The sequence below is a fragment of the Eptesicus fuscus genome, chromosome 13, assembly GCF_027574615.1.
Source record: "Eptesicus fuscus isolate TK198812 chromosome 13, DD_ASM_mEF_20220401, whole genome shotgun sequence".
Taxonomy (NCBI): domain Eukaryota; kingdom Metazoa; phylum Chordata; class Mammalia; order Chiroptera; family Vespertilionidae; genus Eptesicus; species Eptesicus fuscus.
In genome coordinates this window covers 84475918-84544426 of record NC_072485.1, presented here as the reverse complement: position 1 = coordinate 84544426, position 68509 = coordinate 84475918, and the positions used below count along the sequence as shown (strand labels likewise).

Sequence of the window (68509 nt, the reverse complement as noted above, 5' to 3'; positions counted from 1 at the left end):
CCCCCCGGGCCCGGGCCCTCTCCCCCCTCCACACGCCCAGGACAGCACATGGGACGTCCCGTCTCACTCAGACACGGACACACTGCGGTGTGTGTGCCTGCGCACGCGGCCCTGTCATTAGGGAAACGGGGGCAGGAACCTCCAAACCACCCAGAGTCACTGAACAGTCAGGCGCCCGGCGTGTGGGAAGACACCTGAGACACACGGCAGCGCTGGTCCCCTCGTTTCCAGGGGCCGGCACGATTCACCAGCCGCCCGCCCAGAGGAAAAGGGGCCGAAGGAGGGGGCACCGTGTCTGAAATGGGGAACCACATCGGGAAAAAGCAAGAAGAGAAACGCAGGGGAGACGTGACGGGGCCGTGGGCCCGGGGCAGGCGTGGGGCCGGGGTCGCAGGCACGGGGGACTTTCTGGGCACGGCCCGCAGGGCCCCGCCCGAGCTGCCCCGAGCCCACAGGCCGCCTCCTGCTGCCGTTGATCTGCAGAAGCACCCGCAGGCCTTGCAGGAGGAATGCTGGCTAAAGGTCCCGCCGTGATCACGGGAAGGCACAGCCGCCTGGAATGACGCGAGCCAGCAACCCGTGTCAGGACCAGGAATGTCGTGGGAAACGCACCACGTCCTGCGCAGCTGGCATCGCCGCGGCTTTGCACGGAGACGTCAGGGCCCGGAGCCGACGCTGGAGGCCCAGGGAGGAGGAGGAGGGAGGAGGGAGGCGGGGGACCCGGCGCTGGGACAGGGTCCGCTTCAGTCCATGGCATGTTTTACAACAAAGTGTCCCAACTTCTCAAAACCCACGAGTTGTTTCTGAAAAGCGAGTGTATCACAGACCACCCACCCACGGGCTCACACGCGGCAGCGCCATCCTCACACACGTGTGCGAGGTGAGCTGTCGGGCCGTGGAGGCTGGTGGAGGAGCCCGGCACACAGCAGGCGCCCCAGTCCCTGGGTCTCTGCTCCCTGATCCCGGGGGAGGGAGGCGCCTGCCCTGTCCTCACGCCCCGGGAAGCAGCGAGGAGCACGGGCTGGGCTGGGGTGGGGGGTGAGGACAAGGAGGCTCCAGCCAGCTGTGTGTTTCTGTTAAGACACAGTTACACGGCGTTCCCATGTGACCCCGCACCCCACGCCTACGAATGTCCCCCCACAACTGAGAGCAGAGGCTCCAATGGGTCGCGCTCACCAGGCGCACAGCAGCCCAAGGCGGGGAGCAGCCCGCGTGTCCACAGGCAAACGGAAACACACACGTGGCCCCTGCACACGGAGCCCCCTGGGCACCGAAAGGAAGGACATTCTGACACCTGTGCCCGGGAGGCCCGAGGACACGCAGGCCCGGGGGACAGGAGGGAGGACGGGAGCCTGCCTGGGGGTCAGACACCTGAGCGGCCCTTTCTCCGTGGCCGGGGGCAGGGATGCGGCCGGGCTGTGTGGGCCAGGCAGGGCCAGGGTGGCCTGGAGGAAGGGCACGGGACAGTGGCAGCCCAGCCACCGGGCCCTGGGGTGACGGCTCACAGCAGCGAGCGAAGGGGGTGCGAGGGGGCGGGGGGACAGGGCTGGGGCTTTGGGGTCGGCATCCCCCATGGGTGCAGGGGCTGCCTTTGTCCTGGAGGCTTTGGGGAGCAGGTGGGGACTCCCGGGGCCAGAGGATGGACCTGCAGACCTCACCCCCTGGGAAGGAGCTGCTGGCCCAGCCAAGGCCAGGGGGCCAGGTGCTGAGCTGCTGCTCAGAGGGGCCTGGGAGCCTCTGCCCGGACGCTCCCGTGGGTGCTGAGCCCCTTCACCAAAGCCGTCACACGGGGTCAGGTGGGCTGAGGGTCGGACAAGCCGTGGGGCGTGTGGTGATGTGGCTCCAACAGCGTGTGGGGGCCATGGCCACAGAGTCAGAGGACAAGGGGCCCCAGGATCATGCTTGTCCACGTGGCTCTGGGGGCTGAGAGGACGAGGAGGGACCCGGGCAAGTGGGGGAGAGCGGGGTCACAGCCCCCCAAAACAGCCCCCAGTCCCCACAGCTGGAGCCACAGCCCCACAGCTCCTCCAGGGCCATCACTGACCCCCATCAGCTCCTGCCCACCCGGTCCCTGTCCAGCGGGGGCCCTCAGTGTGCATGGACGGTCCTAGATCCTGGGGCCCCCTCTCTGCCTCAGCTCCCAGAACACTCCAGAGGTTCCGCCGTCCCGTCCAACAGGCCTGTTTGGGGCAGAGACGGGCCCTGCTATAGCTGAGGTGCTGTCTCGGGCTGAAAGCACCTCTGACCCTCTCCCAGGGCCCCACACCCCCAGGCATTGCCCACCCAGCTCGGGCTGACCCTGGGGGCCAGGCCCGGGGCCGAGGGGTCCCAGATGGGGTTGTGGGGAGATGGAGTGACTGGTGGGGAGCCCCCATAGTCCCGAGGGACCCTGGCGAGCCCTGCACAGCATTACTGCCACATGAAAGGAAAGGGCGGTGGGGGGTGGCCTTGGTGTCCTGTAAACACGCTGATTTCTCAACGTAAACCAGATTCCAGCTCAGGACACAGATAAACATCTGCGTCAGCGCCCCCACCCCGGGGCCCGGGCCTGGTATCGCCGCCTCTGGGGCCTGTCAGAGTGACCGCTGACACGTTTCACAATCAGGCAGGACTGGTCTCGCATTCCTTCCCCAAATCCCCCTGATCTCTGCAATGTCAGGTCTTCTCAAAAACACAAATATTTGGTAACTAAACGACCAAGTGGAAAATGCATAGAATGTTTTCTCAACTGGAAAATGCCAACTAAGGAAGGGAATTCTGCGTTTCGCCCACCTTGGGCTGAGCTGGGAGCTTATCTCTCTGGGAAGAATCTGCTGAGGCCAGGACCTGGGGCGGGGCGGCCTGAGCCGCCTCTGGGAGCTTGGCCTGGGAGGAGGGGGAGCTGAGCGACCCCGACTCTGGGACCCCGGTTTTGGGGACGGAGGCCCCGACGTTGTGAGCAGCTGTGTGGCAGCACCAAGGACAGGGGCCGTGGCTGCAGTGTGGGTGATGAGCTGAGCCTGCTGCCAGCTGGCTGTCTCACCCTGTCCCTCTCCTGCCGGGAGCGCGGCCGCGTGGAGTGCTGCTTGTCCTGACTTTTGTTCATAGAAAATGTGGTGTATTTCTGGGTTCCATGTTAATTGCTCCCTTCTCAGTTTTTTCTTCTTCTTTATGTCTGTGACCAGATGGAGCACAGAGGGGCCCTGGCTCTTGTAACATCCCCATCCCTGTCCCCGTCCCCGTTCCTGGTGTCTCGCCACTGGGGCACATTTCCGGGGCTTTGTCTGCAAGAAGGACACGCACGTTGATTTCTTCTTCTTCCTCACACAAGATAGCTTTGTGTAAAGCTCGTAATGCCTCTTTGAAAATAAGCGTTTTATGTGACATGGTTGCAGAGTCCCAGGAAGCTGTAACGTAATTCAGGGGTTCCCACAAGCTTTCCAGCAGCCAGCGGGGGGGTCGCAGCCTGGCCCGGCTTTGCTACAATGTGTCTCCCTCTGAGCCAGCCCCCTGGACCCTCTGTCCCCTCACTCTGGCCTCCAGCTACGCTGTCTCTGTGGCTGCTGTCCTGTCCTTTGAAAACAGTGAATAAATGCAATCACACCGCCTGCGACCTTTGACACGGCGTGTGTCAGCGCAGGGCCCGGGCCCGCGTCTCGCCTCTCCGTGCGTGTTTCTTTCTGGGGACGGAGCACCCCGCGTGCCTGCAGACCAGCACTGGCCGCGCTCACCTGGGGAAGACTTTGGCGCTGTTTTGTGTTTCTCTGTTGCAAATAGAGCCGCAGGGAACCCGTGTCCATTTTCCCGTGTGAACATAAGTTTTCCCTTGGGAGGGTCAGCCCGGTGCCCCGCGGGGCCATCTGGGAAGTGCGTGGGAGGTTTTAGAGAAACTGTCAAACTGCTCTCCAGGTTGGACGGACGTTTTCCATGCCGGCAGCTGCGCCGTGACCCCTCCCGTTCCCGCGGGGCCAGCCTGGGGCTCGGCCGTCGGTTTTACTGAGCGGCTCCCACGGGAGCCGGGTGTCTCCCTGTGGCCCCTCGTGTCTGAGGCCCGTGTCGTTGGTCTCGTTGCTGCTGAGCTTTGACCGTCTGCGAATTGCCTACGAGCGAGTCCTCTGACACGTGGCGAGTTGCCTCCCCACCTCTTCCCAGCGGCCTCTCAGGGCCAAAGGGCGTCATCGGATGAAAGCTTAGTTATTCATCTTTAAAACTGTGAGGATCATGGTTTTCATGTTACATTTAAGACGCCCTGAAGATTTTGTCCTGTGTGTCCTTCTGAAAGTTTTCTATCTTGTTGAAATCTGAGGATCCGGTTTGAGTTGATTTTTGCATAAAGTGGTGTGGGGTTCGGTCCAGGGGGCCCCCAGAACGTGTACCCGCTGCAGCCCCGTTTGTTGAAGGGACCACACTCCCTCTAGCGATTCTGCTGTAAGGAGCCTCCCGTGGGGTCCCCTGTGGGTCCCCTCCGCCCCTCCCCAGGGCCCCCACCCCCGGCCACAGAGCTTCACAGGAAGTCTGAGCACTGGAGGGTCTGATTCCTCCCACGTGAGGGTTGCTCTTTGTGTTTCTAAATGGACGACATTAGCCCTTTTGCCTCCGATCACTTAGTCAGGGCCTGGTGCACTGGTGGGACTGTTTAAGCCACGTAATCAGGTTAGGGACGGTTACGTGCAAACGGGAAGCAACCAGCATAAGCAACTACATTAATGGAGTCAGACCTGGGGGGGGGGGGGCAAGCTGTTTCCTAGCCCCGAGCCCCTCTGAGTGCCCCTCCCCTGCGGCCGGCGTTCGGCTGGGCGGGCCTTCTGCTTATGGGTTGTGCAGCGGCTTGAACATGGCTCTTTTCCGAGCCGTATTCGCCAGAAACGTTTTCTCTCAAGCTGCCTTCCTCGTTTCCTCGTGACTTTCCCTGGGGGGGTGTCACCGGAAAGCGACTCGGAGACATTGGGTCCCAGGATGTCAGTTCTGAGGTGCGGGCGGGGTCCGCGCACCCTACCCCCCGGGAGCACCCACGGCCCCTGCGTGTCCCCTCAGACACACGACACTTTTATTTTCCTGTTTGGCTTTCGATCGCTCTTCACTTTCCCGGCCTAGTTAGGCGGGGGGGCAGTGTCGTCTCCCCTTTTCCTGTTGACTGCAGCCTGTCCGTCTTCCCGGGGCCTGAGGGCGCCGGTGGTGGACGTGCCGGGGCCCTCATTGTCCCGGCTCTAATCTGCAGTCCTGCCCGCAGGCTGAGTCACTGCCCTGCTATCTTGCTGGGAAATCTGGGCCTCTGCCTTCATATTTTTCTTTAAAAAATTTTAATAGCTGCTCTGCCCACATGGCCTTTGATGAGACTCTCAGAGAACGCCGGAGGGTGAAAATAGCCCCTATTGTAACTGGGGTGGATGACGTGGGCAGGCTCGCTAGGGGAAACCCGCGTCTTCCCACCGGGGCCCGGCGTTTTTCTCCGGTTGGTAAATCTTGTCTTGGGGGGAGTAGGATATTAAGGCCTTTTTCTTTTGACTAAACTTTCTTCCATTGATTTTCATTTTCTCCACGGAGCTTGCTGCAGGGGTCGGATATCAGCACTCTGCGTGGGAAGTGTCCCGGCCCTGGGCCGTGGGCGCTGTCTGCACAGAGCTGGACAGCTCTGGTGGGCTTACACCTTCCTCCTCAATATTTCCCTTACACCCGGCCAGCGTGGCTCAGGGGTTGAGCACCGACCTATGAACCAGGAGGTCAGGGTTCGATTCCCGGCCAGGGCACATGCCCGGGTTGCAGACTCGATCCCCAGTGTGGGGTGTGCAGGAGGCAGCCGGTCCATGATTCTCTCTCATGTTTCTATCTCTCTCTCTCTCTCCCTTCCTCTCTTAACCAATAAAAATATATTTAAAAAAACATTTCCCATCGCACTTTTTATTCGTCCCCCACCCTCACCCATGGCCGTGTTAGCTCGCACCGGCCCGGCGCCCTGGCCCCCCACAAGATGGTTCAGTCCCACTCCCCAGGCCTGCCTGGCAGGGGGACAGGCACTGCTAGCTTTCCAAGTTCCCCTCTTCTCTCAGCAGCCCTGGGCTTTGACCTTCAGGGCTTTGACCTTCAGGACCGAGATGCATGCGAGCCTCTGCAGCTCCTGCTGACGTGCCAGGATCACCTGAGCCCGCGTGGCCCTCGGCTTCCCGGAACCCCTCAGCCCTGTCGGTGCCTGGCACATAGCAGACGCTCCACAGATGCCGGCCGTGTAGCTGAGCGCCCGGCGGGGGGGCCAGGGAGAGCCCCGGTGTGGGGCCTGCAAGCTGGGGGGACGTGAGCCGAGGGCCCCCGTGGCCCACACGCTCCCTTAGTGGGTCCCTCTCAGTGGCAGAGGAGGGGGCCATGGGTGCAGCGAGGACACGGGTGTCCCCAAACCCTCGTGCTGAGGGACAAGGCCAGGCCCTGAGGCACCTGTGTCATGGTTCTCTCTCTGAAGAGCCGTGACTGAGAGCGGCCGTGTGGGCACTCGGAGGGCAGCACGCAGGGCGGAGCCAGGAGGGAGGCCCACGGGGCGAGGGGTGCTCCCTCAGGGGTGACGGTGTCGGGGTGAGTCCTGATCAAAGTGGGTGGATCGATGCCCCTCACACGTGTGCAGGTAACTGTACCCACGGGACCTCAGGAAGCTGACGACACAGATGCACGCTTTGTGGTGGGGAGACCACCGCGCAGGGCGTCCCAGCTCACCCCCCCTCCCCCAGTCACTTCCTGTCTGGTGCACGTCAGTCATCACACAGGACCGGCCGGCCCCACGCTCTCCAGGCCTCCAACTGATTAGATGAGGCCCCCTCGCCTCACAGAGGACTCTCTGCTTCCCTCAGAGTCCAGAAAAGCAAATGTTAGACTCGGCCCAACCCCTCTGAGCTCTCTATCCCCCGGGCTGTGTGTGCCGGGCTGTGTGTGCCGGGCTGTGTGTCCCGGGCTGTGTGTCCCGGGCTGTGTGTCCCGGGCTGTGTGTGCCGGGCTGTGTGTCCCGGGCTGTGTGTGCCGGGCTGTGTGTCCCGGGCTGTGTGTCCCGGGCTGTGTGTCCCGGGCTGTGTGTGCCGGGCTGTGTGTCCTGGGCTGTGTGTCCTGGGCTGTGTGTGCCGGGCTGTATGTCCTGGGCTGTGTGTGCCGGGCTGTGTGTCCTGGGCTGTGTGTGCCGGGCTGTGTGTGCCGGGCTGTATGTCCTGGGCTGTGTGTCCCGGGCTGTGTGTCCCGGGCTGTGTGTCCCGGGCTGTGTGTGCCGGGCTGTATGTCCTGGGCTGTGTGTGCCGGGCTGTGTGTGCCGGGCTGTGTGTGCCGGGCTGTGTGTGCCGGGCTGTGTGTCCTGGGCTGTGTGTCCCGGGCTGTGTGTCCCGGGCTGTGTGTCCTGGGCTGTGTGTGCCGGGCTGTGTGTCCCGGGCTGTGTGTCCCGGGCTGTGTGTCCCGGGCTGTGTGTCCCGGGCTGTGTGTGCCGGGCTGTGTGTCCCGGGCTGTGTGTGCCGGGCTGTGTGTCCCGGGCTGTGTGTGCCGGGCTGTGTGTGCCGGGCTGTGTGTGCCGGGCTGTGTGTGCCGGGCTGTGTGTCCCGGGCTGTGTGTCCTGGGCTGTGTGTGCCGGGCTGTGTGTCCTGGGCTGTGTGTCCCGGGCTGTGTGTCCCGGGCTGTGTGTCCTGGGCTGTGTGTCCTGGGCTGTGTGTCCCGGGCTGTGTGTCCTGGGCTGTGTGTCCCGGGCTGTGTGTCCTGGGCTGTGTGTGCCGGGCTGTGTGTCCTGGGCTGTGTGTCCCGGGCTGTGTGTGCCGGGCTGTATGTCCTGGGCTGTGTGTCCCGGGCTGTGTGTCCCGGGCTGTATGTCCTGGGCTGTGTGTCCTGGGCTGTGTGTCCTGGGCTGTGTGTCCTGGGCTGTGTGTCCCGGGCTGTGTGTGCCGGGCTGTGTGTGCCGGGCTGTGTGTCCCGGGCTGTGTGTCCCGGGCTGTGTGTGCCGGGCTGTGTGTCCCGGGCTGTGTGTCCTGGGCTGTGTGTCCCGGGCTGTGTGTGCCGGGCTGTGTGTCCCGGGCTGTGTGTCCTGGGCTGTGTGTGCCGGGCTGTATGTCCTGGGCTGTGTGTCCCGGGCTGTGTGTGCCGGGCTGTGTGTCCCGGGCTGTGTGTCCTGGGCTGTGTGTCCTGGGCTGTGTGTGCCGGGCTGTGTGTGCCGGGCTGTGTGTCCTGGGCTGTGTGTGCCGGGCTGTGTGTGCCGGGCTGTGTGTCCCGGGCTGTGTGTCCCGGGCTGTGTGTGCCGGGCTGTGTGTGCCGGGCTGTGTGTCCCGGGCTGTGTGTCCTGGGCTGTGTGTCCCGGGCTGTGTGTGCCGGGCTGTGTGTGCCGGGCTGTGTGTGCCGGGCTGTGTGTGCCAGGCTGTGTGTCCTGGGCTGTGTGTCCTGGGCTGTGTGTCCTGGGCTGTGTGTCCCGGGCTGTGTGTGCCGGGCTGTGTGTGCCGGGCTGTGTGTGCCGGGCTGTGTGTGCCGGGCTGTGTGTGCCGGGCTGTGTGTGCCGGGCTGTGTGTGCCGGGCTGTGTGTCCTGGGCTGTGTGTGCCGGGCTGTGTGTGCCGGGCTGTGTGTGCCGGGCTGTGTGTCCCGGGCTGTGTGTCCTGGGCTGTGTGTGCCGGGCTGTGTGTGCCGGGCTGTGTGTCCCGGGCTGTGTGTCCTGGGCTGTGTGTCCCGGGCTGTGTGTGCCGGGCTGTGTGTCCTGGGCTGTGTGTCCCGGGCTGTGTGTGCCGGGCTGTGTGTGCCGGGCTGTGTTTGCCGGGCTGTGTGTCCCGGGCTATTTTTTGAGAGAGAGGAAGGGAAAGGGAGAGAGAAAAACAACAACGTTGAGCAGCTGCCCCCTGCACACACCCTGATGCAGGGATCGAACTCACAACCTGGGCATGTGCCCTGACTGGGAATTGAACCCAAGACCCTTCAGAGCCCGGGTCAGACAACACTCCAGCCAATGGAGCCTGCCAGCCAGGGTGACAAGTCCTCGTCTGAGCACATCACGATGAATTCCACGTCGTCTGTGGTGGTTAATTGTATGTGTCCACTCAGGGGGGTTGGGGCTGGGCCTGTGACATTACTTTTCTGGACGTGGCGTGAAGCAGATGGTCTTCTGCGAGCTGGGTGGGCCTCAGCTCATCGGTTGAAGGCCTGAGCAGAGCAAGGACTGAGCTCCCTGAGGGAGAGGGAGTCCCGGCAGACGGCCTTCTGACTTGAGGGGCGCCAGTTGCTCTCAGGGCCTGCAGCCTGCTGGCCTCCTGCGGATTTTGGGCTCACCCCCATCATCTCCCGAGCCCCTCCTTAGGGTAACCCCTCACACACAGGCACCCACACATGCTCACTGGCTGGTCTGTCTCTCCGAGAACTGGCTGCCAGGATCCCAGAGAACCGGGATCCACAGGGAAGTGGCCTCCAGCCCAGGGACTCGTGACGCCGACAGCGCCCGTGTGGAGAGGCAGCCCTGGCAGAAAGCACCGGGGACTCCAGCGCCGGCGAGGGGTGCTGGGCCTGCTGACGTGAGGGGCCGGGTGCCAGCGAGGCCTGGGCAGGGCCTCCCCCTGACACGGTCCCCGGGACCGGCTCTTCTCCTGTGTCTGGGAGAAGGTGACTTTAGCTGGGAAGGAAGTTCTGTGGCTCATACTTTGGACTAATGTCTGTACACACTGTTGGAGGCCATGGAGACTTTTTGGGGTGCCGGCCCCGGCATGGCCCTCAGTACGGTGACCTTGGCCAGCCCCTCAGTCCCTCTGAGCATCAGTCTCCTCCGTTGTGAATTGGGTGGCAGGGGCAGGGGGTCGGCACGGGCTTCGCAGAGATGTCGGGGGGCTGCCTGTCACACACAGGTAACGGGGGACCCTTCTGCGCTCCCTCCCCCACTCCTGCTCCCCAAATGGACAGCGTGAGGGCCCCAGCGGGGGCTTGAGCACCAGGCACAAGGTCACGGCCCCGAGGAGGGCAGGAAGCGCTGATCCCAGCGGCTCCAGGCTCCAGGCGGTATCTGCTGCCCCCCCGCCCCTGGAATGTCCAGGCGGCTGAGCTGAGAGCGAGGACGTGCCTTATCAGGAAAGTCAGCAGGGCTCTGGCTCCCGGCAAGCCGTAAACAAGGCCATTCCAGCCTCTGCCCTGGAGACTCCTCGGAAATAACTCTCCCACGGCAGCTCAGCCCGCTCAGCCCTTCTGGGGTGCTCCTCACCGCCCCCCGAGCAGCCCCCTGCCCCCCAGGCCCGCGCAGAGCCCCGCTCTCTGTGGCTCTCCTGGTGCCCGAGGCCAGGGAACCAATGCGGGGTCCCTTCTCCTTCAGAGTGAGCACAAGGCCCCTGATGTCCAATCCAGACGCGTGTTCCCACGGCAGCCAGGCCGGGGGTCCCCTGCGGGCCTGTGCACCGGAGAGGGGGACCCTGTGCTCCGGCCCCTCAGGGGGCTGTGGGCCCTCCTGGCACCGAGGCCACGGCGGGACCGTACCCAGCGCCCAGGGCACCAGGTGGCGTCCCTCTGTGTCCTGCCCGGTTGACGGGGACCCCCTTGGGGGTGGGACCACCTCTGCCATCAGTCCCTCACCCGAACCCCCAGAGGCTAATATTCCGAAACGCACGTGGGGATTGGCCAGACTTTCTGGAACACAAGGGTCTGGAGAGTCATCACCCCTCGGATGCAGGGGGTGGGGATATCCGGCCCGCGGACCGAAGCCGGTGGGTCTGGCCCTCCATGGCGTGAGGGGAGCGAGTTACGTGTGGCCAAGCAGAGGGTGAGGGGTAACCGTGTGGCCCGTGAATGATGTTGTAAACACCAGGTGGCCTTTGGCAGAAAGAGGCTCCCCACCCCGTTCCTTCGGCTCCGGGACTGGGCCGAGGGCGGCGGCGAGAGGAGACCCCAGAGGTTGGCCCTGCTGTGGGGACCTGAGACTCCCGTGCACGGTGGGCTCAGGGCGTGGCAAACGCGCCCACCGCCGGCGCTGCGGCCAGGGCTCTGCTCTGCCGTCGTGAACGGAGGGGTGACTGCGCCCCAGGAAAGCAGTCACTGAATGGAAACGTCCACAAAGTGTTACTCTCTGATTTCTGTTAAGCAGTAACATGTACAATCCTTCTCAGCTCATGGCCGCAGAGAAGAAGGGGCGCACGGGGCTCAACCTGGGGCCCAGCCCTGGGTCAGGGTCCCCCAGGGTCCCTCCTGACTGGTCTCTAGAACAGGAGGGGGTCCGGAGCCTGCCCTGAGGGCAGAGGCGCACCCGTGTTAGCAAGGCAGACCCCGACACCTCCCCACTCCAGAATCCAGGCCAGGCCCCCACAGCCTGGACTCTGAGCGGGTGCAGCAGGGAGGGAGCCCCCCGGCCAGAAATGGGGGCAGAGCCAGGCTGACCGTCGGGGAGCTACTCCCTCCCGACATGGCAGAGCTCCAGGCAGGAGAGGGACAGGGTGAGACAGCCAGCTGGCAGCAGGCTCAGCTCATCACCCACACTGCAGCCACGGCCCCTGTCCTTGGTGCTGCCACACAGCTGCTCACAACGTCGGGGCCTCCGTCCCCAAAACCGGGGTCCCAGAGTCGGGGTCGCTGGGCCCCTCTCCAGGCCCTCGCCTCAGCTCCCCCTCCTCCCAGGCCAAGCTCCCAGAGGCGGCTCAGGCCGCCCCGCCCCAGGTCCTGGCCTCAGCAGATTCTTCCCAGAGAGATAAGCTCCCAGCTCAGCCCAAGGTGGGCGAAACGCAGAATTCCCTTCCTTAGTTGGCATTTTCCAGTTGAGAAAACATTCTATGCATTTTCCACTTGGTCGTTTAGTTACCAAATATTTGTGTTTTTGAGAAGACCTGACATTGCAGAGATCAGGGGGATTTGGGGAAGGAATGCGAGACCAGTCCTGCCTGATTGTGAAACGTGTCAGCGGTCACTCTGACAGGCCCCAGAGGCGGCGATACCAGGCCCGGCCCCGGGGTGGGGGCGCTGACGCAGATGTTTATCTGTGTCCTGAGCTGGAATCTGGTTTACGTTGAGAAATCAGCATGTTTACAGGACACCAAGGCCGCCCCCCACCCCCCTTCCCTTTCATGTGGCAGTAATGCTGTGCAGGGCTCGCCGGGGTCCCCTGGGACTATGGGGGCTCCCCACCAGTCACTCCATCTCCCCACAACCCCATCTGGGACCCCTCGGCCCCGGGCCTGGCCCCCAGGGTCAGCCCGAGCTGGGTGGGCAGTGCCTGGGGGGTGTGGGGCCCTGGGAGAGGGTCAGAGGTGCCTTCAGCCCGAGACAGCACCTCAGCTATAGCAGGGCCCGTCTCTGCCCCAAACAGGCCTGTTGGACGGGACGGCGGAACCTCTGGAGTGTTCTGGGAGCTGAGGCCGAGAGGGGGCCCCAGGATCTAGGACCGTCCATGCACACTGAGGGCCCCCGCTGGACAGGGACCGGGTGGGCAGGAGCTGATGGGGGTCAGTGATGGCCCTGGAGGAGCTGTGGGGCTGTGGCTCCAGCTGTGGGGACTGGGGGCTGTTTTGGGGGGCTGTGACCCCGCTCTCCCCCACTTGCCCGGGTCCCTCCTCGTCCTCTCAGCCCCCAGAGCCACGTGGACAAGCATGATCCTGGGGCCCCTTGTCCTCTGACTCTGTGGCCATGGCCCCCACACGCTGTTGGAGCCACATCACCACACGCCCCACGGCTTGTCTGACCCTCAGCCCACCTGACCCCGTGTGAAGGCTTTGGTGAAGGGGCTCAGCACCCACGGGAGCGTCCGGACAGAGGCTCCCAGGCCCCTCTGAGCAGCAGCTCATACCTGGCCCCCTGGCCTTGGCTGGGCCAGCAGCTCCCTCCCAGGGGGCGAGGTCTGCAGGTCCATCCTCTGGCCCCGGGAGTCCCCACCTACTCCCCAAAGCCTCCAGGACAAAGGTAGCCCCTGCGCCCACGGGGGATGCCGACCCCAAAGCCCCAGCCCTGTCCCCCCTCCCCCTCGCACCCCTTCGCTCGCTGCTGTGAGCCGTCACCCCAGGGCCCGGTGGCTGGGCCGCCACTGTCCCCTGCCCTTCCTCCAGGCCACCCTGGCCCTGCCTGGCCCACACAGCCCGGCCGCATCCCTGCTCCCGGCCACGGAGAAAGGGCCGCTCAGGTGTCTGACCCCCAGGCAGGCTCCCGTCCTCCCTCCTGTCCCCCGGGCCTGCGTGTCCTCGGGCCTCCCGGGCACAGGTGTCAGAATGTCCTTCCTTTCGGTGCCCAGGGGGCTCCGTGTGCAGGGGCCACGTGTGTGTTTCCGTTTGCCTGTGGACACGCGGGCTGCTCCCCGCCTTGGGCTGCTGTGCGCCTGGTGAGCGCGACCCATTGGAGCCTCTGCTCTCAGTTGTGGGGGGACATTCGTAGGAGTGGGGTGCGGGGTCACATGGAAACGCCGTGTAACTGTGTCTTAACAGAAACACACAGCTGGCTGGAGCCTCCTTGTCCTCACCCCCCACCCCCAGCCCAGCCCGTGCTCCTCGCTGCTTCCCGGGGCGTGAGGACAGGGCAGGCGCCTCCCTCCCCGGGATCAGGGAGCAGAGACCCAGGGGCTGGGGCGCCTGCTGTGTGCCGGGCTCCTCCACCAGCCTCCACGGCCCGACAGCTCACCTCGCACACGTGTGTGAGGACGGCGCTGCCGCGTGTGAGCCCGTGGCTGGGTGGTCTGTGATACACTCGCTTTTCAGAAACAACTTGTGGGTTTTGAGAAGTTGGGACACTTTTTGTTGTAAAACATGCCATGGACTGAAGCGGACCCTGTCCCAGCGCCGGGTCCCCCGCCTCCCTCCTCCCTGGGCCTCCAGCGTCGGCTCCGGGCCCTGACGTCTCCTCGCAAAGCCGCGGCGATGCCAGCTGCGCAGGACGTGGTGCGTTTCCCACGACATTCCTGGTCCTGACACGGGTTGCTGGCTCGCGTCATTCCAGGCGGCTGTGCCTTCCCGTGATCACGGCGGGACCTTTAGCCAGCATTCCTCCTGCAAGGCCTGCGGGTGCTTCTGCAGATCAACGGCAGCAGGAGGCGGCCTGTGGGCTCGGGGCAGCTCGGGCGGGGCCCTGCGGGCCGTGCCCAGAAAGTCCCCCGTGCCTGCGACCCCGGCCCCACGCCTGCCCCGGGCCCACGGCTCCGTCACGTCTCCCCTGCGTTTCTCTTCTTGCTTTTTCCTGATGTGGTTCCCCATTTCAGACACGGTGCCCCCTCCTTCGGCCCCTTTTCCTCTGGGCGGGCGGCTGGTGAATCGTGCCGGCCCCTGGAAACGAGGGGACCAGCGCTGCCGTGTGTCTCAGGTGTCTTCCCACACGCCGGGCGCCTGGCTGTTCAGTGACTCTGGGTGGTTTGGAGGTTCCTGCCCCCGTTTCCCTAATGACAGGGCCGCGTGCGCAGGCACACACACCGCAGTGTGTCCGTGTCTGAGTGAGACGGGACGTCCCATGTGCTGTCCTGGGCGTGTGGAGCGGGGAGAGGGCCCGGGCCCGGGGGGAAGACGACGCTGTGCGGGTCCGGGAGGGGACAGCTGTGTCAGACCCCGTCTCCCGTCCCGGCTGGGAGGGCCCTTCCTCCTCACAGAGCAGAGGGGCTCCTGGAGCCAGGAGAGGGGCTGCCCCGCCGGCCACCGTGAGCCCAGGGGCTAGTGCGGGACGGACGGCTTCACCCAGGGGAAGGGCTGAGAATGAAGGTTAACCTCCAGGGCGGTGAGGTGGGCTGATCCCCGATGCTGCAGGGGAGACCCCAGGGCCCAAGTGGGCCCACTCCCCTGTCCCTGAGGCAGCCCCAGCCCAGCCCTGCAGCCAGGTGAGCTCAGCCCAGCCCGCGCCCACAACTGCCCCCTGCTGGACAGCGGTGTCCACGCAGACCTTTCCACACAGTCACGGGGCCCTGGCCCAGGGGGCAGAGCCCACGGGATCTCCCTCAGCTGGTCTCAGGTTCAGCTCACAGCCCCGGTCAGTGTGGGAGAGGCGGTCAGCGGGGCCCCGGGCGCCTCCATGTGCCTGCCGTGGGCTCCAGACGCAGCCCAGCACCCCTGATGGAGCCCCGTCTGCAGCTGGTCACTCAGGCGCCTGCCGCTGTGGGCGCCCGGGCCCGGGAGGGGCTGCCTGCTGCTCAGGCTCGCTGTCCTCAAGCCACAAGGCTGCTGGGGCTACAAGTGTGCTACGTGCTGAGCGATTGCTGTGTGGGCAGGTATTGCCCGGGCCGTCACCGTGCCCACTGCTGGGTGCTCTGGGCAGGGGCGATGCCCGTGTGCTGGCTGGTGGCCCCGCCCTCCCACAGGGACGAGGTCCTCTGTGCCTCACCCTCTCTGTCACACGGAGCCCGGCTGGGGCACAGCCTTCCCGGGGAGCAGAGCTGCCGGGCCCCCCGTGAGGCTGGAGGAGGTGGGGGCTGAGTGTGGTTATTTCCCCAGTGACCAGTCCCAGGCTGAGGTGTAGCTTGTTACCCTCCACCCAGCACAGGTGGGCAACCAGCATCTTCCACCACGAAAGGTCCCTTTCCAGTCTCATCCTCTTGTGCCCACAGGCCTCTGCCTGTCCCCCTGCCTGTCCCCTGCCTGTCCCCTTGCCTGTCCCCTGCCTGTCCCCCTGCCTGTCCCCCTGCCTGTCCCCCTGCCTGTCCCCCTGCCTGTCCCCTGCCTGTCCCCCTGCCTGTCCCCCTGCCTGTCCCCTGCCTGTCCCCTGCCTGTCCCCCTGCCTGTCCCCTGCCTGTCCCCCTGCCTGTCCCCTGCCTGTCCCCCTGCCTGTCCCCTGCCTGTCCCCCTGCCTGTCCCCCTGCCTGTCCCCCTGCCTGTCCCCCTGCCTGTCCCCATCTGTGGGACCCTGAACTCCCTCTGACCTTCTCCCGCCTCTCCTCCTCCTCTTCCCCCTCCCTCCTCCTCCTGCTCTTTCTTTCTTCTCTATCTCTATCTTCTCTATCTCTTCTCCATCTCTCTATCTCTCCACATGACATCTGTATGCAAGGCATTCTCTCCTGAAACCCACTGCCCAGACACGCCCTGGCTGCCTCTCAGGCGCCTGCCTGTCAGCTCGTCCCTGCATGAACTGCATGACCCCCACTTCCCCACACGGGGAAGATGATCTATGTAGAATTGTACACTTGAATCCTGTATGATTTTATTATCCTGTTCCAGGGCACTGAGGCCGGTGCTGAAGTCCCGGCCTCTACACCCTGAGCCACCGTCTCCCCAGGGTGCACCCGCCAAGTGCACCTCTGATCATGGCCCAATTCCAGAACCTTCCATGGGTGCCGCCACCCATCACGGGGGCTGGCCCCGGGGAGGGACTGGGCTCCTCCACGGAGCCCGGGTCAGTGTTGATGAGGAGACGTGGGTTAGGGGTTTACCTCTAGGATGGCGAGCAGGTGGAGGAGCTGAATGACCTCCTTCCAGGGTCTGGGACAAAAGCGGCTCTTGGGCTGGTCCCTGGGACCCGGCCTGGCCCCACCACACACCGCGGGTCCTTCCTCCCGCTCTTCCCTGTGCCTCCCGTCCTGGCTCTGCATACAGTCGGCACCACATAAATGCCCGATGCAAGGAGGGGATGAGCAGCAGAGGGACGCAGGGCGGGCAAGACACCGTTGGTGTTTGGAGGCCAGGGATCAGGTGTCTGCCCTGACCGCCTGCACCTCTCTTGCCCCGGCCGAGCCCAGGGGCCGTGTCACTGCTGGGGTCCGTGTCCCCAGTAGCCCCTCAGCCACTGCCCTGAGTGTGCATATGTCCCGGCGGGGGGTAAGCATGAGAAGGGAGCTCCTGGGGAGGGGGCCAGCGTTCCAACGCCACAGGCCCTCAGCCAGCTCCACTCCCGGGCTGGGCTCCCCAAGGCAGGGGCCTGCGGCCAGAGCCAGTCTCATCCTGAGCTGAGTGGGGGTTTGCTGGCGACCGGTGCCACCCCCCACATTCATGTGTTGGAGCCCTAACCACCAGGGTGGTGGCCTTTGGAGGGGGTCTTAAGGAGCTAATTACGTCTCAGTGAGGTCATGAGGGGGAGCCAGGGACGACCCGCCTCTGCCCCATCGCCCACCCGGGGGTTATGAGCTACCCATCTGCCCCGGAGGAGGGCAGGGTGGGAGCTGTGCTCCGTGAGTGGGCTTGGACGACCAGGTATAGCCCGTGGCCCTGCCAGCGTGGCTCAGTGGTTGAGCATCGACCTATGAACCTGGAGGTCATGGTTCGATTTCCGGTCAGGGCACATGCCCGGGTTACGTGCTCAATACCATGAGAGGCGTGCAGGAGGCAGCCGACCAATGATTCTCTCTCATCATTGATGTTTCTTTTCTTTAAAAAAAAAAATGTTTTTATTGATTTTTAGATAGAGAGGAAAGGAGAGGGAGAGATGGAAACATCCATGAGAGAGACACACCGATCAGCTGCCTCCTGCACACCCCACACTGGGCATCAAGCTGGCAGCCCGGGCCTGTGCCCTGACGGGGAATCGAACCAGGGACCATTTGGTCCCCGGGATGATGCTCAATCCACTGAGCCACACGGTCCAGGCTCATCATTGATGTTTCTATCTCTGCCTCTCTCTTCTCTAAAATCAATAATAATACCAAAAAAGCACAAAGAAAACAAGACAAAAGAACAGATGTAGCCCGTGGTTGCCACGCCCGGGGTGGGGGTGGGGGTGGGGAGGTGGGGGTGGGGGGGTGCCCCGAACGCCTGCTCCGGGTCCGTGTGACTTTGTCTCCAGAAAGCGTCCGAGGCCCTGGCTGGGGAGAGCAGGCCTCCAGTGGGTGCCCAGCTTAGCTTGGTGCCGCACTGCGCCCTCTGCATTGCTGGGAGAGGGAGCCTGCAGGTGTCTCATCTGACCCCCGGCACCGGACACGCCCTTTGAGAGCCTGGTGGGCTCCTGCAGGCCCCACACCCGAGGGTGAGCGGGTCCCTCTCCCTGGACTGAGGGTGTCTGGGCCCAGCCTGCCCTCTGGAGGCTGGTTCTCCGCTGTGTGTGCACGTGGACACCAGGTGGCGCCCTCTCCACCCTGCCAACTCCCTGTGGCACCTGTGAGCACAGGTGTGTCTTCCCAAGTAATTTTCTCATTAATGGGATGCCCCCTATGACTATTGGGAGCCTCGAGTCGAGAGAAGGAAGCACAGGAATCATGTGACTTGGGGACGGTCATGGGGAGGACCAGTCTCCCTAGGACACAGGCGACCCCTGAGGGGTGGAGACAGGGCTTGAGCCTGGGGACCTGGCAGAACACAGGTGCTGGCAGGGGGACAGGGACAGGAGCCACCTGGGCCAGCCAAGGCGGGCACCTTCCTCGTGGCCTGTGGTCCAGGGCCAGGAGCCAGGCCCTGAGCCGTGGAGGGGACGGGGAGGGCGGCCCAGACCCAGGGGGAGGCACGGGAGTGAGGAAGGAGCCGGTGGCATCTGGCCCGAGGGGAGGTCCCCTGGAAGGCTGAGCAGGAAGGTGAATGCGCAGAGGGCTGGAGGGCGGGGACGGGCACCTCAACACCCAGGCTCTGCCGCCTGGCAGGAAGGGGCCATGGGACCCAGCTGCCCTGAGCCCACAGGGCCCGTGGGGTCCCGTGCTGCCCTCACTGTGGGCCAGCCTGTACTGGTCCCTCGGGGGGCCCAGGGCTGGGTCCAGGCTGTCGGGTGTCCCGGCCTCTGAGCCCTGGGATAGCTGGTGGTGTCCCCAGACTGTCCCCGATCAGGACCCGAGCAGACACCAGGGGGCGCCCACGGCGTTCCCAGCAGCTTCCTGCCTGCTCACCAGCTCCCTTTCCTGCATCGAGAGCCGGCTCCCAGGAGGGGGCGCAGGGAGGGTGAGCTCTCCCAGGGCCTGCGAATCACCTTTATTTATTTATTTTTAAAAATACATTTTTATTGATTTCAGAGAGTCAGGGAGAGGGAGAGAGAGATAGAAACATCAATGATGAGACAGAATCATGAATCAGCTGCCTCCTGCACTCCCCACCCTGGGGATCGAGCCTGCAACCCGGGCATGTGCCCTGACCAGCATCGAACCCTGACCTCCTGGTTCATAGGTCGACGCTCAACCACTGAGCCCTGCCACCCGGGCCTCTCTTTTTAGCCAGCCTCTCCCAGGTCCCCATCCCCAGCTCTGGCAGCCACTTTTCTAGCTCAGTTTCAAGGAGTTTGACTTTTCTGTTCGTTCAATTCCCCACGTGGGTGATGCCACGCAGTGTTGTCTCCTCGTCCGACGGGCGTCCCTCTGCCACGTGCCCTCCAGACAGCACTTTGTGTCCGTGTGCGGCGCCCTCTTACCGCCGGTGGGCCCTGGTGCTCCCTGCGGTGGCAATTACAAGGGTGCTGCATCAACGTGGGGGCACGTGTCCCTTCGAGATGCTGATTTCACTCCTGTGGGTGGATCTAGACCCAGAAGTGGGGTTGTTGGGTGAGGGGCAGCTCTCTCCTGCGCGGATGAGGGGTTGAAGTTCACGTCCACAGAAGCGCGCCTGGCCCACCGTGGGGCAAGGGGACGATGTGCCACACCCCTGACCCTGTGGCTGGTTTTCCACGTCGACTGCCTGGGCCACGTGGCTGAGACTCAGCCGGACTCCTCTGGACGCTCCGTGTGTTTCTGGATGAGACCAGCACGCCGACCGGGAGACTGAGAGACGCAGACGGTCTGGGTGTGGGTGGGCCTCGCCCAATCAGTTGAAGGCCGGAGCAGAACTAAAGACTGAGCTCCCTGGGGGGGGGGGGGGTCCCCACAGTCGGCCTTCAGACGCAAATGCAACTCTCTCCCGCCCCCTGCAGCCTCCCCATCAGGTGGGGGGGCTCTCCAAGCCCCCCGTGGCCCGAGTCAGTTCCTTCAAATAAGCCCCTTTCTCTGTTCACATCCTGTTGGCTCTGCGGCTCTCTCTGCAGAGTCGGATGAGCGCCCTGACCCAGGGCCGTGGGACATGCCCCCCGACAGCGTGGCCCACAGCCGGCGGGGCCAGGCCCTCCCGGTGCCCCCAGGACATGGAGGCCTCCGCTGACCAGTCCGGGGAAGAAGCCCCCCCCCCCCTCAGAAAAGCTCCACAGGGATCCTGAGCAGGTCCGCACGCGGCCTGGGACCCACGCAGGGCGGGCCGAGCGGGCCTTGCTGGGCCGGTGCTGCCAGGGCTGCCAGGAGGCCCCAGACGCTAAACAAGCAACAACCCACGCGAAAGGCCAGCACCTCCAACTGAGAGACAGGACGGGCAAGGGGGCGGGTCTCTCTGGCCCCAGGAGCCCCGTGTCCCCCACATCCCAGGCCTCCTTCTTCCTTGCCCAGCCCCTGGGGGGCCAGGGGGGAAGCCCCGGGGAGAGGGCTCCTGCTGGTGTCACCTGATCGACGCAGCATTTCCGGAGCTGAGTTCTCTGGCTGCCGTTCGCCGATTCCAGCCGGAGATCCCAGGTCTGCGCAGTCAGGGCGCCCTCCCAGCCCACCACGTCACAGAAGGCAAAGGCTTGCGTGTCTATGGCATTAGCGTAAACAAGTCAACATTAGCCTATTATGAACAACAGGGAGGCGCCTTAAACTAATAAATTCTGGCTACAATACCCCCCGCAAACTCACCCGAAATGGCTCAGCGGCCCGGCCCCAGCCAGTGTGGCTCAGTGGATAGAGGGTCGGCTTGCGGACCAGGTTCTGGGTTCGGTTGCAGTCAAGGACATGTATCTCAGTTGCAGGCCCCTCCCCGGCCAGGCCCAGGTCAGAGTGCGTCTAGGAGGCAACCCATCGATGTGCTTCTCTCACCTGGATATTCCTCTCTGTCTATCCCTCTCCCTTCCACTCTCTCTAAAAATCTATGGAAAAATATCCTCGGGTGAGGATTAAAAAAAAATAGGATAGTCGAGAAATTCTTGAAGGTTAGTGTGAGAGTTGAGTGGATCCTGGGACCTCGTGAAAAGCCACAGTAATCCGGGTCACGTGGTATTGGCTCAGGGACAGACAGACCCAGCAGGGAGCTAGAAACAGCCTGCAGGGCGAGGATGCTGGAGAGGTGACAGCGATGGCCTTGCAACGCAACAAAGGACGGCTCTTCAAGAACCAGAGAGAGAGACGAAGTGTACCCCCGTCTCCTTTAAAAATCAGTTTTACAGGGAGGAAGGGAGAGGGATAGAGAGTTAGAAACATCGACGAGAGAGAAACATCGATCGGCTGCCTCCTGCACGGCCCCTGCTGGGGACTGAGCTGGCAACCCAGGCACCTGCCCTTGACTGGAATTGAACCCGGGACCCTTCAGTCCAAGGGCCAACACTCTATCCACTGAGCCACGCCGGCCAGGGCCTTACCCCTGCCTTTGCACGCACACGTGAGCTAGGTAGCTAAACACGAAAAGCAAATAATAAAGATTGTGCGGGACAACAGAGAACACTGTGTGTATGCTCCCTGGGGTCACAGCCTGGTTACCAGGTGACCGCGGGCAGCGTGGGCTACTGGGACGGGAGGCCGATCCGAGGAGGAGCTTGCCGCTGTTGGGGGGCTGCAGCCAGTAACCCTCGTGGCAGGAGCGGGGACGGGGACGGGGGCGGGGGCGTAAGGGTCCCTCCCGTCGTCCGTCACCAGCTCAGGTAGCTTTTGTGTGCTCACCCACTGGACCAGTTCAGCGCTGTAACCCCTCCCGTCACCACGGGGCCCGGTGGAGAGGACAGGAGGCAGAAGGGCGACCGTTCACGCATTCACACGAGAAGTTACCGACCAGCCACAGGGCCAGGCCCTGCACAAAACCGAGTGAGGAGGGGGAGGGGGAGGGAGGGCCTGCAGGGGTGCAGCTCCCTCTTGAGTGACGGCCCTCCTGCACCCGTGGGTGGAGGCTGGCACCCGGGTCTGGCGTGTGCCCGCTGCCAGGAGGGGACAGATAAGTATGAGCTCAGAGGACTCACTGGCTGGGAGGCGAATGTGTCGTGTCTCTGGCATGAGCCCGAAAGCCCAGCTGCTGGGCACGTCTCCGGAGAGGCCCCGAGCCCCCTCGTTCGAGGGCATTCCCTGGGGTACCTGTCGGGGCAGCTGGCCAGCTGCTGGCCTCTAAGGGGGAGGAAGATGAGCCAACGCCCTAAATCCTCACGACCCACAACCCTCGGGCGCCCGCCACCCCCAAGGCCGCAGCATAGTCTCCCGCCGCAGGTCCCTGGGCCACGGGGTGGGCCCTGCCTCGGGGGACATGAGGACTTTCCTCTCCACACCGGCTGCATGAACCCCCTCGGGTCTCCACGCGGCCGTGGCCCCTCACTGCCAGGGCTCTGGGGGTACCTGGGTCCCTCGTCTGCGCCCCTGGCTACTCCTGGGTTGACCGCCGATCCTGGGCTGAATCACATGCCTCCCTGGAGTCCCAGGAAGGCGGCACTTTCCCTGTTTGTCACCAGGCATGTTTCAGAGGCTGGCGCCCCTCTCCCCCCACCCTCCATCCTGGGCAGCAACCTTCAACAGTTACCTCATTTCCCCTTGGCTGACCTTCACAGCAGCTCAGAAAGCGAAGGCCTCTTCCCTCCTCCACAGGTGAGCAAACAGGCCCCAGGAGGACGGGACTGGCCAGGGGCCACACCCACACCTGCCGGTGTTCTCTGCTCTGTTAGCCCCGTGGGCAGCCGTGTTCCTGCTGCACCCCTTCCTTCCTCCCCAAGGGGGCTGCCTGATCCTCCCGGGCACCTCACCAAAAGGCCTCCTGGCCCCCCGTCTTTTTTGTTTGTTTAGAGGAAGGGAGAGGGAGATAGAAACATCAGTGATACAGACAATCATTGATGGGCTGCTGCCTGCACACCCCCCACTGGGGATCAAGCCCGCAACCCAGGCATGTGCCCCGACAGGGAATCGAACTTCGACCTCCTAGTTCATAGGTCAACTGAGCAAAACCAGCCGGGCTGCTCCCCTGTCTTGCAGAGCGGACAGACCTCAGGGTTAGGGAGCAAACTTCCCCGGCAGAGTCCACGGGGATGCGCCCTGGGCCTGGACCACCAGGCAGCCTCTGAATGCCGCCCCCCCACCCCCCCGCCCCAAGCCTCCAGCTCGCACCCGGCCCACCCGGCGAGGCAGGGACAGAGGCTGAGCCGGCTGGCGCTGGGCAGGAGTTTATTGAAAATTCACAGACACAGGAGCTCTGAGCAGGGTCACAGGGTCGCAGCTTGGAGACTGGGTCGGGAGGGTGGAGGGAGTCCCCAGATGCCAGCAGCCCCCACACGGGGAAGCTCCCTCAGAGCCCTTCTTTCTGGGTGTCAGGTTGGAGGGACCCAGGGACCCGGGTGGGGGCGCACGGGGTTGGGGCGCAGCCACTGGAAGCCAGGGGGCAGCAGCCCAGGAGGAACCAGGGGCCGGAAGCAGGGGGAGGGCCAGGCGGCGAGGGGCCTGCACGCAGCTCGCTGCCCTCGACAGGGCGGAACCTCGCCAGCCTGGCTGCCCGCTCACGGCTTCCGGGCCCAGGGCGGACGCCCACTCTGCCCCCACCGCGGCATCCTCGGTCCTGAGAGAGCCCTTCCGGCGCTCCGGCGTCCGCAGGCGGCCGCCTCAGTAGTCGGTGAGCGGGTACCGCAGGAAGATGAAGACGAGGACGATGCAGGAGGCGGCCAGCGCGGAGCTGGTGATGTTGAACAGCCGGGCGGTCTTGGCGTCCTCCACGGCGCCGTTCAGGTCGTTCAGCAGCTTCTTGTCCCGGACCTGCAGCCGGAGGGGGGGTGAGTGAGGGCGCACCAGGCCCGGCCGGGCGGGCGGAGAGCAGGGGCCAGGGCAGCAGGGGGCCCACCGCAGCGCCCCGTCCCGCCGGCCGGCCCGTGGTTCCGCTGGACAGAGTCCTTCCCGTGGACACTGCCACCTACACAGTGCCCGTCGAGAGGGAGCCAGGAAAGGCGAATACGGCGCAACGTTACCCGCGGCGAGGCATCTGGTGGAAGGCACACGGGAATGCTTTGTACGTTTTTAGTCTGAAAATGTTTTATACAAAACACCTGGTGAGTAATACTGTTCTGTACTTGAAAGTGGCCGAGAGCGGAGATCCGCAGTGCTCTCACCACACACACACACACACACACACACACACACACACACACACACACAAGGTCATCATGCGACGACGTGATGGTGGGACCGAGCCCGTCGCGGAAATCACTGGCAGCACCGACTCCTTGGGCTTGACGGTTGTGTGTTGATTGCATCTCAGTGAAGCTGGAGAGAACTAACTAACTAACTAACTAACTAACTAACCAGGAAGCTGGTCTCCGAGAGACGCGATGGGATGATGAGGCAGCGCATGCGTGTCCTAAATTGATCGGTCCCAACTAATTGAAAATCAACCGAGGCCCCAGCTGGCGTGGCTCAGTGGTTGAGCGTTGACCTATGAACCAGGAGGTCACAGTTCGATTCCCAGTCAGGGCACATGCCCGGGTGGTGGGCTGGATCCCCAGTGTGGGGCGTGCAGGAGGCAGCCGATCCGTGATTCCCTCTCATCATTGATGTGTCTCTCCCTCTCCCTTCCTCTCTGAAATCAATAAAAATACATTAAATAAATAACAACAACCTAAGCCTCAGAGGAGGGAGGGAGGAGCCAGGCAGAGATGGGGTGGGGCAGGAAGGGAACGTCTTCACGTTAATAGGTTGGTGGGTGGACAAACAGACAAAGGCAGGGGCTGGTTTGAAGGAGGAAGGTGGACAGATAGTCGGGGACAGTGATGGATGGGGGTGCGTGAGGAGAGACAGGAGAGGAGAGGAAACAAGCCCGTGCTAGGGTGTGGGTGAAGCACATGGACAAAGGTGCTGGATGGATTGGGTGGGGAAACGGGAGGAATGGGTTACAGAGAGAGAGGTTAGGAGGAGCCGGAAGAGTGTAATGAGCGGGGTAGGTGAGGGGTCAGAGAGGGGGAAAGGAAAGGTGAGGCTGTGGACAGTGGGTGGGCGTGTGCGATGGTGGGTGGACGTGTGTGATGGAGGGTGGACGTGTGCGATGGGGGGTGGACGTGTGCGATGGAGGGTGGACGTGTGCGATGGTGGGTGGATGTGTGCGATGGAGGGTGGACGTGTGCGATGGTGGGTGGACGTGTGCGATGGAGGGTGGACGTGTGCGATGGTGGGTGGATGTGTGCGATGGAGGGTGGACGTGTGCGATGGTGGGTGGATGTGTGCGATGGTGGGTGGATGTGTGCGATGGAGGGTGGACGTGTGCGATGGTGGGTGGACGTGTGCGATGGACGGTGGACGTGTGTGATGGAGGGTGGACGTGTGCGATGGTGGATGGACGTGTGCGATGGAGGGTGGACGTGTGCGATGGAGAGTGGACGTGTGCGATGGTGGGTGGACGTGTGCGATGGACGGTGGGCGTGTGCGATGGAGGGTGGGTGTGTGCAATGGTGGGTGGACGTGTGCGATGGACGGTGGGCGTGTGCAATGGAGGGTGGATGTGTGGTGGACGTGTGCGATGGAGGGTGGACGTGTGGTGGACGTGTGCGATGGAGGGTGGGCGTGTGCGATGGAGGGTGGGCGTGTGCGATGGAGGGTGGACGTGTGCGATGGACGGTGGACGTGTGCGATGGAGGGTGGACGTGTGCGATGGTGGGTGGACGTGTGCGATGGACGGTGGGCGTGTGCGATGGAGGGTGGACGTGTGCGATGGAGGGTGGACGTGTGCGATGGAGAGTGGACGAGTGCGATGGTGGGTGGACATGTGCGATGGACGGTGGACGTGTGCGATGGAGAGCGGACGTGTGCAATGGTGGGTGGACATGTGCGATGGACGGTGGGCGTGTGCGATGGAGGGTGGGCGTGTGCAATGGTGGGTGGACGTGTGCGATGGACGGTGGGCGTTTGCAATGGAGGGTGGACGTGTGGTGGACGTGTGCGATGGACGGTGGACGTGTGCGATGGACGGTGGGCGTGTGAGGTGGTGGGTGGACGTGTGCGATGGACGGTGGGCGTGTGCGATGGAGGGTGGACATGTGCGATGGACGGTGGGCGTGTGCGATGGAGAGTGGACGAGTGCGATGGTGGGTGGACATGTGCGATGGACGGTGGGCGTGTGCGATGGAGGGCGGACGTGTGCGATGGAGGGCGGGCGTGTGCGATGGAGGGTGGACGTGTGCGATGGAGGGTGGACGTGTGCGATGGAGGGTGGACGTGTGCGATGGTGGATGGACGTGTGCGATGGAGGGTGGACGTGTGCGATGGAGGGTGGACGTGTGCGATGGAGAGTGAACGTGTGCGATGGACGGTGGGCGTGTGCGATGGAGGGCGGGCGTGTGCGATGGAGAGCGGACGTGTGCGATGGTGGGTGGACGTGTGCGATGGACGGTGGGCGTGTGCGATGGAGGGTGGGCGTGTGCAATGGTGGGTAGACGTGTGCGATGGACGGTGGGCGTGTGCAATGGAGGGTGGACGTGTGGTGGACGTGTGCGATGGACGGTGGGCGTGTGCGATGGACGGTGGGCGTGTGCGATGGAGGGTGGACGTGTGAATGAAAATGATGGTTATGTGTCCTGACAAATGAAGGGATGGGCACAACCACGCTGGGGCCAGAGAAGGCATAGAGGCGATGGCGGTAAGAATGGAGAGGAGGATGGTGGGTGAAAGAACAATGAAAGTGATAATAAGAGAGATGGCGATGGGCATGGAACTGGGCTAATGGCGTGACCTGGTCTTAGCTCAGTTAATCCTCTCAACGACACTTTGAGGTGGTACGTGCCCCTTTGCACCAGGAGCAGGATTCGGTGCGGAGAGATGGAAGGCCCCAGGGTTCAACCCCTGCTGTAAACTAGAGGCACCATGAACAACGGGTGCATGGCTGTGTGGTCTATTCAGAAAGTGGGAGAGGTGGGCAGATGGGGGAGAGAAGGGAGAAGGAAGAATAGAGAGGGTAGTTGGATGGATGGATCCCTGGCACAGAAACATGGGAAGAAGGAGGAAGGAGAGATGCAGGTATAACAAGAGCAGTGAGGGCTGGGAAGATGGATGGGTATGTGGATGGTGGGCTGGGCATGGATGCACGATGGGGGTGTGATGGACGGTACTCTGAGATGAACTGAATAAACAAAGGGGTCTGGGGGGGGGGGAAGGAAAGTGGGTGGATGGATTGAAAGATCGGTATAAAGTTCCATAACGAAAACTGGGTGAGTGTGTGGGCAGGTAGGTGGATGGACGAATGACATCAATGGCTACAGTGAGCACAGATGAATAGATAAAAGGGTGGTCAGATGGACGGGTGGATAGACGAACGGATGGAGGAGGGATGGATTGTTAAATTGATGAATTCAGCACGTGGAGTGAAAGGAGAGGAGGAAAAGAAAAAAGGCAAGAGAATACACAATCGTAGATGAATGGGTACATGACCAGTTGGATACATGGATGGATGAGAAGGGAGGGGAAATAGACAAAAATGATAGGGGATAGACTGCATGGATGGGTGGGGTCAAAGGTGCAAATGAGTGAAGATGCGTGGAAAGGTGTACGTGATGTGTGTGTGACTGAGGTGCAGCTAGAAGAGCAATGGAGAGAAGGGATGTAGGTGGCTGGAAGGATGAACAGATGTACTGACGTGTGGATTGGGGGATGGAATGGAGCTGGTAAGTAAAGTGGAACAAGTTACTGCAAAAGTGAGGTTAGATGAATAGTTAAGTGAATTGATGTATAAGAAGGGGATGGGATGGAGAGAGTGGGAAAGGGAGCAGACGCTTAATGAACATGTAAAAACATGGATAGATGACTGGTGGGTGGTTGGATGGATAATGGATGGGTGGATGGATGAATGGATGGATGATGGATGATGGATGGATAGATGGATGGCTGATGGATGGATGGGTGGATGGATGGATGATAGATGGGTGCATGACTGAATAGGTAGGTGGAAGAATGATGAATGGCTGATGGAGGATGGAAGGGTGGATGGGTGAATGGATGAATGGAATGGATGATGGATGGGTGGATGGATGGATGGATGGGAGGATGGATGGATGGATGGATGGATGGATGATAGATGGATGAATGGATGGATGGATGGATGATGGATGGGTGGGTGCATGGGTGAATGGATGGATGGGTGGATGGATGGATGGATGATGGATGAATGGATGGATGGATGGATGATAGATGGGTGGATGGATGGATGATGGATGGGTGGATGGATGAATGGATGGATGATGGTTGGATAGATGGATGGCTGATGGATGGATGGGTGGGTGGTTGGATGGATAATGGATGGGTGGATGGATGAATGGATGGATGATGGATGATGGATGGATAGATGGATGGCTGATGGATGGATGGGTGGATGGATGGATGATAGATGGGTGCATGACTGAATAGGTAGGTGGAAGAATGATGAATGGCTGATGGAGGATGGAAGGGTGGATGGGTGAATGGATGAATGGAATGGATGATGGATGGGTGGATGGATGGATGGATGGGAGGATGGATGGATGGATGGATGGATGATAGATGGATGAATGGATGGATGGATGGATGGTGGATGGGTGGGTGCATGGGTGAATGGATGGATGGGTGGATGGATGGATGGATGATGGATGAATGGATGGATGGATGGATGGATGATAGATGGGTGGATGGATGGATGATGGATGGGTGGATGGATGAATGGATGGATGATGGTTGGATAGATGGATGGCTGATGGATGGATGGGTGGGTGGATGGGTGGATGGATGGATGATAGATGGGTGAGTGGATGGGTGGATGGATGGGTGGATGGATGGATGGATGATAGATGGATGAATGGATGGATGGATGGATGATGGATGGGTGGATGGATGAATGGATGGATGATGGAGGATGGAAGGGTGGTTGGATGGATGGATGATGGATGAATGGATAGATGATGGATGGATAGATGGATGGCTGATGGATGGATGGGTGGGTGGATGGGTGGATGGATGGATGAGTGGATGGATGGATGATAGATGGGTGGGTGGATGTGTGGATGGATGGGTGGATGGATGGATGGATGATAGATGGATGAATGGACGAATGGATGGATGATGGACGGGTGGATGGATGATGGAGGATGGAAGGGTGGATGGATGAATGAATGGATGGATGATGGATGGGTGGATGGATGATGGATGAATGGATGGATGATGGATGGGTGGATGGATGGATGATGGATGATGAAAGGTGGGTGTGGATGGATGGTGTTGACGTTCTGAAAGGAGGGAAGGGCAAATATGTATATACAAGAGCTGACACAGCATCCTCCCTCCTATCTGTCCTTTCTGGCTTTCCTGTCACTAAGAAGTCTCACAGCCTCCTGGGCCCACTGAGCTGCTGTCACGTCCTCGTTACATCTGCTCCTCTCCTGTCACCATCCCCGTACTGGGTCCAGCCGCATGCCCTCTTGCCTGGACCCTTGCCCCAGGCCCCTAACTCCTCTCTGCCTCTGGGCTTCTCCCACCGCCACCCTCCTCACTGACAGCTCTGCTCACACGTTCCTTCCGCGTTTCCCAGGGGAAGAATCACAAACCCCTCACAGGTGGTCCCCATCCTTCACTGCGCGCCTCCCGCCCGCCTTTCCTGGACCATCTTCCTCCGCTCCCCACAGAGCACGGGGCCTTGCTGTTCCCCGACTCCTTGCCTCGTGTCTTTGTTTTCTTCCTCGGGAGCACCTGTCCCCTCATCTATCCTTCAAGGCCCCGGGACAGTGCAGGAAGCGTCCCATACCAACCCCAACCTCACCCTCGTGTTCTTTCTCTGAAACACGGGGATGCTCATTTCATCTTGTCCTGTCCATGCACCGCTAACCCAGCACCCCTGGGCCCCTAGGCTGGCCAGCCCTGCCTTGGGCACTGATGGCAGCAAGAAGGGACGGGTCTGGTGGGTGGACAGCCATGGCTGGGATGGGGTGTCTGCGGGGGAGGGGGCTCGGCCAGAGGGAGTCAGTGGAGTATCTGCAGAAGAGAGACCCGGGTCTTACCTAAGCCCTCGGGCTGGGGAGCAGCATGTTGCAAACCGAGGTTTGCTCACAGGACAGCTGGGCTGGGGCGTTTGGCGAGGACAGGCGAGGGTTGGCATGGATCTCAGGGGGCTTGCAATGCCAAGACAGGGAGTGACGAGGGGGTCAGTGGTCATGACGGGCAGCTTGTGCAGACGGCGTGGACGGAGAGCTGATGCCTGTGTGCCTCCCCTGGACACTGGGTTGAGCAAAATCAGGCTGCACCCTCGTGGCAGGCCCAGCCTGCAGTGAACTGTGCTGCCCGGCGTCAGGGGAGGGCAGACAGGCGGCGTGAAGATGGATAAGCAGATGTGCGAGGCAGGGACACAGCCTTTATTTCACACCCACAGAATGCCAGCCTCTGCCCGGCCCACGTGGGCTGCCGTGAGCCTTGTGAAGTTTCTACTGGTTTGTGAACGATGAAGGGATGGGCTCAGGGAAGCAAGGTGGCGTCTCAAGAGCTCCCTGCCCTGAGGGACCCAGCTGGGAACGCAGCCAAGGCCTCGGACCCCAGGCCTGCCGGGTGCCCTTGGAGGTGCATGCACATGCTGTGGGTGCAGCCGGCGGGGGATGTGCAGCTGGTGGACAGATGGATGAACTCCCCAGAGTGAGAGCCCAGCCGCCAGCACTGTCCTCCCTGCCTGTGTGGAGGCAGCTCACCTTGCACGCCCTCCCAGGTGAGCCCCGAGCCTCTGCCCCTCGCTGCCCGCAAGGAAGAACGCAGGCGAGCAGCCCCGGGTGGAGGCGTCGACCTCCTGCCCCTCAGAAGCACCAGCTCCGACCTGCCCCCCACCCCGCAAAAGCCTGCACCACTCAAAGCCCATGACCTACCTACAGCCGCAGCAGATGGGCCTGCCCCGTGCCAGCCGGCCGCCCACAGCCAGGCCCAGGAAGGAAGGGACGCTTCCGAACAGGAGCCCGTGCTGCCGGGCCCAGGCCCACAGGCGGTGGGCACCACAGGAGGCCGAGCTGGGGCTGGCCTGGGAGTCTCCACCCCCAGCTCCCAGGGACCCTCCCCTTTGCTGCCTCTGCAGCACACACAAACACACATACCACACATGCACACTCATGCACTCACACCTCATGCACTCAGCGCACACATATGCATGCACACACAGACAAGCACACACCTATATGCATGCCCACACTCAGGCACACACATGCACACTCCCAAGTAGATGCACACGTATGCACTCACACGGCCGTGCATGTATAAGTATACAAGGCACACTCACACCTACACCATTCATGCACACATGCTCAGACACATGCAATTCCACTCACATATGCATGGACACTCACACCTGCACGTATGTCCACACTCATGCTCATACTCAGTGTGCTCACACACACTCATGCACACACACACCTGCATGCACGCACACACTTTGTGCACACATGCACGCTCACGCACATTCACTCACATAACATGGTTCCACGTGGTGGAGCCCAGGACCAGGCACACAGGCCGGATTGGAGGGCTGAATGGCGGTCAGCGATGCCGATGCCGAGGTGAGTCAGGAGGAGGGGGAAGCCAGGCGGTCAGATGCGCGGTGCCAGGATGGGCGGGCTCAGAACAGTCCACGTCCTTCCACCCGCCCCGCCGCTCTGGCCCAGCCCCTCCCCTCCCTGCAGCCCCCATGGACCCCTCCCCACCCCCGCTGTCCCCGCCTTGCTGGTCAGCTGCAGCGGATGAAATGAACCGGACCTTGGGCCTCACATCTGGGAAGAGGGATGATCCGCTGGATGCGGGCCACGCCCGTCCTGAGCCACAGGGCGGTGGGGGACCTCTTCCTGGGGTCGGGCTCCAGCGGCCCTGGGCTCTCTGTCCTTACACACACGTGTACAGCCCTCTTCCCGCCACATGTGAGTGGTCACATCTTCCCTCCTGTGACCTGTCTCCACCTTGCCCTTGGCGGGGGCCTGTCTGCTCCTGGCCAGCTCCTCTCAGAGCAGCGAGGGGCTCTGGGGCCGTGCCCCCCCCGGGCAGGCTGCGGGCTCCGAGTGTAGGGACAGGACGTGCTCACGGCTCTCCCCCTGGCTCCCTGGACAGACCGTCTAGAACCGCGTGTAGAGGGGGCAGGGGGAGGGCCATGACTGGTGACCAGTCTGTGTGGCCGCCCTCCGCATGTCTGCCCTGTGTCAGATTCCCCAGCGAGGGGCTTGGACAAGGTCTCCAGCCGCCCCGACATCTCCTCCTCCTGTCAGAGGGGGAGGACTCCAAGGCCCCTCCACCTCCCCATCCATCCAGGGCAGCTGTCCAGGTCTAGGTCCCCACCGGCACCCAGAGGACAGCCCTGGGCCCTGAGTCCGCCCCCTGAGCTGGCGGCACAGAGCCTGGTCCTGTGGACCCAGAGCCCAATCAAGACCCGGGAGCCCCCAGCTCAGCACGGGAGGGCGGCCAGAGCTCCCCACACCCTCCTCGCCGGCCTCCCCGTCCTACTCCTCAGCCCCCTTGGCTGCACCCGCTGCACCCACGGCTTCTCTGAGAGGGTGGGCCAGAGCGGTTCCCCCCCCCCCCGCACGCCCCCGCCCGCCTCGCCGCTCACTTTGAGGGAGTAGGCCAGGGCGATGAAGCCCAGGCAGCAGAAGTTGAGGTAGACGAAGTTGAAGATGGACCACAGGTAGTAGTCGTTCACCTCGCTGGTGTCGGGGTACACCTCGACGACCGTGGTGGGGTTGGTCATCGTCTTCTTCTCCGCCAGGTGCTTGCAGACCTGGGGCGCGCCGGCCCCCCGCACGCTGTCCGCCTTGCCGCTCTTGGACTCCACGGGGAACAGCGTGGGCGCCATCGGGGGAGAGGCCGAGGGCTCCGGGGCCGGGGCCGCGGGCGCCTGCAGGGCGGGGGGCTTGGACACGCAGGCGAAGCAGCCCTTGGGCGACCCGGCCGGGGGCCTGGGGATCCAGAAGGCCCCGTCCAGGGGCACGCGGGCTTCCTGGGCGCCGTCCGTGGTGCCGGCCAGGGCTCCCAGCGGGGCTGGGCACGGGCCGGGGCCCTGGGCCTGGAGGGAGGGAAGAGGAATCGGAACTGGGTCCACTCTGGGGGCCCACCGCGTCTCCCCTGCAGCCCCAGGGCAGCCCCAAAGGACATGGACGTCCCCGGGGAGGCGGCCAGCTGCCCGCCCGCCCGCCACCTGCCTCCCGCGTCACACCAAAGCCCTTCAAGCAGCCCTGGCACGGACATTGGGGGCTTTTCATCGCTTTGCCATCTGCGCACAAACACTCACCCACTGACACACCAGCCACCGCCCCCACAAGGCCCGACTGGCTCGCGTCGCCATACACAGAGCGCCAGCACCCAGGCCCCGGCCCCCGCGGGCAGCGCACCCACAATGAGGCCTCTGCCGAGCTGGCAGCCAGCAGCGCTGCCCGGACACCTGCAGCGGAGACGCTGACACATCGCGGCGCCCCGGACCGGCACTCCCTGTGCGCTCGCTCGGAGATGCCGCCAGGCCAACAGCTCCCCACGGCGACGCGCAGCGTGGACACAGCGACGCGGGCTGGGGCGCCGTGGCGGAGGGCGAACGGACAGGAGGCTGCGGGGGCTCCGAACTGGCGCGCCACGACGTCCCCGCCCCCACCCCGGGCCCCCCGCGGCGCCTGGGACCCCGAGCCCCGCGCTCGCACTCGCAGGGCGCCACCCACCCTGGACCGCGACGGACGCGCAATGTCACGGCGAAAGGAGCACTTTTCCAAGGAGGCGCCGCGCCCTGCGCCCCCCCGGGGGTCTCCGGAGGCCCGCGACCCCGAGCCGGGTCCCAGCGCCGCAGCCAGGACGGAGCGTTCTCACTCACGGGCAACTCCTGGGCCGGCGGCCTGACCCCTGCGCTCTGTCCGCGCGTCCTTCTTCGTCCCGCGGCCGCTGTGTCTGGCCGCTCCGCGTCCCAGTGTCCCGACCTCGGTGCGGGGAGCGCGCGGAGCAGGGGGGGCGGGGAGCGCGCGGGGCTGGCGGGGATGGCGCTGATCCCCGGAGCCTGCGCTCCCTCCGCAGCGCCAGCCAGGCGGGCGGCGCGGCTGCAGCCCAAGCTTGACTCACGGCGGCAGCGGCGGCCGCGGGCACAGCCACCTCCCGCCTCCTCCGGCGCAGGGTGGGGGCAGCGGCGGCTCGGGCCGGAAGCCCGACCCCCAGGGGTTGCAAGGCTAGCCAGGGATGGGCCCCCCACAGCGCCATCCTGACTCCGGTACCCAAGCCCGCCCCCTGCCCCTCCCTCTGGCTGAGCCCCTGACTGCCCCCTGACCCCTCCCAGCGGTCTCCCCAAAGAGCCCCTGTCCTCCCCCGCACACTCCTGCCCCCAAACTAGCCCCGCGGAGGTCCATGTCCTCCCGGAATCTGACCCTCGCAGTCCCGAGCCCCCCAGTTGCAGTCCCTCTGTGGGCAGGATGGAGCACCCCAGTGCCCAGCCCTGCAGGCTCCCGTCCCTAACCAGAGGCGACGCCCCCAGTTCCAGCCCCCTGAGCCACCAAGCACATCCCTGTAGGAGCCCTGCCTCTCTCCCCAAGTCTGACCCCCCACTCCGGCCGAGCCTCTGAACCCACCTTCCTAATCCAGTTCCCGCACACACTCCGTCTCGGAGCCCATGTCCTCTCACCAGTTGGTCCGTCTGCCCATGGGGCCAGATGTCCTTCTCCAAGACCTAGTGACACGTTCTCCTTGGAGCTCAGTCCACTCTCCAGCCCTCCCCTCTCCAGGAGCCCAGCCTGTCCCCCTGGGTCCCACCCCCCTGGGCCCCATCCCACCTGCATCCCATCCCACTTGGTCCCGTCCCACATGGTCCCATCCCACCTGCATCCCATGTCCCCACCCGGTCCCGTCCCCCTGGGTCCCACCCCACCTGGTCCCATCCCACCTGCATCCCATGTCCCCACCCGGTCCCGTCCCACCTGGTCTTCTCCCACCTGGGTCCAATCCCACCTGGTCCCGTCCCACCTGGGTCCTGTCCCACCTGGTCCCGTCCCACCCGGTCCCGTCCCACCTGGTCCCCTCCCACCTGGGTCCAATCCCACCTGGTCCCGTCCCACCTGGGTCCTGTCCCACCTGGTCCCGTCCCACCTGGGTCCCGTCCCACCCGGTCCCGTCCCACCCGGTCCCGTCCCACCTGGGTCCCGTCCCACCCGGTCCCGTCCCACCCGGTCCCGTCCCACCGGGGTCCCGTCCCACCTGGGTCCCGTCCCACCCGGTCCCGTCCCACCCGGTCCCGTCCCACCCGGTCCCGTCCCACCTGGGTCCCGTCCCACCCGGTCCCGTCCCACCTGGGTCCCGTCCCACCTGGTCCCGTCCCACAAGCATCCCATGTCCCCACCCGGTCCCGTCCCACCCGGGTCCCCTCCCACCTGGTCCCGTCCCACCCGGGTCCCATCCCACCCGGTCCCGTCCCACCTGGTCCCCTCCCACCTGGGTCCAATCCCACCTGGTCCCGTCCCACCTGGGTCCCGTCCCACCCGGTCCCGTCCCACCCGGTCCCGTCCCACCCGGTCCCGTCCCACCCGGGTCCCGTCCCACCCGGTCCCGTCCCACCCGGTCCCGTCCCACCTGGGTCCCGTCCCCTGCAGGTGCTGTCCCCACACGTCATGTGCCCTAAGCAGGGCCTGCCTGTCACAGCCTGTCTTCATCCACCCCACCACCTCATTGTCTCTCTCACTTGGCCCAGCTGCCCCCCACTCCTGCAAAAGCACCAGTGATCCCCTCCATCACAGGGAAACCCCCAACCACGAAGGTGCCTCTCTGAGCTGGGTCCTGATCCCGTCCACAGGCCCCACCCGCCCTGAAGCATGGCGGCCATCTCCTCTCATCCCCTCCAGCCCTGTCACCCAGAGGCCGGCCGTGCTCTGAGCGTCTCCCCCATGAAGTCCCCTTCCCCTTGGACCCTCTCAACCCGCCCCCCCTCTCCCCATGACCCTCTCTCCCCTGAGTCTGGGTCCTCAGGGACCCCTTCTCTCTTCAGAGTCCTGCCTGCCTCTGCCTGGTCCTCTGAACCCCTTCTCTCCAGAACTCCATGCACCACGCCCCGGCCTGGCACAGGTCCACCCCTCTCCAAGCTCCTCCCGTCCCCCCATCCCCAGCCCTGGCACAGCCTCCTCTGGGCTTGTCAGGAACCTGGGGCACAAAGTCAACCTTAAATGCTGCTAACACCTGTGTGTGGGAGAGCTCTCTGCACTGCCCCACGCTGGCCACACCCTAGGCGCCCAGGCCCAGGGCCCAGGCATGAGGGCCCTTGGGGTCTGTGGGGAGCCAGGGTTCAGGTCTCCCTCACCCAACACCCACTGCCCCTTCCAGAGGCCTGGTGTGGGGGCATCCAGACCTCTCTCGGGGGGCTGAGCCTTCACCGAAGGTGCCCTCCCAGCCTGAGTGGGGCGTGGGCTCCACACCACGGGGCTTCCCTGGCGTCTCTTTCCCAGCAAGGCTCTGCCACCTGCCACAGGCTCGCCGGTCCTCTCCGGGCAGGGCTGCGGGGGTGACCAGCGGGGCCCGGTCTGCTCGCAACCCACCTGGTCCCAGGCAGCAGGCAAGGGGCACTGGCCCCCAGGGGTCTGCTCCAGGCCACAGCAGGTCAGACCCCTCTCCTGCAGCCACCGTGAGGCTGCTGAGGCCACCACTGGCCTCCACCTGGGGGACCGCAACGCAGGGTGGGAAGGCCACCCACCGCCCCTGCCATGGGCCCTGGGCTGGGGCAGAGCAGGTCCGCAGTGAGGAGCTGCTGTTACCCACCTTCTAGAGACTCGAGGCTAAGGGTGGGGTCGGAGGCAGGCGTTGGGCCCAGGGTGGCCGCAGGGCCAGGCTCTGGGCAGGAGCATGCATGACCGCAGGGCCTGGAGCAGGGCTGGGGCTGGGCCCGCCGAGCTGGTCCCCAAGTTCCAGAGCAGGGACAGAGGTACCCTCCGGAGGCTGGAGACTCCAGCTGGGAGGGTCACATGCGTGGTGAGTCCAAGCCGTGGGCCAGGGCCTTGCGACCTTGCCAGCCGAGGTGTGACCTGAGCCAGCCAGAAACTGGCCCCTCCTGGAGGCGCTGCCCTCGGGGCCTCAGCGCCCACGGCTTGGATGACAGCCTCCCGGCAGCCCTGCCAGGTGCTGGTCTGCCCGCTCCTGCTCGTATTTCAGGTGCAGAGAACGCGGGGCACGTGTTTGCCAGCCTCCTGGCAATCTGGGTGAGCCCTTTAGAGGTGCTCACCGAGGCTTGGCCCGAGGCCCCGGACCCCGAGGCCCGGCCAATGGCAGCCAAGGCCCTACAGGCCGGAGAGGCACCAGGCCACATGTGCCAAACCCCACACCTGTCAGGATGGCTCAGAGTCCCTGAGGGAGTCCTGCCCACCCCCAGGGGCTCAAAAACTCCTATCCATCCCTCAAAACCTCCTGGAAAATGTTCCTCCTCCCAACCCTCAACAGAGGCCATGAACGGGTGGGAGGGTGTCCCTGTGGCCTGAAGGGATTCCTAACTCGGATCCCTGAACCCTGTGACTGTGACCCCAGGTGGGCCTGCTTGGCACTGGCTTGGCAAGCACAGGGCGAGGCCACTTCCAGAGCTGGCAACCAGGACGCCCAGACGGGAGGCAGGCTGCCCACTCGCCACCAGCCCTGCGCCGGTTCCCTTCCTAGCCCAAGTGGGGTGTGCAGGGGAATTGGGGAACACAGGGGCCCTGCTGCTGGGGTCTCCTCCGAGGGCAGAAACATGGTCCAGGAAAGCATGGCAGCCGCTGAAAACTGTCCCGGCAAAGGCATTCGCTCACCAGGAGCCTGCAGCCCGGCCACACCCTGCTGGTCACTGCTCCGGGCCTCAGCACGAGCAGCCCCGCCAGCCCAAGTCTCCAGCATCCCAGGTGCCAAGCACCTCCCAAGCAACCCCCTCCCCAACCCCCGAGTCCGCCTCCAAAGTGCCAGCTTCCCCCAGCCCCTCCCCACGCCACCAGCACAAAGCACGCCCCACACACAGATCCACAACTTTATTTCCAGGTCAACTTTGGCTCCCGGCCACTCAAGAAGGGGCGGCCTCAGAGAAGGCCGGTGCCAGCACCCTCCCCTCCCCCTCCCCGATGGGGTCAGGCCCCAGGATGACCCACAGGCCTCACAGGGCTGGCTCGTCTCCTTCCTGCTGGCCCCAGGCCTCAGCTGGCCCTTCCTTGCTGGGCTGAGACTAATGGACGGGTGGGGCGGCACTGCCCAGCTCCAGGCCCAGGCTGGTGGAGGGAACCAGGGAGGCAGCCTGGTGCAGAGCAGCGGCTCGGCCCAGAAGCTCCGCCCCCGAGGCCCAGGCTGGGACAGGACAGGGGGGAGGAGGGGGGAAGAAAGGGGTTCTGGGATGCACAACCAAGCGGAGCTGGGTCTTCCAGGTGAGTGAAAGGGCTCTGAGCACTAATGAGCCTACTGGCTGCCCCAGCCCCGCCCCTCCGTCAGACAGACAGACAGACAGACAGACAGGCAGGCAGCACTCTGCAACCAGGGAAGGGAAAACCACAAAACGGTGCCCGCCACGCAGCGGCCTGGAGAGCCGAGCAGCTGCAGGTGTGAGTGTGCGAGTGTGTGTGTGTGTGTGAGTGTGAGTGTGGCTGGGCAGCCGGCAGGGCGGGCGCTGCCTCCTCCCACAATTCTCCTCCTTTCCTGCCAGTGGGCAGGCGGCTACAGCTTGGCGGCCTCGGCCAGGCCCACGCGGTTCTCGTCGCGGTCGAACACGGTGTAGTAGCGGCCGATGAAGACGTCGCCCAGGATCCAGAGGGGTCCCGCAGGCGGGGGGATGTCCATGCCCATGAAGCCACTGAGGCAGATGGTCTTCCCGCCCTGGGACACCTGGGAAGGCAGGACGGAGCGAGCGTTACCACCAGTCCGCCCGCCAGCCGCCCCGGCTCCCCGCCTCCAGGCCGCCCAGGCTCCCCGCCTGCCCCCGCCCGCACCCCCCCCCCCCCTCGGCTCTCCCACCTTGAGCGTATAGTCCTCCGCACGCAGCTTGTAGTCTTTGCCCCCCAGCTTCAGGGTGACCTCGGGCAGGCTGGACACCTTCTCGCAGGGGATCATGTACTGAAGGAGAAGAGGGCAGTGTGTGTGGGGCAGCGGCCTGGGGAACAGCCACCTGGGCACCCGTCCCCTACCCCCCGCCGGCCCGGCCCGCCCTGCTCACCTCTCCCTGGATGAGCGGCACGGCCCCGATGGCCTTCTGCAGCTCGCGCACCTCGTCCACGGGGCCCACGATGAGGGAGGTGCCCGTGTCCACAATGGCCTCACAGCCCTCCTTGCACAGGGTCAGGCCGCTGCCCACGTCTACCCTGCAGGGGAAGTGGGCGTGTCTCCCAGGGCCACCCGGTGCCCCCACCGTGCCCAGCTGCAGCCCTGGCAGGAGGCTTTCTCCTCTCTCAGGCCTTGGCCGTGAGCGGTCGGGCAGCAGAGCCCAGAAGCCAAGGGCAGGTTCGCGGCCACTACACGGCCGTGTGGAGGGGGCAGCAGGAGGTGACCAGAGGCGCCTAGAGCCAGCGGGGCCCAGGGCCCAGGCCCGTCCATTGCCACAACCCCTCCCGAACCGACCAGGGCCCGGGCTGGTCGCTCCTCGGGGGCCTGCTCGCTCCTCGGGGGCCTGCTGACCAGCAGCTGGAGGGCCCCCCGCAGCCCTGAACGAGGCTCGGCCGGTACTCACTGCTCCATGTGGACCTGCCAGTAGGCTTTGCGGGTGACGTTGAGGTAGGAGAGGGGGCCTTTGTAGAACTTGGAGTCGGTGCCGCCCAGCATGAGCTCGCCCCCTGGCTGTGCACTCGGGTCCCTGCGAGGACAGGTAGGGGCAGTCAGCCCCCTGCCCACCCCGTGTCCAGCCTAAGGGCCGGGTGGGACAGGGCCAGGCTGGGCCGGGTCAGAGGCCAGGGGTGGGCGGGGCAATCTTAGAGAGCTTGCCAGAGCGGGGACCTTCCTGAGCCCGCAGGGATGGAAGGATCCAGAAGGGGCACAAGAAGGAGTGGAACTTCCTTCTCCTCCCCTAGGGGAGGGCTCCGATCCCACACCCCGAGTGGACTGCAGGCCCGGCCCAGTGCCCGTGCTCAGGGCCTCCTGGTCTGCCAGCCGAGGACAGCAGGGTCAGGCCGGCGGGCAGACGGGGACGGGAATGCTAGGAGCCAAGGAGGGGAACCAGAGGACTTTCAGGGGAGGCGCCGGGCAGCTGAGCGTTGAGCCAGTTGTTCCTGGCCTGGGGCTCATGGCCTTGTACCCTCCGGGCCGGCAGCAACTGGGCCACATCGGTCCCTCACTAGGCCCGGCTCTGGTTCTGAGACAAGGCCCACCCACCAAGACTGGGCACGGCCCGGGCACAGCGCCCAGGGAGGCACAGCCCCCGGGGAGGCACAGCCTGCTCTAGGGGCCGCCGCTCCCCCTTGGAAGGGCGGCCGTACTGCCTCCAGCCGGACGTCCGGAGCATGGCCCAGGGCCCCCAGGGAGGACCAGGGCTGCTGCAGCTGAACCCGCTCCCGCCTCACCCCTGCACTCGGCGCGGCTGGGCCCTGAGCAGGGGCCGCCCACCCACCTGTTCAGGTAGAAGGAGAAGATGTTCTTCTCCACCAGCTTCTGCTGCATCAGGTTGTCGAAGACGGGCACCACGTTGTTGACCGAGATGCGGGGATAGGCCATGCCCAGGATGCCGTCGAACTTGGCCGCGATGAAGGTGATGCCCGGCTGCTTGGTGGCCTCCCCGAAGACCTGCCGCTCCACCTTGACGCCGCCCAGGGCTGCCTGACCCGAATTACAGGGCACCTGCGGGGCGCGGGGGGTCAGTGGGCCACATGGACCAGTGAGCCGGTCCCTGGGCCCCAGGTGGGCCGTCCCGGCCAACCCTGCGTGTGGGCGGCCACAGCTACAAAACCCAGCTGGGTCCCTGCCCATCACCTGGCACGCAGGGCTGAGGGCAGGGGGCTGGAATGAAGGGCTGGAAACACGGGGGGGGGGGGGGCGGGGGCCGCGGAGCTGAGGGCTGGGGGGGGCCCACTCTGGCAGGAGAGCTTTAACAGGGATTGGGGAGCACAGATGGAGGCCCTGCTCAGCTCCAGCCCCCACCCCTTCCCACCTGGGCAGCTCCTGCCCTCGGCCCAGCCCAGGGGACGGGGCCCCACAACCCAACCCACTGGCAATCAAGGCCACGCTGCCCCGCCCCTCCCCCGGCTAGGCTGCAGACAGAGCAGGATGTGGGGAACGGCTGTGCGGGTGACAGTGGAGGAGGGCGCACGTTGAGCCACATCCTGCTTCGGGCCCGGAGAAGCTGGGGGTGGGGCCCAGCAGACGCGGGTGGGGAGGAGGGTGGCCCACGAGAAGCCGAAGCGCCTGGGGAAGGGCTGCTGGCCCTCATGCTGGCCCAGGTGCCACCACCGCCGTGGGGCGGCCTGAGCCGCCTGCAGCCGATGAGGGACAGACCGCTGCCTTCCTGAGCCTCAGGGGCCAGGGCTGGGGCTGGGAGGGACCATTTTCTCTTTGCTCCTCATCCCCCCACAACTCCCGGGCCAGGTCTCGAGCCGGCTCCACACCCAGAAACTGTCAATGGCCCGCTGACCCCTCCTGAGGGGGAGCATGCCCCCAATGCAGGTAGGGACAGGAAGCACCCCAGCCCTTGTGTACCCCGTGTCCTCTGCAGATAGCCCTGTCAGCTGCCTGAGGGGCTCCCCACACCCCTGCCCTCCCCAGGAGCAGGGACACCCCCCCCCCCGCAGGATTAGCCCCAAGCACCTGTGGGCATCTCAAACCCAAGCATCAGATTGAGCCCAGTCTTCCCACGGGCCCACCTGCCCACCCCCCTGCGGGGAGCCAGGGCGGAGGCCCCCGTTAACCACTCAGTGGGCCCTGGTCCCAAACCTGCACCTGTGCACCCCGGCCTCAGCGCCGCCTCGGTGCTGAAACCCTCGCTCTGCCCCACTGGCCCTTCGAACCCCTGGCGAACCCCTGGGCCAGCGCTGGGTCAGGCCTGCTCCCTCCCCGCCCCCACGCGCTGTCCTCCGCGGGCACGGCAGGCTCTCCCCTTCCTCCAGGCCTGCGCTCGGCTGTGTCCCCAGCGTCCGCCCAGCTGACAGGTGCTGCCGTCCAAATCAGCAGCCTCTCCAGGGAGCCAGAGCCACCAAGGCCCCTGCCTGGGGTGGGGCGGGGGTCCGCGAGCCCGATTCCACGGTGGGCGCCGAGAGGGAGGGACTCACCGACACGGTGTCCTGGCTCAGGTACCCCGAGAGGCTGCCCGAGCCGTAGTGGATGTCGAAGGTCGTGCCGTTCTCCACGTACGTGCTGGACTTCCCACTGTTGTACTTGTGGTGGATCCCTGTGCCACCGAGAGCGCGTCAGCCTGCCGCCCGCGGTGGCCTCTGGCCCTCGACCCCCACACCGAGACCAGGCTGCCCCTGCCAGGCCCCCGCACCGAGCCACCCTCCCACGGGCCCAGGACAGTGGGCTGGCACCAGCCTTGGTCTTGCCCCATCCTGGCCGCCACGGGCCCAGCCCATGAGAAACAAGGCCGGCAGGAACAGGTTCACCCGGAAAGCGGGAGCCCTGGGGCCGGGCCTGCCTGGTGCGCCTAAGAATTGGGAGCAGCAGGTTGCCCACGTGCTGCCTCCTCCCCGGCGTCTAGCCCACAGCCACCTCCCGGGACTGGAGGAGGCAGGCAGAGGCTGGGCAGCAGCCCCCAGCGCCTGGGGAGAGCTAGTGCCCCCTCCCCAGGGCCCCGACCTCCCTGCCTGCTCCCAAGCCTGAGTGCGGGCAGCGCAGAGCGGGGCCAGGCCCCTCAGACACCCTCTCCACTTGGGAAGCGGCGCTGGGGCCGGACAGACGCTTGACTTACAGCAGGCGATGTCCAAAAGCTTGCAGTGGATCGACGGGACCCACAGGTTGGAGGAGCCGGTGTCGAAGACGACAGTGAAACACTGTGGGGGCGTCCCGATGCCGATCTCCCCATAGTACTGGGCCTGGGGGAGGAGAGGGGAGGGTCTGTCAGCAGGGGGAGGGGCCCCAGGGTCCAGACCTGCCATAGCTGTCCACCTCCACCTGCCACCCCCAGGCCCCGGGGTGCAGCCCCACCCCCGCTTGGCCAGGGTGAGAGGAGGGAAGACCCCCACATCCCCATTTGGAACATAAAACCAGTGTCCAGTCAGTTAGGACAGGCTCTGCCGGCCACCTGAGCCTCGGGCGGGAGGACCTGAGCCTCGGGCGGGGAGGACCTCCGTGGTCCAGGGCCCTGAAGGGAGACTGCCTCTCAAGGGTGGGGGCCAAGTCAGAGCCTGACTCTGGGCCTCAGTTCCTACCCTGCCCCTGCTCCTGCCCTACAGGGCCAAGCCTGGAGGGCTCCCAGGAAGAGGAGTCCGGGTGGCCGAGGGGAGAAGGGACACCCTGGAGGTTTGGAGTCCCACATGACTCAACCTCTCTGCTTTCACAGCTCTGGGCCTCAGTTCCCCATCTCACACATAGGGAGCAGGGGCCGCTGGGGTGCTCCAGTGAGCATAAGGGGGCATGTGTCCCTGTGAGCCTCAAAGGGAAGCCCCATCCTTGGCCCTCTTGTAGGTCAGAGGGTATGGGCGTTCTTGAGCTTGTGGTCACCTGGGCCCTGCCTGCCTGGGCATTCCCTCCCCCCGAGGAAGGAGCCTGGGACACCAGTCACCACAGGATTCTGGCACCAGTCCCCCTCCCTCCCGGGCATCTCTCTCTGGCCATTTGGCTCCAGGGAGCACCCGAGCTGCTGACTCATAAAGTGTCCGGATGGGGGGGATGGAGAATGACTCAGCAAATACCCGAGCATGTGGGCACTGAGGAAAATCAGGAACTGGTCAGTTGACCCTGGGCAGACGGCCCCCCTCCACCGGCCGGATCACATGCCTGAGGCTCCAGCTTCCTGGCATGGCTGGGGCTCGGGACAGCCAGGACAGAGTGCACGGCCCCTGTCCCAACCCCAGGTGGACCCAAGGCCGATGGCAGCAAGAGGCCGGCTCCCTAAGACTCGGGTGGGGCACCCTGAGATGTCCCCAGACCTGGGATAGGCTGACCCGGCCCCAGCTTGCTGTGGCTTCCAGAAAGTTCCAACCCTGAGTCTCTATCTCGCTCAAGCAGCAGGCACAGACTGGGTCACAGGTTGCCGCAGGCCTGCCAGCAGGTGGGCAGGAACACAAGCTCCAAAGCAGTTAGTTACACCCCAGCAGGCAGGCTCAGATAGCCGATCTCTGGCACCCCTCAGGGGGGCAGGCCTGTGCCAGGCTCTGGGCTCCCCACGCCGGCCAGTGGCCCGGGCCCAGCTCCTCACCTGGGAAGGGGGACGCTGTCCCCACTCCCCACAGGCTGGCCTCGAGGATGAGGCACCGCCCAGCTGAGCCCATGGTCAGTGGCCCACAGAGGTCAACGTCTCTGGTGCCAAGGTCACCCCAACCCTCCCCCTCAGCCAGGCAGGAGAGCGGGCTGTGCAGACCCCAGAGGTGAGAGCCCCCATCAGGCAGGGGGCGTGGCCGAGTGGAAGCTCCTCCCACACAGGGCAGGTAAGCCCTCGAAGGCTGGTGCTGAACGTAGGAGCATCCCTCCACCATGCATGCGTCTCCCACGGACCTGTCCCTAAAGCCGTGTTTTGGGTTAGCCCAGCCACCCCCCGCCCAAGTGGACACCCCACTCCCACACTCACGTCCATGTAGTTCTTGAGCACCTCGGGGATGGGCCCCCCGGTCACGGCGGGCACCCCCTGGGCGTATTTTGAAATGGAGCCCTTGGCGATCAGTTTTTCCACGGGACCTCCCACCTCCGACATGGTCCGGCGGATAGACGTGAACTTGTGCAGAGGGATTCTGTCAAGAGGGGGGTGGGGGCAGGGCTCCTTAGGGCAGGGCTGGCCTCTGCCTCCCTCCTGGACCCTCTGCACCCACATCCAAGCATCCCAGCTGGAGGCAGCCAGCACCTGCTCCACCCCCTCCTCAGCCACCAGGGCCTTCAGAGACCCCCTCGTCTTCTGTCCCCACTCGGATCTCTCCTGTGATCTCTTCTGGTGGGATCTATCAGGCATCGGCAGCCACCTGTCACCCCTTTGCTCTGAGCCCCATTCACCTGGCCCTCTGGCCGCGGCTCCACCCAGACCTTAGGCCCCCATGCTCCCACCTCCCCTGCCTCTCCTCCCTGGGGTGGCCACCTCCTGGCATCAGATTGGCCCCCATGCTCCCACCTCCCCTGCCTCTCCTCCCTGGGGTGGCCACCTCCTGGCACCGGTGCCCAGTCCCAGCCAGAGGAGGGACCGGCCTTAACCTCCAGGAGGTAAGGAGTGGACTTCAATGCCACCCCCTCTGAGGAGCCCTCCCTGACCATCCTCAGTTGCCCTTCACATCACCCCGTTTCCTTCCATCGCTCTCACCCCACACTGCAGTGACCTCGGTCACGTACTGCTGACCTGTCACTCTCCTCATCACGATGCAGACCCGGGGGACCAGGACTGCACCTGGAGAGCGGGGTCTCTGCTTGCAGCCCCATGGTACCCCACTGGGAGCACCCTTCACAGGAGCCCGTGCCTCCCCGCACAGGTGCCCCTGGCTGTGTTGTGCACGGGCCTCGGCCATCAGAGCAGAAAGGGGTCCCTGGATGCCCTCGGCCTGAGCTTGCTCTCTGCTGCCATGGTGAGGAGGCGGGGCAGGAGAGCACACCTGAGCAAGGTTAGCCACCTGGGATTCAGGAGTTCAAGGTGATGGCGGGCTGTTTCCAGCAAGCCCAGGGCGTGCCCTGGGAAAGTGGGAGGCAGGTGGGAAGAGCCCGAGGTTCCTGCCTGGGGGGCGGGGGAGGGCCGTGCCCTGCAGCAATCCAGGAACCAGCAGCCTCCAGCCCCCCTATCCCACCCAGAACCCCAGGCTCCCTCCTCCAAGGCCCTCCGGCCCTGGGGGAGGTCTGTGGGTGGGGCAGAGGCAGGCTCAGGCCTGCGGGCTGCTTCCCCCACAACTGCTCCAGTTGGGGCTCCTCACCCCCAGGTCACAGCCCACGCAGGGCAGCCCTTTGGCAAGGCCCAGCCCGGCTCAGCCCACAGCCAGCTCCCCAGCCTATGACCTCATCCACTTTCCCACGGGCATAAGGCCCACAGCCCAGGAGGACCAATTCGGGCCCAGGAGGACCAATTCGGGCCCAGGCCTGATACAAAGGCCCCCAGGGCTGGGTGGGCGCAGAGGCATAAAGGAGTGGCCTGCTGGGAGAGCAGGAAGCCTAGCAAGGGCAGGAGAATGGGGGTGAGGGGCCCCTCAGCCTGGCACAGGGGTGCAGGTCCCCAGGCCTGAGGCTGCTCCCCCAGACCCTCTCCTTAAGCTAACACCCTTCCTGTCTCTTGGGCACTGGGGACTCTTAAGCCCTAAGACTTAGGGTGGCCCCGTGGGTCTCCTAGCCCATGGCCTGCGGTGAGATCCCACGTGACAAACAGGAGGAAGGCAAGCCCGGTTCACAAAGGGGAGCCCCAAGCGGGAGAACAACTCGCCCAAGTTCAGGGGCCTGGAAGCCAACACCCGGGGTCTCCCGATTCCACACACGGGCCCGAGCACAGGCACCCACCCCGCCTGTCCTGGGGAGGCTGGGTCAGCCCGGAGTCACAGCACCCTCCCTCCTACCCCCGCCAGGATGTAGGCAGGGCGGTCGCCCGGGTTGGGGTGGCGGGGGCTTGTGCGAACCCTGCAGCTGCAGAGCGCCCCGCCCCACCCAAGGGGGGCCCTGCAGGAGGCTGGGGCTCCGGGTCGGGGGTGTGGGGCGCACGGAGGTCATTAGGGTGCGGGGCCCCGAGGCGCCCGGGACCGGCGGGCCTCACCTGATCAGCGCGGCGGCGGGCGCGGCCAGCAGGCCGAGGAGGAGCAGCAGGCTGGGGGGCTGCATGGCGGCGGCGGCCGGTCGGAGCGGACGGCGGGTCGGAGCAGCCCTCTCCGAGGTCGCGCGCTTATAGCCGGGATGACGGCGCAGTCGGGCCGGGTCAGCTGACTGGTTGTTTGCGCCCGGCCGGTCACGTGGGCCGAGGCCGGCGTGCGCGGGGCGGGGCCTGGGCGGGCGCGGGGCGGGGCTACCGGGACACGCCCACGGGCCTGCGGCGAGCTGACCGCCCCGTCCCCGCCGGGTCGCGACCCTCCCTCCCGGAATCGCGGGGACCCCCCCGGCTGGGGCGTTACGTGTCCCGGGCGGGCACAGCCACGGGCCTGAGCTGCAGGGTCCCGGCGCGGACGCCCCTGGCCGCCTTCAGCGGGCGGGACCCCAAGTCTTGGCTCCTCCTCCCCAGGCCCAGGCCCGCGGGTCGTGCTTCAATGAGGCCCCCGCAGCCCCCTTCCCTCAGGGCGCCCTGCTCCACCTCCCACTGTGCCCACTGCTCCTGCGCCCTCCGCTGGCGCCCTGTCCCCCCTCCCCCTGGTCCTGGGAGTCTCCGGGGACCCTCAGCCTCACTCTGCAAGTGTCCACGACCCGCCCCCCACCCCGCTCCTCACTGTCCATCTCCCCAGAGCAACGCCAGGCCTGGCCCGGGCCCTCCACCTCAGCCCACCTTCCTCCGGGACCCCCAGCCCGCCCTCCCACGTCCTCTCCAGGCCCCCAGTCTAATGAGGGCTGGGTTCGCAGGGCCTGGGGGAGTGAGCCCTCTGCTGCGGCCACAGTGACCGCCGCCCACAGGACCTCACTGTGCACCCCTTCCTGCTCCATTTGGGGCCTGGAACTGCGCTCAGTGCCTGAGGAGGGGCCGGCTCCATGCCGGTGCCCAGTCCCAGCCAGAGGAGGGACCGGCCTTAACCTCCCGGAGGTAAGGAGTTGGGCAGGGCATCTTAGAGGTCATGTCAAGAAGGGACCGAAGTGGAGGAATGTGCTAGAACATGACCACTGTCCCAGAGGCACTCGGGAGGCTGGCAAGGCCACCGGAGGGGGTGGGTGGAGAGGCGGCTTATGGCTGGGTGGGAGGGCAGAGGCGGCGGTGGTCTGGCTGGACTGCTGCGAGCCAGGCTGAGACTCTGGGCTACCCCCCACCTCCCCCGCCCCACAGCAGCTGAGAAGGGACCTCTGGTGCCCAAAGGCGGGAGAGGCCCCTCCCCCGACACCTGTCAGTCCCTTCAGGACAGAGCGCCCCTCTTCACGCTGTTCCCAGGATCCCTCAGCACCCAGAGCCGAGTCTGGCATGTGGTGGGTGCTCAACAGTTATGTGTGGGAGCAACAAAGGGGTGCAAGGGGTCCCTCCCTGTGTGATTGGCCAGAGGGTCCCAGAGGGCCCTCTCCTGGTGCCCTGCCCAGTGTGGAGCAGGCCCAGAAAGAGGCGTCCCTCAGGCCAAAGGTCATGGGCCCAGCAAAGCCTCAGGGCCTCTCTGACCTCTGACCTGCTCAGCATCTACTGGCCCAGGGCCCTGGCGGGCCTGGTGGGGACAGGGCTCCCAAGTCAGCTGGGCAGGTGCGGGGCCCGCAGGTGCGAGCTGGTGGGGCACCAGGGCGTGACTCTGGGCCTCTGGTTTCTGGTGGGTGCGGGCCAGGGCCTAAGGACTGCAGGGGGACCGCCAAGGCCCAGGCGGGGGGCTGCTCGGTGCGTCAGGGACAAGATGGGGCCGGAAGCGATGCCGCATGACCTCCCCTCGGACCCTGGGCCATCCCTCCCACACTTACTAGTCCAACTCCCACCACGTGATCTGGGCGCGGGGAAGTCACGGGACCCACACGGACTCCCTCCCTCATGGAGGTCACCCTCCAGACCGGGACCAGACACCACGTGGGCTTCTGGAAGGAGACAAGGGCTTCGGGGGGAGACGGGGGCCGGAAAGGGCCACGGCGACAGGAAGGAGGGTGTTGCAATGGAGAAGCCTCATGTGAGCCGCCTGGGGAGGTGATGGGTCAACACTTGAGGCCGGAGATGGGCCCGCCTGGTGGGGAGCAGTCAGCTGAGCAGAGCACAGGCGGAGGGGGAAGGGCTGCGTGTAGAGGTCAGAGAGGAGCCCCCGCAGGGCCCTGGCTTGTCCCCGTGCCAAGCGCTCCTAGAACTCCCCCTAACGTGGCGGGGGAGGGGGGGGGGGGCGCCAGGGGCCTGGCAGAGGCTGGGCTGGGCACGGAGGCTTGTGGAGCGGTCAGCTTTGGGGCACACCTTGGAGGCAGGGCCAGTAGGGTTCTGACAATGGGACAAATGGAGGGTGATGGAGGGGTCTGTCCAGAATAGCCAGACAGACGATGGCATGTCATTGGCAGAGACGGATGCGCGGGAGGAGGCCTGGGAGGAAGGCCCAGCTCAGTTTTGGGGTGTGCCATGGAGACGGCGCCCAGGGGTCCTGCAGTGGCTGTTGAGTGGCAGCAGCTGTTGGAGCTGGGAGTGGAGGGGGCAGATCCAAGCTGAGAGAGCAGGACAGGGCCCCTCGATGCCCAGGGCCACCCGTCTCCCTGCCTGGGGGACACTGGGCCACGGCTCCTTGGGTGCCGTGGGGATTCCACTCCCAGCAGCCCTCTCGCCAGGAGGTGCCACTCCATGCACTTTGACCCCAGAGCACTGGGTGAGGGACTTCCCGCCCTCAGCACACTGAGGAACCCCAACCTTAAATGACCCTCCAGGACTCAAGTCTGATGTGCCCTCCTCAACGGTCAGCAGTAACTCAGTGACGAGACTGGATGCAACAAGGGCTGCAGCAGACTAGAGGAGGCCCAGGGCCTCCCGACCTTAGGAGGTTAAAGATGGGGGTGTGGGCAGAGGGGACGGAGCGGAGCTGCAGGGAACAGAGACCAGGAGAGGCGTGCCGGGGCCCAGCAAAGAGCGGCTCAAGGAGGGGTGGCCGCTGGGACACGGGGTGCCGGGGAGCAGTCCCTGGAAAAGGGGCTCTGCACTGACCCCGGCGTTGACCGTCTGACCCTGAGGGGAGCAGCCCCGGGCGTGGCGGGGTGAAGTCTAGGGGAGCGGCTCCTAGGAGGGGCCCGTCGTGTGGACAGGGGGTGCTGGTGCGCGGGCAGATAGCGGACAGGGGAGGTGGAGCGGAAGCGTCTCCCCCTAACATGAGGGGGTGTCTCAGTACGTCGTGCAGCTGGATGGAAGCGTCTGCCCTCCCTCACACCACACACTCCCAGGCCCGGGCGGGTTAGAGAGAGAAATGCCAGCGTGCCTCCTTGAGGGGACAAGGGCCAGGGAGACCCTCCTCGTGGCCTGGCAACCGCACAGATGTGTTGTTTCAACAGGAAGCTCCCACAAGACACCCGGGCGCCTGTAAAAACGACAGACAAACCCCAGCGGGGAACGAGGATCTGATAAGCACGCTCGTCGGCAGCGTGCCAGGCACTCCTGGAACTCAACGATGAGCAAGTGCACAGCCCGGCTGAAAACGGGCAAAGACCTAAATCCACATGCCAGGGACGAGGAGGTGCTGGGGGCACGAGCCCGTGAAAAGACACCTGTGTCGTGTGGGAAGTGTGCTTCGAAACCACAGTGAGACATGCTACCGCCCACCAGAAGGACCAGATCCAAACAGAGAACACGCGCCGGGCGGGCGGAGCGCAGGAATGGCACTCAGGGCTGGTGGGGGCCGGGGGGGGGCGGGGGCAGGTGCTTTGGAAGGCAGTCTAGTGGTTTCTGACAAAACCAGACATAGTCTCACCACAGGATCCAGTCACAACCCTCCTTGAAAGAGTTGAAAACTTAGGTCCAGCCTGGCTGTGTGGCTCAGTGGTTGAGCATTGACCTATAAACCAGGAGGTCAGGGTTTGATTCCTAGTCAGGGCACATGCCCGGGTTGTGGGCTTGATCCCCAGTGTGTGGGGCATGCAGGAGGCAGTGGATCGATGATTCTCTCTCATCATTGATGTTTCTATCTCTCTCTCTCTCCCTTCCTTTCTGAAATCAATAAAAATGCATTTAAAAAAGAAAGAACGGGGAGAAACCAAGATGGTGGCATAGGTAAACACCTGAACTTGCTGCCTCGCACAACCACTTCAAAACTACAACTAAAAGACAAAACGGACATCATCCAGAACCACAGGAGGCTGGCTGAGTGGAAATTCTACAACTAGAAGGAAAGAGAAAAGCACACTGAGACTCAGAGGAGGTGTGGAAGTAAAGTGCAGAGGTACGGAAGTGCGCAAGGAAAGGGCTGGCAACTGAGTACACGGTTGTCTTTTTCAACCAGGAGGGAGACACAAGCTCCCGACTGCTCTGAACTCCAGTTCCGGGCGAGACTCTGGGGACCCAGACTCATACGGGGAGAAACTGGACTGTCTGGCATCGGGCGGAACTCCAGGGCAGCTTTTTCTCAGAGGTGTTTGCAGCGATTACCACGGGACACTGTGACCCGGGGGCCTCTTAGGGCAGGGCTGACGGTCAGCCATGGCTGTTTGCTCCATCCTGTTGATTCCCTGAGACCCCGCCCCACCCAATTTACAACCCCACCCCAGCTGTGCGCAGAGGCTTTTGCATATGAGTGGCCTGGTCCTTTGCAATCTAAAATTACCTAACAAACTGCAGCTGAGTCAGAGAGACCCAGAACTTCCAAAAGAAGGCCCAAGGCCCCACAGCAGCTTGCATTGCTTTATAGCTGGGCCTCATCTGGGCACCTCCAAAACCCAAACAAAGAAGAGGAATTTGCAGATCTCTCCGTAGCTCCTGCTGGGTGGCCTAAGGCAGAGGCTAAATTAGCACATCCTTGGAGATCCAAGAGCCAGTGTACCCAGTGGTCTGAGTGGGACCATCCAGATTGCAACTCCTCAGATCCATAAGGGACACACTCAGGGGGCAGACATAGTGAGCACCAAAGCCCCACTGAAGGATGTCTAGCCCCATAAGGGTGTCTCCAGCACAGAAGTTCTCCCATCACAGACACAACTGATCCTCACAGCCAATTGGCCTGGAGGTCAACTCCTCCCAGTGATACCAACAACAATCAAGGCTTAACTACAACAAGACTGTGCACACAGCCCACAAAGGGGTGCACCAAGAGTGTCCACCTCAGGTAACTGGGGAGGCTGAGCCACTGGGCCCTATAGGACACCTAGCACACAAAGCCACTCTATCAACACAGGGAAGCAGCCAAAATGCGGAGACAAAGAAACAGGTCACAAATGACAGAAATGGAAGAAAGCAAACTACTGGATATAGAGTTCAAACCACGGTTATAAGGTTTTTCAAGAATTTTCTAGAAACCGCCGATAAATTTAGTGAGACCCTCAAGGATATGAAAAAGGACCAACTAGAAATGAAGTATACACTGACTGAAATAAAGAATAATATACAGAGATCCAACAGCAGACTAGAGGATCCCAAGAATCAAGTCAAAGATTTGAAATCTGAAGAAGCAAAAAACACTCAACTGGAAAAGCAAAAATAAAAAAGAATAAAAGAATATGAAGATAGTGTAAGGAGCCTCTGGGACAACTTCAAGCATATCAACATCCGAATTATGGGGATGCCAGAAGAAGAGAGAGCGCAAGATACTGAAAACCTATTTGAAGAAATAATGACTGAAAACTTCCCCCACCTGGTGAAAGAAAGAGACTTACAAGTCCAGGAAGCACAGAGAACCCCAAACAAAAGGAATCCAAAGAGGACCACACCAAGACACATCATAATTAAAATGGCAAGGGCAAAAGACAAAGAGAGAATCTTAAAAGCAGCAAGAGAAAAACAGTTATCTACAAGGGAGTACCCATACGACTGTCAGCTGATTTCTCAACAGAAACTATGCAGGCCAGATGGGAGTGGCAAGAAATATTCAAAGTGATGAATAGCAAGAACCTACAACCAAGATTACTCTACCCAGCAAAGCTCTCATTCAGAATTGAAGGTCAGATAAAGAGCTTCACAGATAAGAAAAAGCTAAAGGAGTTCATCACTGCCAAACCAGTATTATAGGAAATGCTGAAAGGTATCCTACCTAATAATAGACAAATATGCAAATTGACCGTACCTTTGCTATGCCCGCAATTGGCCAGGAGACGTGGGGGGGCGGGACTCGGGGTGGCCGGGGTGGCCGATTGGGCTGGCGGGACGCTGAGCTCGCGTCGCCAGTGGCAGCTCGAGCTCAGTGTCTGCACCATGGCTGTGCTGCGGCACAGAAGGGGCCTCTGGGGCAGCGAACTAACGTCCCACTGGGGACCATCAAAAGCAGGGGACCTGGGTGCCTGTCCGCTCAGGCACCAGCGGACAGACACCCAGCTCCCCCATGATCGAAAGCAAAAGCGTGGGAGCTGGGTTCCTGTCCGCTGGTGCACCAGGCCTTTCAGAAGCCTCCACCGCGCCAGAGGCTTCTGAAAGGCATGGTGCACCAGCGGACAGGCACCCAGCTCCCCTGTGATCGAAAGCAAAAGTGTGTAGGGGACCCTACATGTGCATGATTCAATCATGCACTGGGCCTCTAGTTCTTTAAGAAGAGGAAGAAGAAGAAAAAGGTAAAGATAAAAATTATGAACAACAAATACATATCTATCAACAAGTGAATCTAAAAATCAAGTGAATAAAAAATCTGATAACAGAATAAACTGGTGAAAAGAATCAGGGGCATAGAAAGGTAGTGGACTGACAATTCTCAGGGGGAAAGGGGTGTGGGGGGGTGCAGGAAGAGACTGGACAAAAATCGTACACCTATGGATTAGGACAGTTGTGGGGGGGTAAGGGCAGAGGGTGGGGTGGGAACCAGGTAGAGGGGAGCTATGGGGGGAAACAAGAGGAACAACTGTAATAATCTGAACAATAAAGATTTATTTAAAAAAAAAAGAAAGAAAGAAAACGTACGTCCACCTGAAAACCTGCACGTGAATGTTTACAGCCGCTTTAGTCATCGTCGCCAACACTTGGAGAAACTGCGTTGTTCTGCCGCCGGTGATAGACACATAGACGGGTCCCTCCCACAGTGGGGTGCTGTTCTGTGACAAGGAGAAATGAGCCATCGGGTCCTGAAAGGACCCGGAGGAAACTTAAATGCATATTCATACGTGAAAGGCCACCTAGTGTGTGAGTCCACCCTGTGACTGCTGAAAGGCAGGGGTGTGGGGACACGACCGGTCATGGTTGTGGGGCGGGAGGCAGGGTGACGGGTGGTGCACAGAGCATTTCTCGGGCAGTGAAACAGCTCTGTATGTGGCTAGAATGATGGACACGTGATGTTAGAGATTTCCCAACGCCCACAGAAGACACACCTCAAGAAACGAACTTCTGGGAACCAATGTATTGATACTGGCTCATCGGTTGTGACAAATGGCCCACGGTCACGGTCACGGAGATGCTAATAGCAGGAGACCCTGTGTGTGTGAGGGTTGGGCTCAGGGGACCGCGTGCTCTCTGCCACCTTCTCTGCATGTGTAAACTGTTCTAAACAATGACGCCTGTCACTGGGGGGAAGGAGCCCCCACCTTTCCTAGGGGGAGAATGATGAATTGGATGTGCTAACATGACTAACTCCTGTCCCTCAGAATTCACCGTGAGAGGAGAGTGAAAGGCAAGCCACAGGGATGGAAACACGCATCACGTATCTGACCAGCAGCAGTATCCTGTCTAATGAAAGAGTAATATGCAAACTGACTGTCACTCCAACATATAAGATAGCTGCCCCCCCTGTGGACACAAGATGGCTGCTACAAGATGGCCAGTAGGGGAGAGCAGTTAGGGGTGACCAGGCTGGCAGAGGAGGGAAGTTGGGGGCGACTGGGCCTGCAGGGGAGGACAGTTGGGGGGGGGGACCAGGTCTGCAGGGGAGGGAAGTTGGGGGCAACTGGGCCTGCAAGGGAGGGCAGTTGAGGGGGACCAGGCCTGCAAGGGAAGGGCAGTTGGGGGCGATCAGCCTGCAGGGGAGGGCTGTTTGGGGGGACCCAGGCCTGCAGGGGAGGGCAGTTGGGGGCGATCAGCCTGGCAGGGGAGGGCAGTTAGGGGTGACCGGGTTGGCAGGGGAGGGCAGTTAGGGGTGACCAGGCCAGCAGGGGAGGGCAGTTAGGGTTGACCAGGCCAGTAGGGGAGGGCAGTTAGGGGCAATCGGGCTGGCAAGGGAGCAGTTAGGCATCAATCAGGCTGGCAGGGGAGTGGTTAGGGGGTGACCAGGCTGGCAGGCAGAAACGGTTAGGGGTAATCAGGAAGGCAGGCAGGCGAGCAGTTGGGAGCCAGCAGTCCTGGATTGTGAGAGGGATCGGGCCTAAATGGGCAGTCGGTCATCCCTCAAGGGGTCCCAGATTGGAGAGGGTACAGGCTGGGCTGAGGGACCCCCTCCCCCTGTGCATGAATTTCGTGCACCGGGCCTCAGTGTAAAATAAAAAAGAACCCAAACCATAAGAAGATGGACAATCCAATAGGAAAGGGGAGGGGAGGGAAGCCAGGCGCCAGTAGCGGGTGGCGGTGTTGTCTTCACTCGTCCGGGAACGTGCAGATGGGCAGGTGGGAACTGCTCGCCTCCGCCACGCCCACCAGGACGCTGCGTGCAAACGCTGGGAAACCAAGTGGTCGGGAGGGAGCGATGGGAGCGAGCGGCCGGCTGGACGGCGAATTGGCACAAGCATTTTGGGCGCCGTGTGGCCCTGTCCACGGAAGCTGGTCCTGAGCTGCCCTAGGCCAGCGGCACCTCTTCGAGGGACAGACCCACAGCGAGTGTCCCCCGTCACCGGGTCAGTGCGAGAATGTGCACTCAGCAACGCTGACAGTAGCCCCCGACACGTAGCGAGACGAGACGAATCATGCATCAGATTCACACAACGGAGGTGACAGGCTTTGAGAAGGAACAAACCCCCAGCACGCACAGTGGACGCGGAGCCGGGGGCTGCGGCTGCTGGCCCTTCTCTCGCCTCTGTCCCCCGTCCCTCAGGGAGGAGGGAAGGGGTCCTAGCTGGCGGGCAGTCTCTTCTCTGCCCTGGGCCCCTGCCCTGCGCCTGGGTGTCACCCGGAGGCCCCGAGACCCCCAGCAGCCCAGGAGGAGAGTGCTGGCCACGCCCTCAGCTCCAGCTCTGAGCCTGTGGCTTCCTGGTGCCCGAGGAGAGGAGAGGTCTGTGGGTGCACAGGGCTGGGCTGTGGGAGGCCTGGGCGGGGCTGCTCTGGGTGCAGGCGTGAAGTCTTTGTGACAGGTCCTCCCAGGAGGTGGGTGGGGATGGCTAAGAAGCTGAGTCACGCCTGCTGGGCTGCCCTGCCCTCCAATTGGGCCTGAGTCACCCCACTTGCAGGCCCTCGGAGCCAGGAGGAAGTGGGGGTGCAGCTCCCTGGGGCCCCAGCCACAGACCCAGGGCATTAGTTCTGCTGTGGATGAGGCCATTGAGGGAATTAGCTTCGGGTCAGCTGCCTTGGGCGGGGCCTGAGTTGGTGGGGGAGGGTGGGCTGAGAGTGGCTGGCACAGTTAGGGCAAGGGGAGGGTGACGGGCACAGGGGGTGGGGCAGGGGGGAATGCCAGGCTCAGCTGGTCCAGGAGGGGGCATTCTGGGTGCCCTGCGGGACAGGGACATGGCCTCGTGCCCTTCGGTTCTCCCTACAAGAGTCAGCCACCCTCCCCCGCTGTCATTCAGGGCTTCCCACCCCGGTCACTGCCCCTACACCTCAGTCCAGCTCTCTGCACGGCAGGCAGGCACAGCGTCCAGGGCCCGCAAGGGCTGGAGCCCAGTCCGCGTGTCCTCTCCCCTGAGCCCCAGCCTTTGCTTCTCCCCTGAGCCCCAGTCACCACCATCCCCAGTTCTGTGCCCAGTGTGGGGCTGACTCCAGACCGGCAGGGCGCTGCTGCAGGCCTGGCCCTTTTGGGGCATCGGGAGGAGCCCAGGTGCTGCAGGGACACTTGCTTTCTTCAGTCTGGTGGGTGGACCTACTGACCTGTTAAGTCATCCACCCCCTCAACATCGCCCCCCCCTCCCCCTGCACACACTGGTGGATGGTGCTGAGATGGAGACAGAGCTCAGAGGCTTAGAGAACACAACCGTATCTCAGGGCTTCAGTCTAGATGCTGATGAAAAGGAGACCAGGGTCCTAGTGGCTCACAAGCCCTCTGGAGTAGGCCAAGGATTGAGCTCAGAGCCATGGCCTTCCCCTTGGGAGGTGGTTCGGGGGTCTGGCAACCACAGGGGGACCTTGGGGGAACCCCAGGAATGCCTGGAGCAGACATGCACTTGGCCAGGCTGTGGGGGGCACGGGAGGGCATAGCTCTCTCTACCCCAATTCACTGGGGAGACAAACCGGGCACACAGGGCTCTTAGGGGCCCCACGAACCCTGACCAATTCAGGCAGGTTCAGGAAAGGCTTCCCTGAGAGGTGCTCTGAGGGGTTGCTCTCAAGTGTGGGGGGTGTTGGGGCCCAGGGGGCACATGGATTGTGGTGGTGGGTTTGAGGCTCATTCTGGTGAGCAGCACAGAGCTCTCGGGGTGCAGCCAGGTCCCTGCCCTTGGGGTCCTGCATTTTCTGCCACTTGGTGACAGGATCGGGGTGCGAGGACAGACTGCCCTGCTCCGATGGCAAAGGACAGAGGTGCCCGAGGCGAGGGCAGGTGAGGGGAGGGTGGGGCAGTCACGTGGTGGTAACTTGGCCGGTCGTGGTGCCCAGCTATTGGGTCAAACGTCATTCTGGGTGTCTGTGAAGGTGACCTTCTCCTGTGATTGACATTTCCAGTCAGCAGGCTTGGACTGGAGCAGATCGCCCCCCATCGTGTGGTGGGCTCAGCCAGTCAGCTGCAGCCTGGAGAAAAACTGAGGTCCGCGAGGGCGAAGGAATTCCACCTCCAGACGCCTTCTGGCTGGAGCTGCTACCTCAGCTTCCTGGGGCTCCAGCCAGCAGGACCCACAGTCACGCGAGCTAATCCCTTCAAATAATCCCTCTAGATAGATGGGTGGATGGATGGATGGGTGGGTGAATGGAAGGATGAAAGGAAAGATGGATGGATAGAAAATGTATAGATGGTGGGTGGGTGGGTGGGTGGAGAGATGGTGGAAGGATGAATGGGAGATATATAGATGGATGATGGATGGATGGATGATTAATGGGTGAGTGGATGGATGGAAAGAGGGATGGATGATGGATGGATGGATGGATGGATGATGGATGGGTGGGTGGATGGATGATGGGTGGGTGGATGGGTGGATGAATAGATGGATGGATGGGTGAGTGGGAGGGTGGATGGATGGATGGATGGGTGAGTGGATGATGGATGGAAAGAGGGATGGATGATGGATGGATGGATGGATGGATGATGGATGGGTGGGTGAATGGGTGGATGGATGGATGGATGGGTGAGTGGATGATGGATGGAAAGAGGGATGGATGATGGATGGATGGATGGATGGATGATGGATGGGTGGGTGAATGGGTGGATGGATGGATGGATGGATGAATAGATGGATGGGTGGGTGGATGGATGAATGGATGGATGGATAGATGGATGGGTGGGTGGATGGATGGATGGGTGGGTGCATGGATGGATGGATGGATGGATGGGTGAGTGGATGGATGGGTGGGTGGGTGGGTGGATGGATGGATGGATGGATGGATGGATGGATAGATGGATGGATGGGTGGGTGGATGGATGGGTGGGTGGGTGGATGGATGGATGGATGGATGGATGGATGGATGGATGGATGGATAGATGGATGGGTGGGTGGATGGATGGATGGATGGATGGATGGATGGATGGATGGATAGATGGGTGGGTGGGTGGGTGGGTGGGTGGGTGGATGGATGGATGGATGGATGGATGGATAGATGGATGGATAGGTGGATGGGTGGGTGGGTGGATGGATGGATGGATGGATGGATGGAAGGATGAATGGACAGACAGACAGATAAGCACGCTGTCTCTCTGGAGAACCCTGACCAATAGGCAGGCTCAGGAAAGGCTTCCCTGAGAGGTGCTCTGGGGGGTTGTGAGCCAGGTAGGCGGTGGTGGCCAAACAGGGGTGTTGGTGACTCTTTGGGGTATTCAGGGAGGCGGGCTGGGCGAAGGCCTCTGGGGGTGGAGGTGGCTGAGTTTGGTGTGCAGGCCCTGGGTGAGGGCTGAGTTACCGCAGTGACGTGGACAGAAGGGAGGACAGGGGCCCAGTCTCCTGCAGCGTGACACCTGGGAGGGGATGGATCTGAGCTTGGATCATGACCTGAGAATGGGACAGCGGGAGTGACAACATACAAGGAAGTGGTGGGCACGGGGAGGTGAGAAGAGGAATGAGTCACTGGGAAAACAGCACTGCCTGCCAGTGCCCTGTGGCTGCCGTGACAAAGGACCACAGATGGAGCGGCTTAAAACAACACAGAGTCATTCTCTTGCGTTCTGGAGGCCAGGCATCGGAGATCGGCCTCCCAGGCTGAGACCAAGGTGCTGCCGGCCGGTCCTTCCGGAGGCTCCAGGGCAGACTCCCCCTTCCTGCCCTTCCCAGCTCCTGGGGATGCTGCATCCTGGGTGCGTGGCTGCCCGTGCCTCTCCGACTCTCCCCCGCCTGCCTCCTTTTCCCAGGGTCCCCTGTGAGTCCATGGAACCCACCGGGTCATCCAGGGTCCACAGCCTGATCTGCAAAGCCCTCTTTGCCCTGTGAGGTCACATGGGCACAGGCTTGGGGGTCAGAACGTGGGTGCCCTTTGTCGACACAGAGAACATTAGGGTGAGGACAGGACTTCGATTGGGGCCCAGAGCGTGGGCGGTGCCAGTGGCTGGACTTCGGAGAGAGGTGTCCCCAAGGACATGGTGCATCTGGGCAAAGTCAGGCCACGGCCCAGGGAGGGCGAGGGATGGAGTTAGCTGGCCAGGGCCTGGCCTGGCACCTGCACGACCGCCAGGGCAGGTGGGCGGGTGAGACGCGGGGGAGGGGCAGGCATCCAGAGCCCAGCATTTGTCTGAGGGGCCTGTGACGGGGGCCCGGGCTGGGGACAGACACCGGGGCTGAGTGGAGGGGCTGGGGGAGGATGGGTGGGGGCAGGACTAGGGGAGGCTCGCAGGGCTGTGGGAGGGGAGGCCGTGGGGCTGGCTGAGTGAGCTGGGCCCCGGGGTCGGGTGAGTTGCAGGGCTGCCTGGCTGTAGGGTCGGATTGCTCTGCCGAGTCACCGGGCGGGCTGGCTGGTGGCCGGTTTTGCGAGCGAGCAGGCTCGGTGAGTGTGGGAATTGAGCAATGCGGTGGCCTTGCCTGAGTGCTCCCGGGCCCTTCATGTGTCCCACAGAACAAAGGCTCGGCTTGTGCCTGGCAGCTGGAGGCCCCTGGAGAGAAGGCACCACCCCCGCCTCTGCACTCACCTCACCCGCTGCGGCCACAGCTGACCTCGCTCCACTCCACACGCCGGGCCGGCCCGGCCGGGCCGGGCAACCTCGCCTCCGTGTCCCGCCTCGACCCAGAGAGGTCCTTGCAGAGCCACGGGGCAGGGGGTGCCCACATCGCTGGCCCCCAGAGGGCAAGGCCCTGCGACCCTGTCCCGGCCTCTTGGAGGGGGTGCAGAGGTGGGCCGGGTGAGCCCAGGGGAGGCCTCCACTCCCGGGAGAACCTGCTCTGCCTCGGCTCCCGGAACTGACCTTATCAGTCTCCCTGCAGCCTCCCCACCCTTCGCCCACGGCCACGGGCCACACGGGCCTGTTCCTAGGGGTGGGCCCATGGCTGGCAGTCCGTGCCCGCCGGCTCTCAGGGATGCCAGCTTCCCTGTGGCACCCAGCCCCTCCCGGCAGCTGGATAAACGGGTTGGGGCCTGTGACGCCCCCCTCTTTGGAGCAGTGACCAGAGGGGCAGGGAGAGGGGCGGGCGGGGCCCCATCAGTCTGGTCCTGGGCTAAGACCTGGCCTTCCCCACGTGGCGGGGCGGGGGGGGGGGTGACCTCCGCTCAGCAGTCCACTTATCGTCTCAGTCTGTGGCCCCTCTTTTGGCCCATAACCTTCATTTATAAAAATATATATGTTTTGCCGAAACCGGTTTGGCTCAGTAAATAGAGCGTCGGCCTGCGGACTCAAGGGTCCCAGGTTCGATTCCGGTCAGGGGCATGTACCTTGGTTGCGGGCACATCTCCAGTAGCGGGTGTGCAAGAGGCAGCTGATCGATGTTTCTCTCTCATCGATGTTTCTAACTCTCTATCCCTCTCTCTTCCTCTCTGTAAAAAATCAATAAAACATATTTTTAAAAAAATTTAAAAATATATATGTTTTTATTGATTTCGGAGAGGAAGGGAGAGGGAGAGAGAGAGAAACTTCAGTGATGAAAGAGAATCATTTATCAGCTGCCTCCTGCATGCCCCACATTGGGGATCGAGCCTGCAACCGGGCATGTGCCCTGACCGGGAATTGAACCATGACCTCCTGGTTCATAGGTCAACGCTCAACCCCTGAGCCACGCCGGCCAAGCTGAATTCTCTTACTCATTTTTTGTAGGATCTGCAGTGATCACTCCTATCTCATTCCTGATGTCGATGATTTGTATCTTCTCTCGTTTCTTTCTGAATAAATCTGACTAGATAGAGTTTCATTGGTTTTCTGTCTTCCACGCCATAGGTTTCTACTCCTACATCTTCTCCTTCCTTCCCTCCTTCCCTCCCTCCCTCCTTCTTCCTTCCTTCCTTTCTTCCCTCCCTCCTCCCTCCTTTCTTCCCTCCTGCCTCTCACTGTAGATTTGATTTGTGTTTCTCTTTTCTGATTTCCCAGGGTGGCAGCCGAGGCAATTGATTTGAGAACTTCCTCCTGCTCGAATGTAAGCACCAGTGCAGCTGCCCAACAGCGCGTCCATCTCACCCAGTTCTGGGCAGACCCAGAGGCCGAGGCCGGGTCCTGTCGGGGTAAGAAACACCAAACCTGCAGGGGATTTCTGTGTGTTCACTAGGGCCAAACTGACGACAACTGGGGAGTAAAATCTCTGCGGGTTGAGAAAACACTCCCGAAAAGGGCAGTTTTGCAGTTTATGTTGAATTAGAATAAAAGCCGGAGGCCCCGGGGGGGGGGGGGGTCACATGAAATCCGTGGTGGTAGGTTAAGGGGGCGGGAGAAAGCAAAGTGGGGGAAGCTCTGGGATTGGATTAGGAGTAAACCTGAGCGGCCTGGCCGGTTTGGCTCAGTGGATAGAGTGTCAGCCTGTGGACTGAAGGATCCCGGGTTCGATTCCGGTCAAGGGCATGTACTAGGTGTACCGGTTAATAATGCGGATTTTTTTCAATAGCTGGAGGTACACATATGTTGATATATATGCAATTTGATATGTGTGCTATTTTGTTGTATTGACAAGAAGCTTCAAAACTTCATATGTCAACTTTTAGGAAGGTGTTAACATTATAGATATTTTTACACTTAAAAATGTCAAATTTCATGCCAAAAAAAATAGAGCATTTGCGGGAAGTTTTAATTCATTCCTTTATTTTGAAGAAAAGTGCTGCTGAAAGTTTTCGTATACTTAGGGAAGCTTATGGTGAACATGCTCCATCTCAAGATACTTGTGAACGCTGGTTTAAATGCTTTAAAAGTGATGATTTCGATGTGAAAGACAAAAAATGTCCAGTCAACAATTACAAGCGATATTGGATGAAGATGCGTGTCAGACTCAAAAACAACTTGCAGAAAGATTAAATGTTGCTCAGCAAACAATTTCCGATCGTTTACAAGCAATGGGAAGGATTTTAAAGGAAGGAAAATGGTGCCACATCAACTGAACGAAAGACAAATGGAAAACCGAAAAGTCATCAGTAAAATGTTGCTTCAACAGCACAAAAGACAGTCTTTTTTGCATCGAATTGTGACTGGCGATGAAAGTGGATTTATTTGGAGAATCCCAAATGCACAAAATCACGGGTTGATCCAGGTCAACCATCAACATCGACTGTAAGGCCAAATCACTTCGGAAAGAAGACAATGCTCTGCGTTTGGTGGGATCAGGAAGGAGCGGTGCATTATTCGCTTCTAAAACCAGGTGAAACTGTGAGTACTGATAACTACCGACAACAAATAATCAATTTGAACCACGCTGTGTTCATAAAACCACAAGAATGGGCCAGAAGACATGGCAAAGTAATTTTGCTTCATGATGACGCACCATCACACACTTCAAAACCAGTTAAAGACACGTTAAAGGATCTTGCCTGGGAAGTATGAACCCACCGGCCATCTTCACCAGCCCTTGCTCCTTCAGACGACCATGTGTTCTGATCGATGGCACACGCACTGTCTGAGCAGCACTTCAAAACGTACGAAGACGTGGACAATGGGGTCTCTGAATGGTCTGCCTCAAAACAAGAAAAGTTCTATTGGGACGGTACCCACAAATTACCTGAAAGATGGGGAAATGTGTAGCTAGCGATGGACATTACTTTGAACAAAGCACTTTTGATGTTTCTCTTGAAACTATCGTGTTTTCTTTGATTACAAAATCTGCATTTTTAATGGGTATTCGCATTATTAACCGGTAATGGTTCAATCCACATTATTTTTTTTTTAATATATTTTTATTGATTTTTTACAGAGAGGAAGAGAGAGGGATAGAGAGTTAGAAACATCGATGAGAGAGAATCATCGATCAGCTGCCTCTTGCACACCCCTTACTGGGGATGTGCCCGCAACCAAGGTACATGCCCTTGACCGGAATCGAACCTGGGACCTTTCAGTCCGCAGACCGACGCTCTATCCACTGAGCCAAACCGGTTTCGGCAAAATCTGCATTTTTAATGGGTATTCGCATTATTAACCGGTAATGGTTCAATCCGCATTATTAACCAGTACACCTAGTACCTCGGTTACAGGCTCCTCCCTGGCCCGGGCCCTGGTCTGGTCTCGTGCAGGAAGGAGGCAACCAATTGATGTGTTTCTCTCACATCGATGTTTCTCTCTGTCTTTTCCACTCTCTCTAAAAATCAACGGAAAAATATCCTTGGGTGAGGAGTGACAACAGAAAGAGCAGACCTGGGAGGCACTCCTTTTCCGGGGTGGGCGCTCACTAACATTTCCTGCACGTGCAGAAGGTGCGCAGGGAGCAAGGTAACAAGAGGCTGAAACCACACAAGCAAGGGGTCCGGATGCCGGTCAGTACCCGAGGCCAGTTACGAGCTCGTGCATGAGCGTGGCCCAGTCCTGCCAGCAGCGCAGGAGAGCGGCGGGTCACCCACAAAAGGCTGCTCTGGCCCCACCACAAGCCGCTGCTTCCAGGGGCAGGACAGGGACTCCCTGGGGCAGCAGGCACAGGGAGCACGAACGGGTACGATGGCCACAGGTCACGGGCCACGTGGGCGGACTCCATCGTGTGGGCAGCACGGTGGTGAATCCTCCCCGGATCCTGGGCAGGAGGAGAGGGGCCACGTTCCAAGTTTGACTCCCAGGTCCCCGGGGCGTACCACTCCCAGCGGGTCAGCGTGTGCCTTCTCTGATCAGGGCAAAGCCATCGCGGCTAACCGAGCAGGATTGATATGTCTGAGAACGGCAGCCAGTCCCCAGTCTTCTGTTTCTGCCCCTGCCCGGGGGGTGGGGGGGGGGGTTGGTCAGGGGGTCTCTGACATCTCAAAGGCATGTTGTCGCCGAGGCACGGGGCAGGAGACCGACCCTCTTACGGTGGCAGAGGCTGACTTGTCGAGGAGACTGCAGGCCTCGCGCGCGGGACTTCCTCCCGGGGAGTCGTTAGTTCGCACCCTCCTGTGTGGTTCCTTCTGGTCTCAGTGGCGGCCCGCCCTGCAGGCCTCCCGGAGCCTGTGGGGTGTTGTCCGTGGCCCCTTTGGCATCCACGGTCCTTGGCTGAGGCTGAAATGCCGGGAGCGGCGGGCTGCCCCCTCCCCTGGCACCCAGGCTGCTCCTCAGGGTGATCTGTGGAGGGAGAGCCGGTCCCCGCCTCCTGGGATGAGGGGGTGTTTTCCTGGCGCTGTGGGTACATTCCTCTCAGCTTCTTGCTCCAGGGCCCCTCCAGGGTTCCTCCGTCTCTATGACCAAGCACCTCTTCTTCAGTCTTTTTTTTAAAAATACATTTTTATTGATGTCAGAGAGGAAGGGGGAGGGAGGGAGAGAGAAACATCAGTGAGGAGAGAGAATCATGGATCGGCTGCCTCCTGCACGCCCTACACTGCGGATGGAGCCCACCACCCGAGCACGCGCCCTGACCAGGATCGAACCCTGACCTCCTGGTTCACATGCCGGCCGGGCTGCGTGTGTCGTAGTGGAGAGCCTTGTTAACAGAAGCAGCGCAGCCTTCGTCTGGAGCTGATCTTTCCCTCCGGCGAGGCCAGGCCCTCCTGGGGACTCTGCCAGCCCCTGTGAGCTCCCAGGTTCCCACCGTTGGGTTGAGCGCCGAGCGTTCCCAGTGCTGGGAGCTCTGAGGGTCTCTCCCTCCGCTCTCTCTGGCCGTCTGTCCCCATTTCAGGGTAGTTCCCCCGTGCATTCATCCATTCGAGCAGCTGGAAACTTGCGAGGGACCCTCCTGGTGCCTGGGGCTCTCCCAGCGGCTCTGCCCACCCTGGGACCCACCATGTGACCTCCAGCGTGTGACCTCCAGCGTGTGACCTCCACCATGTGACCTCCACCGTGTGACCTCCACTGTGTGACCTCCGTGTGACCTCCAGCGTGTGACCTCCAGCGTGTGACCTCCAGCGTGTGACCTCCCTAGGCTCCCAGGTTGGCTTAGCTCAGCCGACTGTCAGGCGCCACCTGTGTCTGTACCCTCTCCAGGCAGATGGGTGCACCCCCACCCTATGGGTGCACCCCCACCCTCTCATCATTCCCCCCACAGGGACCCCTACCCTCCTGCCGATGTCCACACAACGTGTTTTATTTCTCACACATTCCCGTTGGTTTCGGGATGGATGTGGGGAAGCAGCCGTCTCCCAGATGTTTCTCTTCCTGCTCTCACTTCCTCAGGACGTTTTGAAGTTTTGGCCACAACTCTTCTGAGAACAAAGACCCCGGCATCTGCCCGGCTCCACCCCCGGGCCTCGGAGATTTACGGGCAGCGAGCACAGGAGATGGGCTCTCACGGAGGAACCGGCAAAGGCCCAGCAGGTGGACGGCATGTGTCGGAGCAGGAGGCATGGATCCCAGCGGGGCCTGGGGCCCACGTCCACCTCGATGCATCCTGCGTGGCTCCCCATCCCCCGCCAAGACCTCCTCAGCCTGAGGGAGGAGGAGTGTGGCAGCCGTGGGCCTGGGTGAGTCTGTCCTCTGGACCGAGCGGCAGCGGCACGGGCTGCGCAGTGGCTCCCGGCGGTGGCCCTAGGAGAGGAGAGCGTTGTGTCTGTGACATCACGCGGCACAGACCAGGCTTCCTGGGGTGCCGTGACCCCGATCTCGGGCTGAGAGGCCAGTGGTGAGACCCGCTCCCCTCTCCCTGGACCCGGGGGGACTTACAGGATAGACAGCTCCTCGTGGGAGCCAGCACACTCTGGACGCATTTGCAGGGTTTATTTTGGTGTGTGTGTTTTAATACATTTGTGTTGATTTCAGAGAGGAAGGAGAGGGAGAGAGAAACATCCATGATGAGAGAGAATCATGGACTGGCTGCCTCCTGCGAGCCCCCCACTGGGGATCGAGCCTGCAACTCGGGCCTGTGTCCTGACCAGGAATCGAACCGTGATCTTCTGGTTCATAGGTCGATGCTCAGCCACTGAGCCACGCCGGCCAGCGGGCACATTGGTGTTTCTAGTGAGAGCTGGCAGATTCGGTGTGGCTGTGAGGGAAGGGAGGGGCAGGGCTGCCCCTGGCAGAGCGGGACATCGGAGGGCAGAAGGGCACCTGTGAGGACAGAGGCCGGGTGGGTGGTCAGGATGTGGGAGCCGCCTAACTGTGGCATTCAAAGCCACGGGAATAAATCAGCTTCCTGGGGCGGAGCCGGAAGAGCAGGCGGGCTGAGGCGGGTGGCGTTCACCCTGGGGGGGAGGGAGGGAGGAGGAAAATTGCAAATTAATTCACAGCTGGGGAGATGAGTTACCTCGTACCCCATGCGAAATCGCTCAGATAGACCCACGATTTAACAATAGAATGTGGAATTTGAAAGAATTCGCTGATGGTGGGGGACAGGGCAGCGGACGGCTGAGAGGGAGGCTCTGGAGCCAGAGGCCCGGCTCGCCGGTGGTCGCCCGTCGGGATAAGTACTGTCGGGCCTGACGCACCCTGTGGCGAATGCACCCTAAAGTGCCCCCGAGAGTCACCCGTTACCCAGCATCCTCCCCTTCAGCGTGGTCGGCGCCTATGACTTGCTTCTCACCAAGAGACGAGGGCAGCCGGCCGGCGCGGCTCAGGGGTGAGCGTCGACCTATGAACCAGGAGGTCAGGGTTCGATTCCCAGTCGGGGCACATGCCTGGGTTGCAGGCTTGATTCCCAGTGTGGGGCGTGCAGGAGGCAGCCGAGCCATGATTCTCTCTCATCACTGATGTTTCTATCTCTCTCTCCCTCTCCCTTCTTCTCTGAAGTCAGTAAAAACTTAAAGAAAGAAAGGAAGAAAGAAAAAGAGACGAGGCCAAAAATGACGGTGATGTGCGGCCCCTCATCTGGACGGGAGTGAGTCCAGGAGGGCTTCCTGCTAGAGGTGACCTTCAGGCCAGCCCTTCTCTGCAGACATCTGCTGTCCGTCACCACCTCGAGGGAGCCGCAGACCAGGACTCTGCAACTAACCGTGTGGAAATGAGCTCGCCAAGGCCCTGCCCGGACCCCCTGCTGGGTGGGGCGTCCCAACGAGGACCCGGCCCTGCTCTCCCCAGCTCAGCCTGGGTGGCGGGCCGAGGACCGGCTGAGTCACACCGGATGCCGGGTGCCAAAATGCCTTCCAGCCTCTGGTCACTGCTGCACGGCCGTAGGAAAGGACTCTACACACAGGGGCTATATTTAGATAAATGCCTGAACTCACAAGTTCTTGATGAGCGGTATACACGTGTGAGAGTCAGCATTTCCCCTTGTTCCGGATTTGTGCGGTGGGGCACTGAGGAGAATTCTTAGAAATAAATGCTGAGGAAAGGCCAGATTTGGGAAATTGTCGATTTGTAAGCCCAGGTGAACCGGCGGCTCCAGGACCGTGGTCTGGGGGGGAGGGGGCGGCGGTGGGGGGGTGATTCTGTCTCACAAGGACAGACGGCAATGTCTGGAGACATTTCTTTTTTTAAAATATGTTTTTCTTGATTTCAGAGAAGAAGGGAGAGCGAGAGAGATAGAAACATCCATGATGAGAGAGAATCATGGATCGGCTGCCTCCTGCACGCCCCACACTGGGGATCGAGCCTGCAACCCGGGCATGTGCCCTGACGGGGAATCGAGCCGTTGACGCTCAACCACTGAGCCACGCTGGCCGGGCTGGAGACGTGTCTGATGACTGTGATGGGTGCTCCCGGCACTGGCACCTGGGGGCGGGGCTGTAGACAGATGCCCTACCAGCCCAGGAGGTCCCCGCCAGCAGGATGGGCTGTGGTGGGCGACCTAAGGTGACCCCGGGCCTCCCTCCCATGCTCACCCCTTCCTGGCACCCTCTCCACCCGGTGTGTGTGCCCCGCTCCTCGCCCAGAGCCTGGAGACGGGGCTGAGCGCCCCCTGTGCTAAGGGGACATCTTGGAAGATGCCGGAGCCACTCCCCCTGCTGGCTGCTGCGTGACCTGCGGATGGGGAGGCCTGTGACAGGGACCGTGGCCTGGAGGAGGTGAGGACCCCGCTCTGCAACCACGAGGAGCTGAGTCCCGCCCACAGCTCGCGTGAGCTCGAATAGCCCCGTCCCCAGTCCAGGCTCAGCTGGGCGCTCTGGAGACCCGGCCCTAGCCTGCAGGGGCCAGCGGGCTGTTCCTGGACCGCCCACCCCAAGCCCAGAGGGTAATAGACGTGTTGTTTTACGCCACTAGTCTGTGCCAGTTTGCCACACAGTAAAGAAAACATACGCGGGCCCCAGATGCCAGGTGTGCCGGGTGAGAGCCAGAGGGCGGATGGTCTGGGCCCTGCAGGGCGCGGTCTCTGCCACGGCTCCTGGGCCCGACGTGGCACTGGTTTCTGTACGTGAAACCGACGAG

At 62.6% G+C, this 68509-nt stretch overlaps 2 protein-coding genes and 1 long non-coding RNA gene across 3 annotated transcripts; 1 reads left to right on the top strand and 2 right to left on the bottom strand.

Annotated features, from left to right (window-relative positions):
- Positions 1 to 22921: 22921 nt before the first annotated feature.
- On the bottom strand, positions 22922 to 34376 carry IFITM10 (interferon induced transmembrane protein 10). The gene is made up of 4 exons (XM_028137416.2): positions 34357 to 34376; positions 33562 to 33664; positions 32317 to 32769; positions 22922 to 23504 (listed from the first exon to the last, which is right to left on the bottom strand). Exons 1-4 carry the CDS (start codon positions 34374 to 34376, stop codon positions 23355 to 23357), a joined length of 726 nt encoding a protein of 241 aa, XP_027993217.2. The 3' UTR covers positions 22922 to 23354.
- A 3311-nt stretch (positions 34377 to 37687) lies between these two features.
- CTSD (cathepsin D) lies at positions 37688 to 46668 on the bottom strand. The gene is made up of 9 exons (XM_008160265.3): positions 46498 to 46668; positions 44359 to 44518; positions 42541 to 42664; positions 41906 to 42024; positions 40255 to 40481; positions 39382 to 39504; positions 38872 to 39016; positions 38673 to 38771; positions 37688 to 38543 (listed from the first exon to the last, which is right to left on the bottom strand). The coding sequence occupies exons 1-9, from the start codon at positions 46560 to 46562 to the stop codon at positions 38376 to 38378; spliced, it is 1230 nt and encodes a 409-aa protein (XP_008158487.2). The 5' UTR covers positions 46563 to 46668; the 3' UTR covers positions 37688 to 38375.
- On the top strand, positions 44942 to 67472 carry LOC129151119 (uncharacterized). Its single transcript, XR_008557906.1, has 4 exons — positions 44942 to 44978; positions 61214 to 61344; positions 65387 to 65673; positions 66935 to 67472. It is a non-coding gene; the product is annotated as an uncharacterized LOC129151119 (long non-coding RNA).
- Positions 67473 to 68509: the final 1037 nt, after the last annotated feature.

Excerpts from the sequence above, each read along its gene's own strand:
- IFITM10 (XM_028137416.2), bottom strand. The coding sequence starts at position 34,376 with ATGGGCAGACGGACCAACTG. Across the intron at positions 33,665-34,356 it reads ATGGGCAGACGGACCAACTG|GTCGGGACACTGGGACGCGG; the intron begins GTGAGAGGACAT and ends CCCCGCACCGAG. Across the intron at positions 32,770-33,561 it reads CGCCGGCCCAGGAGTTGCCC|GCCCAGGGCCCCGGCCCGTG; the intron begins GTGAGTGAGAAC and ends CCCTCCCTCCAG.
- CTSD (XM_008160265.3), bottom strand. The coding sequence starts at position 46,562 with ATGCAGCCCCCCAGCCTGCTGCTCCTCCTCGGCCTGCTGGCCGCGCCC. Across the intron at positions 44,519-46,497 it reads CCCGCCGCCGCGCTGATCAG|AATCCCTCTGCACAAGTTCA; the intron begins GTGAGGCCCGCC and ends CCCTCTTGACAG. Across the intron at positions 39,505-40,254 it reads TTCTCCTTCTACCTGAACAG|GGACCCGAGTGCACAGCCAG; the intron begins GTGGGTGGGCGG and ends CTGTCCTCGCAG.